This window comes from Idiotropiscis lumnitzeri, chromosome 20 (genome assembly GCF_059441095.1).
Source record: "Idiotropiscis lumnitzeri isolate Australia: NSW breed Sydney's pygmy pipehorse chromosome 20, RoL_Ilum_1.0, whole genome shotgun sequence".
Lineage (NCBI taxonomy): Eukaryota > Metazoa > Chordata > Actinopteri > Syngnathiformes > Syngnathidae > Idiotropiscis > Idiotropiscis lumnitzeri.
In genome coordinates, this window is record NC_142410.1 from 3,142,240 (window position 1) to 3,214,328 (window position 72,089).

Here is a 72,089-nt window from a genome sequence, read left to right on the forward strand (position 1 = left end):
TTCTTTATGCTTGTGGGTAAAATGGAATTTATCATAGAAGATTTTGGGCAAAAGGCAGTGCTTTGTCTTGTCTAAACTTAAAACATTCAATTCTTTCACATTTAATTTTTCTTGGCCAAGAGTCCAACTGGCTTTGTATGATATGCCATTTGCTTGAGGTCATTTAGGGACTTTATACTGTTTTCAAGTTTTCAAGTTTCATACAAGCCTAACGTCAGTTGAAACTGATTTTGCGGATGTTCTTAATATTTTCAGTTAGAATTAGAAGAAAAAGATGCAAAATTAAGCGTTGCGTAGTACTCGATAAAACCAACGCGACTATAATGGCATTACATTATTGACTTTGGCGTTGCTACGTCACCCTATTATTAATTGATGAATTTGGGATTGTTATCCGTCTTGATGGCGACTCAGCTACAATAGTCACCACAGGGACATTGGTTGAATGTGTGCTGGACTCAGGAGACTTGCGGATCGATGCAGACACTGCAGGCTGTGATCATCTCTGCTAACGGGAAACAACAGCAAACCACTGTGGCCACTTTGGGAGTAAATGGTAAAGGCTAATGTGATTTAAATTAAAACAAATAAAATAAAACAGATAACACGAAAATGCAACGATAAAACAACTGAGGCTTGTTCGTCATGTGTATCTATTCAACAATAGGCGCAGTGGTGCCCTCATTAGCCTTCTGCCTTTAACTGTTCTGGTTCAAACCAACACAGTCCCACGTCTATTGTGTTTGTGTGTGTGCGCGCTTGTTCATTGTGTGCATACAAGGGGGGAGTGACTGCATGTGATTGCCCATTATGTGAGAGTAGCATATGTCACAGTTCATTCATGCCAGCACGCGCACATGCACGCATGCATGTGTTCATGCCCCTCTATATAACTGAGAAGTCATTATTTATGAGACCATCCAACAGTCAGGGTTTCATGAAATAAAATGAACATATAACCAGAGACTTGTTCAACACACTCATCAATTCAAAAAGGTTTTGATGCTCTTTACGAGCCAATGCAATTTTCTTTTCCGTTAAAACGGTTTTGCGTACTGATCTCATTCAACAGGCAATCAGAATGATCAACTGTTACAAATGGCCGACACCGCTTTGCATATTGCAAAAATGTCTAAAAAAAAAAAAAAAAAATCACAATTTCATTTCTTAATTCTTTGCAATTCTAATAGTCGCTTTTTACTTGTATTGTGAATGTGTTGGGCAAGTTTGGAATATGTATGCTTTTTCTGCGAGCCTGATATGGTATGAAAATGTGATTTTGATTCACATTGACTGTAAGACTCCAAACTCTGACTTATATAATTGTACATCAAATATACAGCTCACACAAATGTATTATAGCAGAGTATAAAGTGATGTATAAATACTGAATCAATGGGAAAATGGAAGCAAAATCAGATGTTAAAAATGTACCCACAATATGTGGTGGTCACCTTGTAGCTGTCGCCCTGTTCATCTGTGAATTACGTTGTTTTCTAATGATGCAATAGAATTCTTTATTTCCAACGTTTTCATGCATAATGATATGTTTGACCGAAGTATGAAAGAGCTATTACAAAGAAACAGATTTATTTGAATTATTGGTTTGCAGAGCTGGGCACTTAAACCTTTTTTGCCAGTCATTCGCCCGCCCTCCAGCCACGACCTGGATTACCTTCTAGCTTCAACCCTCGGGCCTGATTCATTAAAAATTGTAGCCACCCCGACTTGGCGCCGTCCACCCCCTCTCCTCCCAAGAAAAGCGTCCGTGCATGACGCCGTTGTGGGAGACAAGCTAACGGCAGAAGTTTATTTCAACATCATAAAATAGCCGTTTTACACAGTGGGCGGAGCTGAACTATGTTAAAGGGCCAGTACATGAAACAACATTATAAGATTTCATTCTGCTCTGAATGTAAATATTTGAATCTTCTTCTTCATATGATTCTTCTTCTTTCTTCTTCTGCATGAACGTGCTCAATGCAAATAAGTACGCCCAGTTGGTAATGGCGCTTTTGATGTGATCGGAGTCAATTTTGCCCATTTTGCCGAGTGGGTGAAGATGAACTTTTGGCCGTCTCGTGACCACATCACACGCACAAGGGTTGATTAGTCGCTCCTTTTAAAAAAATTTGTCACCCCCCAATGCCCGCCTCCAAAATAGGCGTCAGGCCGGCCATACCGCCCCCGAGATGGACTGCCTCGCTCTGTCGGTATGTATGTGATTCGTCAGTGTACACACTGTGAATGATATATCATTCCAATAAATACCTCGAGAAACTAAATTGCCACCATAAATATTTGTGTCCATTTGTGTGTGTCCTATTAAAGGCTATTGAGGCGAAGACCCAGGTTGCATGAACAGGGTCATCAGTCTCCACCTACTTGCTATTGTCAGAACGAACGTCGCAAGAACCATATGGGGATTTTGGGGAATGTGGGTATTATATGGAAACAATATCTATGTAAAACCTATTGAGTATTATGACCTGAGGCTTTTAATCATTTTGGTGCTCCAGCGCAATAATTTAAAACTCTGAATTTTGGGAACTAAACTGCTCGGTGATCAAAAATTATTTATCATCCGCCATCAGAAATGAGCTGAAATTAGTTTTCCGCAAGAGAAATGGCAATACATTATTGCTCACAAATTTTCCTGGTGACAAAATGTGATGAAATCCAAGTAAATATATTAGCAATTTAGTGTAATCCCATTTGAGATTAGAGGTCGTTGGGTGCTAATCTAGTTGTAGGAGGTGCCTTAGTGAGGGGTCGGGGGGATCAACAGCAATACATGTTACATTTTGATTAAACATACGCTACTTTCGTGACCAGACATGTAAATAAGGTTTAGTATTCCATATGTGGTGCATCGTAATATCAGTAAAACTGTGAAAGTGGGTCACTGGATGCAAATTAACAAAGCTAACGATGAGCTCAAATAAAAGTCCCATTGTTTCAAATCTAGAAAATGAGAACACTGTTATGTCTGGCGCGTAGAGATTGAGTCCAAAATAGTACCAGAATGTGTCCTTGCATTAAAAAAAAAAAAACAATGCCCGGTAAATTTCCATTAATTGTTAATTGGGGTACTAAATAGATTCTCTAATAATGAAAAATAAAAATATGTATATAATAAAATATATATAAAAAAACAACAACTATATAATCACAATCATAATTGGATAATGACCATTTTCCTTACAACGAGACAAAAATATCTTCATGACTGTCGGTTTTATTAAATATGAAGCAGGAAACTGGATGGGATTACTCCCATATTGCTTTATTCTCCCTTGTGCTTTAATCCCCTTGCAGAGAATATCCCGCTCGTACTAGTCCCAGATAACAGATTTATCCAGGATAAAAATCCATGTTGTTACATTCCCTCTCCTCCTGTCAGAGACCAATAATCCAGGTCCCATTGTAACAGGATGTTAAACAATACCAGCAGCTGTGCATGACAGCCTGGGAAAATGAGGGCAGAGTTTTCTAACAGGTAATCTTTATCTTAATTTTTCCGGACTATATCACTCGCCTAAACATGCATACCCTCTTCCTGAGTGGATGAGATATTAACCTCTTAGTTTTTAGTCAGATGGTAGCCATTGGTGTGTCTGCATGAGTGCAAGGTGAGCAGTCATGCAAATGCATAAAAATGCATTTTGATGATAAAAAAAATGAATTTCACTCCTTCTGGAAGCTGAATCAATTTGAAAGTTGAGGTGTGCATGATTTGACTGACTGCACAGGTCGATAAATAAAAAAAGAAAAAAATTCACCGGAGAGCAGGTTTCATTAATATTCCATTAGAATACTGTCGATAGCAACGAGTCGTGCCAAATGGCTGCAGGCTCATTTAACCGGACTGTAAATGTTGTCTGTCCTTCCAAGCGAGAACAGTTTATCGCTACTCATCTCATCTATGTTATCATGTTCAAAGGTGTTACCGGGTGTGGCTGCTTCACTGGGGAGATGCAGCCATGCTGATTGAGGTGTTGTTGCCGACAGACGGGCATTTGAACAGATTAGGGTCAAACCGGCAAGTCCATTAAAGCAGACCTTCCTTTTCTTGAGCTATGTCAGCACCAACAGGTAAAAGGTACCGCAATGTCACGATGCAATGAAGCAATTAGGTTAAAGTTGATTGGTATGTCCTGAGTATGGTTTTCATGATTCTATCCATCCATCCATCATCTGTACCGCTTCTCCTCACTAGGGTCGCGGGGGGTGCTGGAGCCTATCCCAGCTATCTTCGTGCAGTAGGCGGGGGACACCCTGAACTGGTTGCCAGCCAATTGCAGGGCACACAGAGACGAACAACCATCCGCACTCACACTCATACCTCGGGACAATTTAGAGTGTTCAATCGGCCTGCCGTGCATGTTTTTGGGATGTGGGAGGAAACCGGAGTACCCGGAGGAAACCCACGCAAGCACGGGGAGAACATGCAAACTCCACACAGGATGGCCGGAGCCGGGATCGAACCCAAGCCCGATGCTGTCTCTCACTGTGAGGCCATCGTGCTAACCAGTCGTCCACCGTGCCGCGGTTTTCATGATTGAGTAACTTTATTATTGAGTTCTAGAAATGAAAAAAAAATGAAAGAAACTTTACAGCAATGCTGGCCTCGCATCTCCACACAACATAATTATTACATGATATAAAATTCCTAATATTTTAAAAAATATATGTTTGAAAAATGTATTGTATAGGAATTTTGACACACACACACGCACACACACGCACGCACGCATACATATATATATATATATATATATATACCGTATTTTCAGAACTCTAAGCCTCTACTTTTTCCTAGATTTTGAACCATGTGGCTAATACGACGGTGTTGCTTTTCTGTGGATTTTTATTTCAGCAGTAGGGGCGCTATAGTTAATACACAAAATAAATATCCAATTTTTTCTCTTGGGTCTGTTCTGTTTTAATTTGCAAAGTTGTTGCCGTGGTAAAAGGCACTGTTTTAACAATCTTTTTATGTACCTTTATGTGCAGTCACAGTACAAAATCGTTCTGTACATGCAGTAGACAGGTAATTTTTTTCAACATAGAAAACTGTGGCTTATAGCCTGGTGCAGCTTGTCTAGCATTTTTTTCATTTTTCTCCCAAAAAGAGTTGTTGCGGCTAATATACAGGTGCACCTTATATTCTGGAAAATACATACTATATTATAGAAATATATCTAAAATCTCAGATTTAAAAAAATGTTCCTGGCATTGTCTCACATCCTGGAAGAAATATTTGCTCATTTGGATTTATTTGGCACAGTACTGGATATTATGCGACAAGTAGCCACAATTGCGCAAATGCTGTACTTCACTCTTATTCAATGTTTCTGTCTATACTCAACACCTCCTACTCTTCACAATTAACATGCTCTGATGGCCAAAGAAATAACACAATGTACGTTTGAAAAGTCTCAAAATTCAAATACAAGCTGACCTCAGCCTCACAAGCCTTTCTGCATTGAAATGGCTCAGTCAATCAGTAGACCATGACCTGTATTTTACAACGACACAATAACCCCACTGCAACTCTGACAAGGCGGGGTCACAGGGGTAGCGGACTCATTAAAACCAAAACCATATATACACATGAAAAGAGTGTTCACACAGAGGAATTGGCCCAAACAAATACATGCATACACACAACGACACCCTCCCCAAAGCTGCATAAGTAGAGCTTATCCCTTCTTGGAGTGCTCTGTTCTGATGTGGCTTCTAACTCTGATCCCTGCTCACCCCCTGGGTCAAACGCACGCAATTGCTAAAACGTAAGGGCGATGTGTGGTGTCTTGGACCATGCTTCGGTTGATGGCTGGATAGCAGGTGGAGTTGCACATAAAGGCCCTCCGGCATTGCTGAACAGGAGGCCAACGGTTACAAATAATGATTTGACTGGTACAATGTTGGGCCCAACTTTACAATGACGGTATGCTTATTAATGGCTTATACAATCTTAATAATGATGCCGTCAGCACATTGTAAATCATTAATAACCACTTCCAAACTACTGACTCTGACTTTTAACAATACCGGAAGGTGTTGGTGCTCCTGTATTGTTGAGCAAAAGCTGTAAAATTATTAAAAAAAAAAATAAATAAATAAAATGTATAAACTTTTGATAAGGTTTGTCAAGTGATACCCATTACTCATTTATTGCCACATACTGGTCTTTTCAGTTAAAATGAGTACCGTGGTCAAAGCTAAAACAATATTAATACTGTACACCATCCGATACAAGCAATACAGAAAATGGATGATGATGCAGCATCGTGCAACGATCAGTCTTTTTTTTTAACAGTATATGAAATAATCACACAAAATGGTGACATATTTTTAAGTGAATAATTCCACATATAAAAAATGCATTTGTTTTGAAACTACGTGACGTTAAAAAAAAAAAAAAAAAAAAAAAAAAAGCAAAGGGGAAACTCCTGCTGTCACTCGTTAGAGCAGAATCCAAAGAGAGTGCACCAAACCAAAGTAGTCGGTAAAACACTTTTAATGTTGAACACAACAGTTCCAAAGAAAATCAATAATAAACAGACATTCAATGTTCCGCAATTCACTGGTAGTGGACCAACTGGGAAACGCGGACTGCATTGTTGTTGCACCATAAAAGCAAACAGTGATGGGGAGTGGCAAACACAAAGTGCAGGAGAGTCTTGCATGAGAGCAGAATAAAGAGAAAGTAAGCAGGAGAGGCTTAAACAGTGGCTGATTGCTGAATTGAAGCACCTGTGCACACAGGTGGGGAGAGTAGCAAATGAGGCGGCTCTTATTCATTAGTTAGGTCTGAACAGGTTAAACAACGTGAATAAATAAACATATATCAGTCAGTGCAACAAAAAGTAGCAAGTAAAAGTCTCATTGTGTCAAATATTGACTCCGAACCTTCCTCCCATGTTCTAAGAACATACATCTTAAATTGAAGACTCGAAATTGCCCATGAGTTTTTTGCGACCATTACATTGCATAGTAAAAACAAAACTTGTTAAATGAAAACAAAAACAAATGCATGAGATAGCATTACTGCAGTACACTCAGTAAGTATTACTCATATATACTTTTGATATTTAAATAGGATTACATAAACTAAAGTAATAAAGCGAAAGTAAAATCTCTATGCCTTCAAAAAGATTTAACACTTTTAGCACAATAAATTGTTTATCCTATTGGTCTTGTGTAAGACTGTGGACTTGATATAATTTAAATCAGCATATTCAACATGCTATTTTGAATGATATTAAAATAAAAAAAATTAAATCAAAATCCAAATTAAAAAACAATCCTCTCAACCTACTTAAAGAAGTTAGCCCCAAAAATCTTTATTATAATGTAAGATGATTTATTTTTACTCCTAGTAAAAATAAATCATCTTACTATTTCAGAAAAAATAAACCATCTTACAATAACATGTTCCGTGTGCCTTCACTAGTCTAAACATGGTATTTTGATTAATATTGCATTTGTGGAATATGAGTTACGCTGTAAAATCCGCCCGTTTTTATCCATCTCCTGGGACAGCCATTTTGTCCACTGAAAATGACATCACAGTTGCAAGGCTCATCTAACGCCCAATCACAGCTCACCTGTTTTATGAAGCTTAGCTATGATTAGCCAATAGCTGAGCACTGAGCAACTGTGATGTCATTTTCAGTCGACAAAAGTGACAAAATGGCTGCCCCCTGAGATAGCTTAAAAAACAGGTGGATTTTGCTTCTTAACGCATATTCCACAAATGCAATATTCATCATAGCCATATTTGGACTTATGGGGCTGCATAGGAGAACCTCTTTAAGGGATATCTTAACGGTTTTGTTCAAATTACCTTTTTGTAATTGCCATAAAAATGCACTCCGGTATTTTGTGACGCTTAAAAAGGATCAATATGCAGAGCTCGTTAGTCTGCAATCGGCTTGGCAGGTTTCGTATTTGGCTCTTCACCATGTGACTTATGGTTGTGATTTAGCCTTATATCACATTTACTTTATGTTTAATTGGATTGTCATTCAGCAGGGCCCGAGCTATGTAAATGAATCACAGCTGCCGTGTTAAACAAATATAATTTCATAGACAATCATGCTGCACACAAGAAACTCATTACACAACACCCACACTCATCACTTCTTTCATAGAAGAAAAAGAAATCTAACTCTTCAAGAAACCCGACATGCAGAGCTGCATTAATCAGGTAGCTCGGTCACTGTGTCCCATAATGAATCACAGTCTTGGTTTCGGCCGTGACCTCCGGGTCATGCTTTTTCTCGATGACCACTTCATCACGGATTTATCTGCTGGGCGATTGCAGACAAAAGACATGTAACCTCACCTGACGACCTTGCCCCGTGAGCCATGGACAGAGGTTAAGGAATGAAATAAACAGGGAATTGAAAGACTGAATCATCACATTAGTGGCGTGACCAATGTGTGTATATATATATATATATATATATATGTATATGTATATGTATATATATATGTATATATATATATATATATATATGTGTATATATATATATATGTATATATATATATATATATATATGTGTATATATATATATGTGTATATATATATTTGTATATATATATGTGTATATATATATGTGTATATATATATGTGTATATATATATGTGTATATATATATGTGTATATATGTGTATATATGTGTGTATATATGTGTGTATATATATATATGTATATATATATGTATATATATATGTATATATATATGTATATATGTATATATGTATATATATGTATATATATGTATATATATGTATATATATGTATATGTATGTATATATGTATGTATGTATATATGTATATATGTATATATATATGTATATATATATGTATGTATATATGTATGTATATATGTATATATATATGTATGTATATATATATGTATGTATATATGTATATATATATATATGTATGTATATATGTATATACATATATGTATATATATATGTATGTATATATGTATGTATATATGTATATATGTATATACATGTATATATACATGTATATATGTATATATGTATATGTATATATATATGTATATATATATGTATATGTATATATATATATATATAGAGAGAGAGAGATAAAGATTGACATCAAACAGTAAGACATATATATTATGGATAAGAAAAAAACAAAACACTAATATCTACACAACTTTGTAGCAAGTCAGATAATTGGCCTAGGAAGAACGTGTCACATTTTGGTGAGGATCTGGATAAAGGTGCAGAAACAGATATTTACTCTTATGATTTTGGCCACAATGACGTCAATGGAGGGTATGGATAATGTTCCAACTGCAGAATCATGTAACATCATCGCTATGGCTGGTTAGATCCTCCATCAACTAGGAAATAGTCTTCTGCTACTTGAAAAATTAATAAATGTGACACTGCATTATTTTTTTGTTCACTTTTGTTCAGTCCAGCATTTATTTATTTATTTATTTATTTTTATCGTCTGCGGGTTGTGCATTTATTTATTTATTTATTTATTTATTTATTTATTATTGTCTCTGGGTTGTGCAGTCATAGTTTTATAATATATCCAATTTTGTGTTTTTATCTTTTGCAATTAAAAGTATTTTAACTTCTTGAACACCTGTGTGATAATTAGTAATTAAGATTTTTTTTTTTTTTTCTCACTTTTTAAGTTTTGTATTTCAACAGGGAAAAGCTTGCAGTATTTTTTCTCCAAAAAAAAATAAAACAGTTTGGAAGGGATTTTATATCTCCATTGCGTCCAATGAAACAAACTTTTCAAAACCTGAACAAATCATAAGTCAACCAGCATCTGCGAACAGTTTGTTTTATGATTCTACAGGATTTGATTAAATAATAATCCAAATACTTTTAATAAAGCAGTAAAAAATGCGGTCGTGTATGTATCTTTTATTTTAAAAGTTATTTAAAAATATATGGATTGTAAGCTATTGCATATTGCCCATCACATTATGATTAATAGCAGCGTCTTGCTTAAGTTATTTAATAGAAGAAGAAATGTTAGACAAATCTAACATAAACATCGTTTTTGTTTGTTTCAAAGTATGAAATCGAATTGATGTAAAACCACCAAAACATTCACCGTATCATTCTTGAGAAACCAAAATCTACCGTACTTTATACTTAACATTCTCATTATTTGTTTGTATATGTTTGATGGAGGCCAGTCAATAATGACTGCAAAAAAAAAAAATTCCCACAGAGTGGTTTGAATATATAATTCATTTCATTTGACGTTTTGATGTAGTCCACAACCTCAAATGAATTTTCAGGGTGTATACACGCGAATATTTGCATGTCAATTTAATTGTGTTTAGTTATCCTGTGTCAGGACAAAACAGAAGTCGGAGTCGGACTGGCATAAACTTTTATGTTAATGGTTTAAAAAAAGGAGGGCGGGTCTTTTTTAGTTACTGGTGCAGTGGTTTTATGGCATGGGTCACATCTGCCATGGGATAATGACAGGGGTAAGCCAAATGGAACATGAAGCATGCGTGTGTTACTGAACGTGTGTATGTGTGTGTTTGGGAAGGGAGGGGTGCTTGAGTGAGTATTGCAAGGGGGAATTAACGAGTCTCCTCTGAGCTATTATCTGTACCTTAGCTCCACTCTGCAAAAATACAAGCCGTCATTGGTCCCTTACAATTATAACAACAAAGCCCCACTGCTGATTGATGCAATGAAGCCTACACTTTGTTATTTTTGGAACAGAAATGAAATCGTCAGATTTTTGACGACATTTATCATTAAAGTTTCTTCTTCACCCAAAAAAAAAAAAAAGTTTGATACAAATTCCAACACACGAGGTCTGAGAATGGGCGAGACGCAGACTACCTTGTGGGTCAGGATCAGCTAACTGCATGGCAGCTGTCTGACCACTAAACCAATTAGGTTATCTGTTTTAGAACGGAGGCCCCACTGACATCCATGACCTCCGCTTGTTTACTAAGTTCACTGAGTCTAAGATTTCAAGCAAGTAAAATAGTAGGCTACATCATTGATGTCACCATTTTCTTATATATAATTAGCTCCTTCACTACCAGCCAAGGGAAAATTATTGTACTTTTTGGCTTCATTTAGTCATAACTAAACCGGAGTTTATCAAAGCTGACTTCCAGCAAGACCAGGTCTAGACAGTCATCTACGAGGGCGCATCCACAAATTTTGATATACGTACTTAACCTCAGAATGAATGCAAGCAAACTCTACACCAGGGGTGGGCAAACTTTTTGATTGGCGGGCCACAATGGGTTCTAAAATTTGACAGAGGGGGCAGATGGATGGAGTGTTTTGGTAACCTCACCACATCAGAGAAAAAAAAGTGAACAAAAGCATTACAACAAAATATATATCTTTGACACACCACAATATTTAGAAAAAAAAACATTAACAAAGTTTATTCATATAATTTTTTTCAAGTATGGCGGGCCGGATTAAAACGTTTAATGGGCCGCATGTGGCCCCGGGCCATAGTTTGCCCACGCCTGCTCGACACGAGTGTTCTGATGTGTGTCACTTGTTTACAAGGCTTAGTCCCTGAGGAGAATGAGATACACGAGGTTGGGACAAGTCTGCTGAATGTTTTGCAGGAGTGGAAAAGTGAAGATGCGAATGTAAACTATTAGATTGCATAAATTGGGTGGGGGCGGGGCTTTCTTTAGCGGTTTGCTCAGCACTGATAATTTGCGCTCAATCTGGCAGAGAGTGGACAGTGCTCTCTCTTTGTGCTGTGACACATGACAGGCCATTGGGCACACACAATCTGTTCTAGGAGTCTAGGCTAAAGCATCGCTACAAAAATGATTTGTTTAGTGTATATGGTTTTGTTTGTTATTGTTGACTGAACAAATTTTCCGAAAAATATTAACTTTAGTTTTTAATTTTATGAGCAATTAAGTATGTCAATACACAAAACACAATGAACAAGATTAACGACACTAATTTGCTACGCATTTGTAATTTACTGCTGCAAATTGCTACTAGAAACCTGACACTGGCTCATTTGCATACTGAAGGGTGATTGGAAGTTGAGTCTCCGCTCACTGCAGACAACTATCCCTTGCAGCGAGCCGGCAGCAGGGCAATACTCCAAGTCGACAAACATGACACGAGAAACAATTTGCTATATTTTATATTTGAGGGGGGAAGCAAGACATTAAGGTAGTTACAAGTGATGCTGAGGAAAGAGGCATGAGATCATAAAAATATGTGAAATATTATATAATACAGTCGTGAAGTGTGTTGCTGGAGTAAAAGAAGACTTAATGGTGGAGGTGGGAGTCCTTCAGGGATTGGTTCTGAGACCCTTCTTGTTTCCTATGGCCATGGACAGATTGACAGACTACGGTACCTTCCAACTATTATAGGTTGTCTATAAAAAACAACAACAACACTTTTTAGAGTACAGCACAGTCGGCCAAAACTCGCCTCTGCAGCTGACGCAGGGATTATTACTGTATATGCACTTAAGGCAACTTGTTTTTTGTGACTTCCTGATCCGTTGTATAATTAAACTTCATAAAAATACATTTAATTCTTTGCATTCTCTTTAATTAAGTTTAAAAATCATTCAAGTGACTTGCTGGAGCATTCCTATTTTTTTATTTAATTGCAAATTTCGATTGATTTCAATGAATGGAGGGTTGTTGATCGAGCGAAGTTTGTTACAGGAGGAATTAAAGAGAGAGGGAGGGAGAGAGAGAGAGAGAGAGAGAGAGACAGAGAGAGAGAGAGAGAGAGCGAGAGAGAGAGAGAGAGAGAGAGAGAGAGAGAGAGAGAGAGAAAGAGAGAGAGCGAGAGAGAGCTTTCCCCACGAGATAAACCATGCTGGAGAGTTGCAGAGTAATTCCGCGGAGGGGAATGGGTGACAAACACCTCTGTCGCGATTCGAATTTATTCTTAAAGTTTCCTGTTCACCACGGCGAGGCCACATCCTAGATGTTACGCCAAAACTAAATCAAGTTTGAGAAAGCGACTGATTCCGCGTGAGCGCACCGGACAAGGAGGATGGTGGCGCACAAGACGAGACTCCCTGCAAGAGTTTTCTTTTCTCATAGGAGCGATAGTATGACGGGATGTGAGCCGAACGCGAGGTAGAATGGCCTCTCATCTCACATGGATCTCTGAGGGATGGCAGCTTTTTACACGCATCATCACCATCTTCCAAACGCGGAATTGCGCAGACTTTTCCACCGGCTCACCATCGCGTCCTCTTTGAGCATCCTCTGCTTCTCCCTGGTCTACCTTCTCGCCGGGTGCTGCCAGTCTGGGATCGTCGAAAACTCTGACAGCAAGTCGAACTTGCTCGGGTTCCTCACGCCGGGATGGCCGTACGAGAGGAACGGGACCAGGGCTTCCAAAGTCGCGTCAGGGAGCGACGGTGCGTTCGCGGCTCAGGCCGGGCTAGAAGCGAACAGCTCCGGGAAGGAATGGACGGCCGCTCGGAGGTTACCTCAAGCACTCATCATTGGGGTTAAGAAGGGAGGAACGAGAGCTCTGCTAGAGTTTCTGCGTCTCCATCCTGACATCCGGGCTCTTGGTTCCGAACCGCACTTCTTTGACCGGCATTACGCACGAGGACTGGACTGGTACAGGTATGAGTGGTTTCCCCTGAACTCTTGATTGGAGTTTCACTTGTATTTTATTCCTATGACATTCTTAATGAGACTTAACTTCCCTGGTCTGGGTTTGGGTTCTGGGCACTGGATTTGCATATTCATGCATAGAATCATATTTTACCCAAGAAATCACACACACACACACACACACACAAAATACAGATTTTAATGCCTCAGGGCAATATTAATTGACAGTATGCTGCATGTGCAAGGTGCCTTTTGTATGAATTTAATTCATACCATGACCATACTTGTAACGCAAGCACTCAAATAATCTTTTCACATGTAAATGAATAGAAATGCCATTAATCTGTTACAGTCACTCAAAAAAAATTACAGATTTTTTTTTTTTTTTTTATGAGGAAAATCCTAGTCTATAATATTCTACTTTTTCGTAGTAGATTAATTAATTACATTGCAGGTTCTCTTGGTGTGTGTGACCTGGCCATGCACCGTGAGTATTATAATTAAATCATGCGGACACAAATGAAAAAAATGATTGTTTCCAAAGTACTTCAAGTAAGTCAGTAAGTTTCTGAAATATTAGTCGTTTTCACAGATAACAACGAATATATCATGGCGGTCCTATGAAAAACAATTATGTCCATGTTTTTTCAGATTTTTGTTATTTTTTTGTGAATGGGGTTTCTGCGTTATAGACATCATTAATGTGAAAATTGTACATACGCATTTTACACAAGCCAGCGATGATATGCTTCTGACTCTTCATAGGATTATGACTATCGATATACTTGTTTGCCCATCTATGGCATTTTGAATTGAGTGTTGGGATTATGCTAGCGGAAGGCAAAGTTGCATGGTTGGTAATTATCTTTGATGTATGTTTAGTTTGACAGTAAATGAAACTCGGGGTGGCAAAACCACTACAAGGTGAGATGTCTGATGGTGCCTTGCTCAAGTGCACCTTGGCAGCAACCACAAAGTAGACTAGCATCTCTCCAACAACAAGTTTTTTTTGTTGTTTTTTTAAAAATACATTTTATCATGAACAGGACTGGGACTGTGACATCCCCAATGCTGATGTTCTTACAGATGTGTCATTGGATGTTTACTTCATGATTTGAGGTCATAAATGAACGTTACATCAAGTATAATAATCAGTATAAGTAAGCATAATATGCGGTTTCTATCGACATGTGATTCCTGTCATCAGCATCTACTGCAAGTTGAGGCACCAATTAGCAGCCTCTATTTTTCTCATTTTTGTGTTTGCCTACCAAAAACGCTCTCAACAACTATTCTGCTGAGGTTTAGGTGCTAGTCAAAGAGACTGTGCCATCTGTCTACACCAATCTGTGCGTGTTTGTATATGTCTGTGTGTCTGTGTAAAGCAGGGTGAGAGCAAGGCCTGCAGGATGAGTCCTCACAGAGCTGCAGAGTAATCATCTCTGGAGCCCGAGCCAGATGTTACTGTTGTCATGTGGCTCTGTTCTCAGCCTGTTCCATCAAAACTTCCGATACTCACGGCATACACACACACTGAAAACAAGGGGACGAGCGGATCTGTCACTCATTACAAATTTTGTCATAAATTAAACATTACCTCAACACATAACTATTAGCAGAATCTCAAATTGACGCAATCTGCTTCTTTAAAATAGTGCATATTGCGCAATAAGTGCAGATAAAGCCCCCTAAATATGATCCCAATATGGAAGATTAAAACTGTACGCAAATCTGGACTGTGTCATGAAATGCTAACCAGCTTACTGTATATTGCTGAGACTCAATATTGGCATTGGCTCAATGATGTCAGCGTCAGCCTAACCTTGCTTACACACAAACACGCACACACACACTTACACTCACAACGAGTCATGTCAAGTTTTTCCACCTACTGTCAAAAATAAGCTACGACGGGCTGTACAGTATTATGAAAAATAAACGTTTCTTCGCTTTCTATTTCTGAAAATATGTCTGTGACAAAGTCATTCGGAATTTTACTAGATTGTGTTGTAACAGTGGGGCACACAAAAAACTTTGAATTGCCACTCCCGCCAAAACTGAGTGACATAAGTGACTGTTAGGCATGCTGTACTTGTTTGTTTTTGTATATTGTCGCTGTCCTGTGAAAAACACGTTTCTCCAATTTTTCATTTTTTAAAATTTTCACGTGTCTGTGTCGCGGAAACCCTATTAACGTAAAAAAAAGAAAGAAAAAACAGAAAATAATGAAAAACTTTTTCACAGAACTACAATGATATTTTGATCTGAGAACTTTTCCGGATGCACAGAGCGGTGGAGTGTCATTGCGAGTGAAGTGGATGCTGATTTTTCGCAATTGGTTGCAAAAATGTACACTTAACATTCGCCAACATTTTTTCTTATCGACTTCGAATTTTGAACATGTTCAACCCTGATGAGAAATCAACATCCGCTATCTTCGGCCTCAAGAGCAGATTAGAGCTATATTGTCATGATCACGCATGCAAGGTTTACCAGCGTAAATCTGGCATGAAGTGCGATCTAAATCTGCACAGAGACGCTTTAGGCCATTTGGTGTTAATTTTGCGTAACACAACATATTTTAAAAAGGGCAGTTTGCGCCATTGTGGGTATGAACACAGCTGACTTCATTTATTACCAATCAAAGTGGCTCTTCTGATTCTCTTTACATTTCACATGGAGACATCTCTGTGCGGAAAAAAGTGGCAGTGATCTGTCAAGTTAACGCAGCATTGTCAACAAAAAACATATGTAGACACCCTAGTTCAGTAGATCACTGGCATATTAAGTATGTCCGCAGACCTCGTGTATGAGTGAAGGTTATTATAGTCTATGAAAAGTAACAAAAAACAGAAAATTGAAATTGAGAAAAAAGATGTTAATAAAATAAAAAAAAAAATGAAAATGCCTTTACAAATGAAAGGTCAATGTCTCGTTCGAGAATTTCAGTTTACTTAACTTTATTACACATTACTTAATTAATACTTAATAACCATTTTTTTAAATCTCGGCACTCGACCAACACTCATAAAACAAATAAAAACTAATACTAAAACTAATAAAAAATATATGCGAATGAATTTTTGAAAAGCTGAAACGTAATTAAAACTTGCTCTAAAAAGCAATTAAAAGTAAAAAAAAAAAATACATTTAAAAACTAACGATGATGAATAACCTAATTAGCGCTCTCCATTACTTATTGTTTATTCATATACCGAATCACATGATTACTGTTCAATAGAAATTTCATAATTACACTGTCACAAGTTTCGCAATTACGGTTAAGTACTTTGCCGCAACCGCTTTTTTTCCCCTCAGTGAACTGATATGATCACATGAAGAACAATCAATGTTTGTAGCATATTTTGACAAAGCAATATTTTGGACCATTTAAAGCAGAGGTGCCCAAAAGGTCGTTATAAATACAAACTGAACAAATAAACAAAAACAACATGATGTCAGCCATTCATTGTTTTTGGATTTACCTTTTGATTCCCATCCTGGTTAACCAGTACAAGTGTTTGCCAAATTGATTTGCCAAAATGCTCTGGTCTCTGGAAGGCACTTTTTTTCTGAATCAGTTACTGAAATGCTACTGAATGTAAGTAGAGCCATAGGAGTATCCTTAAAAAAAACAATAACAATGTTGGCTCTGTTGCCTTTATTTGAGCGTGTGTGTATGTCACACCAGGTGATGTGAGTTTGACATCAGATTGTCACCGATCCCTGCGGGCCAGATGGAGCTCGCGGCATGTCGAGCCACTTGACATCGCTGTCAGCTCTGTCAATTAACCTCTGACTTCAGGTCACGATACAATGGGAGTTAGTGATGTGCTCGCACCACTTCATTAACAAATACGACACACCGAGAGTACACACAGAACAAGGGGTAACAGACGGGAATAGGATTGTTACATTTTGGCGGGCCAGTATGAGAAGTATACGTGTACCGGTACACAAAGTTAATTGATGAACTCAGATGGACTGACAAACAATCATTTGTGAGACATTGAAGGAGAACTGGTTGAATCTTATTGTTGTTTGAGTTATTGGTGAGGTTTCATTTAGGTCAGTTCGATTAAGCTACTGCTCCCATGCAACACTAATGAGGATAAGTGAAAAGAAATGGAAGTGTTTGGAGAAAAAAAAAAGTTTTGTGAAACTCATATTAGAAAAGGCAACAATGGTTTTCCAGTGCATGTTACAGTTGCTGTGGCACATGCATATCGTATCTGTCCATAGCGCCAGCTTCGCAGTTGTTCAACGAGATATATCAGTTACAGAAACAGAATGCCATATTGAAGACATTTTTTTCTTTAGCTTTTGACTCAACATGAGGCCGTCGCTGTTCTGCTTTTCTTCTGGTAGCTATTTTATGTGATTCTTTGAGTTTGTGTTCTTATTTCTGTCATAATTTGTATTTGTTATTTTTGGTTTAGTATTTGGTTTCATGTTTTGGCCTTGTTCATGTGTCTTGTCTCGTCTTGTCTATTGTTTCCACCTGTGCTCGTTTACCCAAGCCCCTGTGTTAACCAATCCGGTCCTTCCAACCCTCCGTGTCTTGTCCAGGTGCTCCTCGTTGTCTCGTCAAGTTGTGTGTATTTAGTTCCCTGGTTGCTTTCAGTTCTTGTTGGTTCATTGTCATTTTAAGTGTCGCTTGTCCCTGTCGCTTGTCCCGGTTGCCTTTCCCTGTTGCCGGTTCCTGTCGCCTCTCCCTGTAGTTGGTTTCCTGTCGTTAAGTTTTTACAAGTTCCTTGTTTGCCTTAGTTTTCTGTTTAATAAATGCCCTTTAAGTTACCCCTGCCTGGCTTCCCTGCGTTTGGGTCCTCACCTTCCTCAACCCTGACAATTTCCTGCTTATTTAAATGACGCCATATGGAAAGTATTTTGTTACAGATCCAGCTGTTGTGAAATACGCTTATAAATAAAGTTGTATTGTATTGCATTATTATTTTTTTTATTTGTCCAGTCATTTGCAGTGGCTGGTCAATAGAGGGAGGTAGAGCGCCGCTCCACTATGATAGTCACAGCATGACTTTCCTTGAAGATGAAAAAAATAAAATGAACATGAATGAATTTCTTAAATATAAAAATATTTAAAAAAAAAATGTATGTTTGTATATTTACGTATATTTATTTAATTTTTAGATGCACATGATGAATAGTAGTGATGGGGAAAATGAAGCTTCATGAAGCACTTGTGATATTTTTTCACTCGTCTGGATGGTACTCTTGTTTTAAAGAAAAAGGCAACTGATAGAAATTGATAAAATTTCCTAAGCATCTCAAGAGTGCCATCTCGAGGAGTAAAAAAATTGATTTTCCCACCATTTTCACATGGATGCAGTGTTCATACATATACATACATACTACATTGATATTTACTGTATTATTTGATTAACATATTTACATGTTAGTTTTCAATAAGGAACATCACAGTCAATGTAATTACTTTCACACCATACCAAGCTAGCATCATGGCTAAAAAGTTCAGCATACCATCCGCAGTCTTGGTTTCTTGGAAGAAAATTACACTCCCACATGAAAAAACTTATATATGTCAAATATGTCAAATATATGTCAATGGCAATAAATGAAGTGGGGGGATTGTGGTCACTTGTGTTTGAGGTTCAGGCAAAACCTCATTGGGTGACCACCATTATACTCACTTAATACAGATAACTGTACGTCACTTTAGTAGTATTTTGTCGTATTTTCAAAACAGTGTGAATATGACGAAAATGTTACTGATTATGGGTGAGGGGTATACAAAGTACATCTTGAACTGGACATGCAGGGCAGAATTTTAAAAGGCCTGTAGAGTTTATGAAAGTTTTATGCAAGCAGCTATTAGACCATATACCAGCGGGAAAGAACAGAAATATGTCCTAGAACAGAATGTTTTCAAACATATTATAAAAATCCCAATTCATAGGGCAGTCTCCATCAAATAGTGTGTTAGTGTCAGGTTGTGGTGACGTGGAGGTTGAGGAAGAAGAGGATCCAAAAAAGCAGGGAAACGAGACAGCGGAAATTTTAAAGGGTATTTAATTGACCAAATGAAAAAAGGCAAACAAGGGACTTGGAAAAAATAAAATACCAAAAAGTGCAAATGACTTGACTTAAGTAAACTTGACAAGACAGACAAGAAGAAAGCGGACGTGGACACTGACAGGGATCTCTGAACAGGACAACTGACAAGAACTACCAACACAAGAACTGAAAGAAAACAGATAACTCAATACAAATTGACGAGACAACAAGGAGCACCTGGACAAGACGCAAAGGGTTGGGAGGACCTGATCGGTTAACATTGAGGCTTGGGTAGAAGAACACAGGTGGACACAATTAACATGACGAGACATACCAAACACAAGGAAAAAAAAACATGAAACTAAACTCCAAAATCAAAAACAGATCATGACAGTTAAAAATTACATTCACAGGCAAACGTTGTGGGTGATGGCCACATTTCGATTTTGTGGTGCTATTTGATTGTATTTCAGTAAGTTTGAATATTGTAGAAAAAAAAAGATTTTTATTAATTTGTTTCAGTAGTTCAACCCAAAGGGGGAAATATATTGAGTCATTAAACCCATGGGAAATTTTTCAACGAAATCCTGACCTAATTACTCCATTAGAAATATTTTATATAGCTTTTTAGGGAATATTCAAATTTCTTTAGCTGGTGTTTTTCTTTTATTATTATTTCTTCTACTGCTCTAAATTTTGTACATAAAATAACTCAGGAATTGTTTCACCCTGTGCAGAATTAATTTTATACCGGGTTCACTTTTTGAACTCAACCACTGAAATAAATTAGGTTTTCCATCATATTAAAATTTGTTGCGACACACCTGTACATCAGTACTTTTTAACCCCATACTCCAATCACAAATGTGCAAGCTAAATCTTCATCAGAACTGCCCTGAAGCAGCATTTAGCTTCTTAGGGGCAATTGAGATCAGAGTCCCAAACAAAAATACATTAATGGTGTTTGAAGGGAGATTGGATCAAGGAAAGCACTGTGATAAACCCTGAGATGGCCTCCAAGTTTACTGCATACCGTGTTGTGTGGGATCGATACCTCTATCTCCTCTCTCTGACCTTGGGTTGACTCCAGCATTAGAGAGCTTTACATTGGTCAGCTCAGCTTCTCTTACAATTAGCAGGAAGCTTTATCCTGCAGCGGGATTATCTCCAACACTAGGGGTCATGTTACACGCAGCTCTTCCATCCCCGTAGCTCTGTAGGCCTCCATTAAAATTGCTTGGTTGAAAATTTACATTTGACGTTTGATGTTTTGTTGCTGATGGATTCAGGGCAGAAGTGAATGGAGTGGGAGATAAATTGCAGGGAGGAGAGCAAGAAAGCTCGGCTGGATTTGAGGTTGAAAGGTGACTACTGTTACTGCAACTTTGCACATCTGGGTTGACCTCTGCTTCAACCCTGCGGAATGTGATAAGCGCAAGTGTGTGCATTTGTGTGTAGTCTGACTTCTTCAGATTCTGTCGCAGACTGGAGACAGCTCTGCCCCTCCAGACAGCAATTCTGCTTGTATTTTGTTCTTGAGGCAACCAAAATGAACAAGAACAAAAACCAACGTATGGAGCAAGACAAAGGGCTAGACCACTTCACGCTTTATTTTATTAGTTTTCACAGGATTTTACAAGATTTTTTTCGTTAGAAATTGCAGCATTAGCATTAAATGAGCAGACTAAAGATTAAGATCAATATATATCTGTCAGTTTTAAATACACAACTTGAAATTCTCCATGTTTGATGTTTATCACAGAAAACTTAAATTTAGAGTAACACTAAATAATTTGAGGATTCCTTTGTGAAGAATTGTTTGCATATCTCAAGTTTGTGCTCCCAAGTCCAAGAAAAAAAATCAGCCCAATGTTGAAAAAAATCACAAGTTGTTTCACTTGTATATAAAGACACTACTGTACATTGCAAAGTACTCTGATAAAATAAACACTGTTAGAAATAAATTGTCCTTCAATGTTCAGTGTTAAAGTACTCAAATGGCTAAAATAGTAAAAGGTATATGGGATTAAGCTCAAGGTTGTTCTTGTGTGCGCCTGTGAATTGGCAGCCACTGACGAATTAACGGCTGTTAGAAAACTGCAGTTGTTTATTTACATTCAAACTTCAGCTCCTTTATCTTGGGCTGGTTTTGACTTCTATAGCACTACTGGGGGGGTTGGAACAGGTAGTGACCAGGATTTGGTTAGCACGATGGCCTCCTCAGTGCAGAGGTCGGTTCCGGCTCCGGCCTTCCTGTATGGAGTTTGCATGTTCCACCCGTAAATGCGTGGGTATTCTCCAGGTACTAGGCAGTTGGACAATGTAATGGGCAGCTGTGACGAAGGATATTTCCTGAAGTCCACAATCATCGATGCTGTATTGATCATGTTCAGCACCAAGTTGCGTTGGCTTTACCAGACTGCCTGATGTTCCACTTTGTATCGATATCTAGATGTTTGATAACAGGGAGCAGTATATATATATAGTAGTAAATATAGTATATATATATATATATATATATATATATATATATGCATGTACTTGAGTAATAGTTAGTTAGAATTTTGTCGTGGATCCTAAAATGAACCGGCAGTTAGTGCAAATAGGCAAAATCAGGAGTGATAAGACAGAATCTATGAGACTTCGACAGAAGCCGGGCAGCAGCGTTTTGAACTACCGTATTCCATGTACCAGATTCTAAACCACAGTCTCAATGAACAGGACTATTTCTTTTTAATTTTTTATTTCCATCTATATGGTGCGCTGGATTTGAAAACTCATTACTGTACATTGAGTGAAACAAACCAGTACAGCAAATAAGACAAACTTCCTTCCATTCCTTTTGTTATTTTTGGTTCAGCATTCAGTTTCATGTTTTTCCTTGTTTGGTGTGAGTGTCTTGCTCCAATCTGATTGTGTTCACCTGCGCTTGTTGTCGCCAATCAGTTCCTCAAACCCTTTGAGTCTTGCCCAGGTGTTCCTCATTGTTTGTATTTAGTTCCTTGTTTGCTTTCAGTTCTCGTTGGTCCATTGTCATTGTTCCTGTCACTGTTCGGGTCTGTCCTCCATGCAAGTCTCGGTTTCCCAAGTCAAGTCCTGGTTTTGTTGAGCCCTGTTATTTTGTACTTTTCTGTTTTCTGACATTCCCAGCGCCTTGTTTGCCTTTTTATTTTCAATTCAATTCCATTTAAGTTACCCGTACCTCGCTTCTCTGCATTTGGGTGCTCCTCAACCTCCACCACCACCTGACAACTTCTATTCGACTTCCATACTTATGGCGCACTGTCGATTTTTGAAAAAATTAAAGGATTCTAAGTGTGCCTTATCGTCTGAAAAAATACAGTAATTGGCGGAGGTCTGATGACGTTTTATTGAGTCAGGTGAAGAGAGAATAAATGTAGTCAAGACGTGAGGGAAGAAAAGCATGGATGATCATTTCTAGCTCGGAACGAGACACTATCGATCTGAGTTTGAGGAATATTTTTGAGGTGGAAAAAGCAGGAGTGAGTTGTGCTTTTGATATGCTCACCAAGAAGCGTGGCTTGATCAAATATGACACAGACATTTCTCAAATTAATTAAGCCACTTTAGGGGCTACAGTGTCAGGAGCAACAATTAACACATCTGTTTTGGGTTCATTCAAGTGAAGAGAGTTTCTATTCATTCAATCATTAATTAAAGTTAGACAATCTCGCAGTACATGTAATTCATGTGGGAACTACAACGGGAAATACAACTGAAGGTCACATGTGGTGTAAAAAGCCTTTAAAATTGCTATTGACATTTCTAAGTGGATACGTGAATAGTGTAAAAAGGAGAGGCCCTGAAATTGAACCATGATCAACGAGAATGTGAGGTCAAGCAGAACCGCAGAAATGCACAGGATCGTGCATTTGCCAGCATCAGAGACCATGTTTCTTTCAAATGTAAATGACGATAACCGGACTGAAATTTATCGAAAATCTTGTTCCTGTTTGAACAGGTGTGGGCAAGCTGCGGCACGGGGGCCACATGCGGCCCATTAAACGTTTTGATCCGGCCCGCCGAACTTGAAAAAAATGAAATTGATAAACCTTGTTAATGGTTTATTTTCTAAATACTGTGGTTTTTCAAAGACATATATTTTGTTGTAATGCTTTTGTTCACTTTCATTTCAAATTAAATGCTTTTTTTTTTTTTCTCCGATGAGGTGAGGTTACCAAAACACTCCGTTCATCTGCTCCTGGTCCGGCCATTCTGTCAAATTTGAGAGCCCATTGTGGCCCGTCAATCAAATAGTTTTCTCACCCCTGTCTTTAAAGCACAGACTAACTGGTCTGCCACAACTTTTAAAATTTTGGATACAAAGGGCAGCTTGGAAATTGACCAATAGTTGCTATGAACAGAGGCGTTTTTAAGAAATGCTTGAAATAAAACGAGAGAAAACCAGAAACCAGTGAGCAACTGAGTGGCGAGCAGTGCTGAAATTTTTTTTTTGCAAAGTTGTAGGCAGGATATCTAATAGACTACAAGAAGACTTCATTCCACACCAAAGATGCGCGGAGTCTAAAATGTCGTTTTTGTTGGAAGCAAATGACATTTGAATTCAACTAACAGTTCTTTAAAATGAAGCTGATGTACAGGAATTTTGTCTCTTTTGTTTAAATATTGTACTTCCAATAGCACAGTGAAGCACAGTGAAATGCTCCGCAAATAAGCCTCGCCTTGACCTGAGTTGACTTGAGTTGACTTGAGTCAGAGTGGCCATCCCATTGTATCTGCTTGTTCCCGAGACTCTGAAAAGTGTGTCGTCAAGATCATCCGCTGACAAAAAGAAAGACGAAAAATGACTCATTCTTTTCTGAATCATCTGCTCCAATGACCCTGTGATCCATCTGCAATTCATAATGCACTCATTAAGGGAGGCCGTTGGTGGCTTTGTGCCACCATGACACAGCGTTTGGAGCTACTTGTGTTTTTCCCGTTTCTACAATAGCATATAATTGCCGTGCAAATCAACGATGAATGCCTGCCTAAATATTGGACGTTCTGCACGAATCAGTGGGCGGTGAAAAAACTTTACTGAGAAGAAATGAATGTTCCTATAAACAAACCTGATTTGGCTTTCACCTTATTGTTTATCGTGTGATTAACTGGGGTTCAGGTGTGGTAGGTCCTGGATCTGTTTTTGAGGTGATCGTCACGAGGCCCTGACGGGTGGGGCCGCTCGGCTCTCATTAAGGCCCTCCCTCGAGACCCTGGGCACCTCCATGATGGATGTCTCTTGGAAGTGGACAGGGCACTGCCACAATAGACGGACCCCTTAATGGTCCCCCTTACAGAGGCAATGAGAGGCCTCCTAATAACACCCTCATACATACAGACTCATATTTATGCTCTCGGATTCGTACATCACACAGTCAATGCTCTTTTCGTAAATGTTTGCATATTTGATCCAGCGAAGCCTAATAGAACAATGCTTTGCTGCATATTCTAGCTGATGAACATATCACATTTTCTAACACACAGTGCATGACGCAGCATGCTACTGATGGGGCTCTGGAGGGTCCTGACTTCCCCATTTTCCACCTGCCACTCTTGTTTCCAGCTGAGCCCCATTGCTGCATTATTACCCAGTTTAATTCTCTGTCCTCTTGTATTCACACCTCCTTGTGTCCATCACACTGTCATCCTAGTGGACATAGTTTCTGTGTGCACCTAAGCCCCCGTGAAGATCAATATCCAGCGGCTTTGACAAGTCTAGCGTATAAACCCACCAGGGAGTGTAGATGAAATATTGAGAAATTACTAACTAAAAAGATCTTCCTCAAAGGCAAACAGCGGCTTATGATAAACTGCTGGCTAATCCCTGTGTTCATCATAATGGATGTTTGATCTCTCACTCAAAGTGCCAATTAATTCAGTTAAAAGTCAGATGGCTTTCGTCTGGGATTTCACCGTCACGTTACCAGATGGTTCTTACCAAGGAGAGAGAGACGGAACATGTTTTCAAGATAGTAATCAAATCAAGCATAGATTTGACAATCTGGAGGAATTCCACGCAAACAGGGATAGCATCTTGACGCTCAAAAAGTGTGAGACACGCAGTCTGTTAAGAGGTGGGAAATAACACTGAAGGAGCTCCATATAGAACAGGCGTGGACAAACTACGGCCCGGGGGCCACATGCGGCCCATTAAACGTTTTAATCCGGGCCGCCGAATTTGAAAAAAAATTAAATGAATAAACCTTGTTAATGTTTTATTTTCTTAATATTTTATAGTTTTTCAAATACATATTAATTGTTGTAATGCTTTTGTTCACTTTCATGTAAAATTAAATGTATTTTTTTTTCTCAGATGTGGTGAGGTTACCAAAACATTCCATCCATCTGCTCCTGGTCCGGCTCCTCTGTCAAATTTTAGAACCCATTGTGGCCTAGCAATCAAAAAGTTTGCCCACCCCTAATATAGAACATCAAATTAACATAATATTTGGGCATTGGCAAACTCCCTTTCCGGACAATGTGCATCAAGGAAATTAGATGTTTAAAATCTAACGAAGACGTGTTTAAAATGAACCGGTTTTCAACACGGATGGAAAAGTTTCAAAAGCAGAAGAAGAATTCAAGATCTTACTGAAAAACTTTCTCATGAATTGCAAAATAAACCCACTCATTCCCAGCCATCTTCCAGGCAATTCTCCCCCTTTTCTCTCCACATAATGAGGGGTGCGGTACCCCCAACCGTTTCCCCAAGACCCCGTCTACACTGATGCCAAATAGATGCAAATCCAGTCAAAGTGAATTCTAATAATGGCTGCCATCACTTTGTATTTTGTCACATCTATCGATAATTAAACTGCGCAATCATGGCTCGCATTCATTACAATTGGAGGACTACATCTTGCCGCATCATGTCTCACTGAGCATCACAACGCCACAGTGGCCCCATTGAAAGCAATGAGAGGGGCAATAGTTCATGCCTCTGTCTCAGGCAACCCAAAGCATGAATAGAAACGTCCCAGTTTTCCATTTTGAGACAAACACTCATACATATTTCCTCGTCATCAATGTTAAAGTTGTTGATTTTTTTTGAAGCAAGAAAACCTTTATTAGCCCTACAATTGTGACATTTGCATTGTTTCAGGAGTGGATAGGTCATTGCGTAAAATATATCATATCCATGCACAAAGTTTCCAATTGAATTTACCTAAATATTTAATGTTGTACACCAGAGTTGGGCAAAGTTTTTGATTGTCGGGCCACAACGGGTTCTACAATTTGACAGAGGGGCCGGACCAGGAGCAGATGGATGGAGTGTTTTTGTAACCTCACCTTATCCGAGAAAAAAAATACATTTAATTTTAAATGAAAGTGAACAAAAGCATTACAATAAAACATTTCTTTGGCACAACACAGTATTTAGAAAATAAAACATTAACAAGGTTTATTCATTTACTTCTTTTCAAGTTCGGTGGGCCGGATTAAAACGTTTAACGGGCCGCATGTAGTGTAGTGCCCACGCCTGTTGTACAGCTGCAGGCAGGAAGGAGTGGCAAAATATATCCTTTACTCTGTCAGACACTGAAGGCACTCTGCCGTACTGTCTGAGTGTCCTTTAAAAGGCCGGTAGGACTGTCCAGTATGGTTGACAATTTATCCATAATGCTCGTGTACCCCAAGGAGTCATCTGAAACTATCATTTGTCCCGAGTTGATATGCCACCTGCCCGGCAGACCACTCCATAGAAAAAAAGGCTGTGGTGTCCACAAAGCCATAAAAGCTCTTCAGGAGTGTCCTGAAACACTGAAAGCCCTCAGCCTCCACGGCAAAAAGAGGCTGCTCTGACATCTCCATTTAGAGAGCACCGTGGTTTGGACACCCAGATTCTTTTCCACAGCTAAGGGGCAGTGCCCAGCTTCAGGTTGTACAATTCCACACATCTGGTCGATGTAGGATTATTGGAGCCTGGACCTGCTGCCTTTCTCACCTTCACATCTTTTCAGCTGACTTCCCACCTGAGTGGATTTGTACGTACAAGGCAGAGCAGAAGGTTGGACACAGCAGGTGGAGACAACCGTAAAGGAGTTTGAGTATAGGAGTGGAGGCAGGAAACTAATCAAACCTCTAAAACAGGCGTGGGCAAACTACGGCCCGGGGGCCACATGCGGTCCGTCAAACATTTTAATCCGGCCCGTTGAACTTGAAAAGAATAAATGAATAAACCTTGTTAATGTTTTTTCTACCAAAGACATATATATTGTTGTAATGCTTTTGTTCATTTTAATTTTAAATTAAATGTATTTTTTTTTTCACTGATGAGGTGAGGTTACCAATACAATCTATCCACCTGCTCCTGGTCCGGCCCCTCTGTCAAATTTTAGAACCCATTGTGGCCCGCCAATCAAAAAGTTTGCCCACCCCTGCTCTAAAAGAACAGATTCAAATAATTTGCCCAATCTAGCCCGCCCCACATTGTGGATTTTGTGTGAACTGTGGCCTGAGATTGGGTATTTTTTAAACAGTTTTCACTGAAGGATATGTGGAAATAATCAGTGTTGTATCATTTCAATTTATTACATCATTCTTGCAACCATAAGGCAGACCGTATTAAAAGGCACTGTCTCAGTTACGGGAGCTATTTTTGTATTTATCATATTCATAAGGCTCACCGTATTATTGGGTGCAGGCACAGCAATCTTAAAAGATACGCTAGCATGCATGCTAGCGTATGTTTTTAAAAGGAATGCCAGATTCTCTCTCGTCATTGTCAGAGTCAGTCTCGTTGCCATGCGGCTCCTCAGAAATGATGACAGATTTTGCGAAAACTCCAATCACAGTGCAATAGGACATGTTGGCCCAATAATTCCCAATTCATTCATTAATTGTGGCGTAGCCCACCCGGCGTTGCCTCCTAGTCTTAAAGCTGTGTTCTTCCAATCAGTCAAGCGGCACGCTCATCAAAGTCACACAACATTTACAGACTGAAACTCAGTGCACACGCAAGGCACGATAAGGCGCCCTTGTCCATTTAGGAAATTTTATAAGGGCTTGGCGATAAACTGAAAATTTACCGTTACCGAAATGTATTACAGTGACCGACATAATTTTGCCCATGTCGGTAAATTCGGTGTCTAAAAAAAAAAAAAAAAACTGAAAAAGAAAAGTCTTTTCTGTCTGCGGCGATGTTCATGCCTCTTTAAGACTGCTACAGCGCATGTAGTCATGTGACACATGCGCTGTAGAAGAATGTAAACAGAAGACGCGTTCGTAGCAGGCGATTCAAATCCTGAAGCGGCTGACACGGCTGCAGACGAAGTAATGTTCGTTGAAATTGTTCCTGTCGCGCTTGTCCCGAAAAGAAGTTCGACATCTGTTGTTTGGAAATGTTTTGGGTTCCATAAAGACGATGTTTGAGCAAAAGAACATGAACTACAAAGTGCGTCGTAAGCACCTGAAACAACGCGTCCAACCTTTTCTTTTTCACCACCCACAACACACTTGGAGCTTGTGCTAAAATTTCAAAGTGAGAAGCAAGGTTCGACAAGTGACAGGGGGAATTTATCGCGCATTTATCGTTATCGAGGTAAAATTGCCCAATTTATCGCAATATTGATTTTAGGCCATATCGTCCAGCCCTAATATTTATTATTCTTATTTTTATCTGTTACTGTCACACACTTGAATAATTAAAGTAAAACACTTTAAAACAACAAACTAAAAACATAATTCTCGTACTAGAAATAGTGCAATTGCACATCCACATCAGTAGGTGGCAGTGGCACTCGCATTGTCAGTGTATGCAGAGAGAGTATTAGCTTCACTGAAGAGGTGCACTTGGAAAAAAATTGTAGACAAATTATGCTATTTATAGTCTTGATGGAAATTTGGGGGGGAGGGTGCAAAATATTTTCTTCTTCCTGGGTGGGTGTAAAAGGAAACAATTGAGAAACACTGCCTTACTGTGAATAGTTACAGTGTTGCTTGTGGATATAATAAAGAACACTATTGTCATGAAATTTCAAAAATCATCAGGAGAGCCTCATTCAAAATACACTCAACAATTCATGAATCCGAGCGAGTATAGAAGAATATTTAATAAATGTATAAATTAATAGATTTTTGTCTTTGTCACTTGATCACTCCGTCGGCCCAAACCTCCTAAAATGACACATCATCCTTTTTTGTTGTTCTTGAGGGCACTAATTAGTTCTTTGTGTTAAGGCAATGACATGGTGGAGGAGGTACGGGGGGGGGGTGCTCTTGGCTCCTGGCTATTCACAGACAGATTGCTAATGGGGAAGCATTTGTATCCACTGCCATCATTCCTTCATCCGTCACCCAACCCCTTTCATTTAGAACACTCTCGCAAACACACAAACATGCACTCATACACACCAGGGTCCTCATTGTCTGATAGCCAAACAAAAGTATATGTATCTACAAACAAAAAAATAAAAAAGCACAGAAAGCAGAGCCTGCTTGAAATATGCCTGACGAAGTGATTTGAAAATCTGTGTACATGAAGTATTTGTGTGTGCGTGCAGACTGTAAGGCATCTCCTACTCAGACTATTGGAAGGACAAAGGAAGTCTCATTCCGATCCGATCAAATGTGTTCACTGCTTGTGTGTATGCCAGATTCATAAACAGCTTTGGGAGGTGACTGTATTGATGGCGTCTTTAGTTACAAGCACATATGAAACCTTTGCCGATAAGAGAGGCACGACGAAGCATCCATATCTCCTCATGTGTCCCCAAACGTGCCCTTCTAACACTTTTCGAAGACATAAACATTAAAAGTTACCGATGACTGTGTCTCTGGTAAAAGATTATTGTGTATTATGTAAAAAACAAAAAAAATTTTATTTCCATCTCCTATGTATTTAATATCTGCAGCATGTTTATTTTGTTTTATCATCACACATACACCTTGGATAACAGATAGCACGGTTATTAAACGGAAGTCTATGCGAAGTAACTATTGCGGGTGAAATTTGCTTGTTCTTCGATCCTACATGGAACTGTTCTTGTTCCTGGAAAACAAAAATGTTGACTCAACTTATTTTTCATTTCATTTTTTTACATTATTATAGCAAAATTATGTGTTCATTCCAGTGTGGAGCTTCAGATGTAGTTAAATAATCCCTGAAGAAACATCTGGTCTTTTTCTCGCCATTGACTACAAGGCCTGCATAAATTACTTCCTCGTAATCACAGGCATTTTTCAGTTGTTCTACCTCAGTAAATGGAATCCAATAACAAAATGGCCATGGGCAATGAGGAAAATGTATTTGATCATGTCACACGATACTGAGAGATCTTTGTCAACAACTGACATATAGTGCATTGCTGTACATGTCTAATGATGGTAAAATGAAGCTTCACGAAGCACTTGTGAAATTCTTTACTCCTCTAGATGGTGATGTTGGTGTAAAGATGATGTTTAGTGCAAAGGAAATGTATTACATTTCCACTGCATCTGTAAACCAAGAGTGCAATCTAAAGAAGTACAAAAATATTATAAGTACTTCATGAAGCTTCATTAGTCCGCTTTATTAGTCCGTCATTACATCTTAGTACATTAATCATGCGTTCGCAATCATTAAAAATAAGGGATACTGATTCAGTGTAAGATGCTGCTCGGTCAGTCGGTCAGGTGTGTGTGGCAGGTGTGGCGGCAGATGTCTCTGTCTGGTCCTGTGGGGCCTCTTGAGTCATTTCTCTCGAAATGAGTCCCATCTGCTGGCCTTCTAGCTGGAGTCCAGACAAACGCATAGTTTGACATCCAGTCAGCTTTGCCAGCCACGTTTATGTGGTTGCTGTCCCCAATGTTAGCTAAATAATATTATCAATTCACACTTTCAGGGAGACACTCATTCGTGTCAGAGCCAGGCGTCAAACACGCCTGGCTGAATACAGCACACATTGGAGGAAATGAGCTTGTTGGGCTTTTTCTTACATAATTAGCACATAAAGATCAATGGCGGCACGGTAGACGACTGGTTAGCATGATGGCCTCACAGTGCCGAGGTGCAGGGTTCGGTTCTGGCTCCGGCCTTCCTGTGTGGGGTTTGCATGTTCTCCCTGTGCCTGCGTGGGAATTCTCCGGGTATTTCGGTTTCTGCTCACATTCTAAAAACATGCATGGCAGGTTGATTGGAAAATCGAAATTGTCCTTAGGTGCGAGTGTGAGAGCGGATGGTTGTTTCGTCTTTGTGTGCCCTGCGATCTGCTAGGAACCAGTTCAGGTGTACCCCGCCTACTGCCCTAAGACCACTGGGCTAGGCGCCGTCATGCCCTCGACCCACGTGAGGAGAATCTGACTAGATAATGGATAGATGGACAGTTTAAAAACAAACATTTGTGGTTTTAGCAAACAATTTTTAACAAGAATGAGTTTTACAGCATAAGATAAATGTGGGCTGTTACAAAATGGTTTCATCTTCATTGCAGGAGCATGATGCCCAAAGCACTGGATGGCCAGATCGTAATGGAGAAGACACCGCGCTACTTTGTTACCGTGGAAACGCCAGCAAGAGTCCACGCAATGTCACAAGAGGTGAAACTGATCGTGGTGGTGCGGGACCCGGTGACCAGAGCTATATCCGACTACACGCAGATCATCTCCAAGACTCCTGACATCCCTCCTTTTGAGAGCCTCGCCTTTAAGAACCATACCACAGGTGGGAGAGACGATTGCAGCAATGTGTTTTAGTACTCCAAACTCAAACCACGTTCAATGCATTTTTACTTCACTTTTTATAGCCTAGTACTAGAACATCACAGTTAAAATGTAATTAATTTCCCCCCAAAACAAAAAAAGGAAAACAGGGAGTTTATAAGGATAAAAAATACTGAATGGAAAAAAAAACATATATAAGGTCAATGAAACAAAAACAAACACTAGGAATTGAATCAGCATAACTGGGAGAAGGACTTAGAATATTTGAGAACTGACAGGAACTGATGTAGCAGCAGCAGCAGCAGCAAGCAACAGCAGCTTCCTTTAAGTTGCATCCATTAGTATGATTTTGTTTTTATTGTCATTAGTAGTATGTCGTTATGTAGTCTTACTTTGCTTTGTTTATTTCATTTGATGGACGATCAGCTTTTATACAAAGTATGTTGCAAGAAAAGAGCTCATGGGCATTCAATAAACAACAACAAGCCGCAGAAGCACCAGATGTTTGATACTCACCTCTCCACAATATTAACACTTTTCTAGTGCTGAAATCAGGTAATACTGAACCGATCAAAGACACAAATAAACCAGGGAACTAAATCCAGGCAACTTGACGAGACACAAGGGACCAGGTTGACGTGTATACATGGAAACAAAAAAACAAAACAAAACAACTACAAGCAGGACAAGACATGAACCACAAGAAAACAAGACAACAAGATGTGACAAAAACAAAAAACAAAAAATCCAAACAACCAGTGTTGGGCCGTCAAGACCTTCAAGGCCTTCTCTACTCGCCTATCATAATCAAGAAATCCTGATCATATTCTTCACATTGATGTCATATTATATCCTAGTGTTGTATTTTTAGTGAGAGTTTTTATCCAATTGGAATTCAGCTAGCTCGTGTTGCCAGGCAGATTTCACAATACCAGTAGCACGCACTATTTGTCCGAAGCATTCAGATACAATTGTGCGGGTTTCTGTTGTGTCTCATGAAGGCCTTTACAGGTGATAGACGGTTGCGATAGCCAATCAGATCACAAATTGGTTACAATGAGCCCTCGCGCTGGCCTTACGATGAATGTGATGATGCGTTTTGTGATTGGATATTCACTCGTGAGGGGGCAGTGCTATGTGGAATCAACACATCCGGTAGTCGTAACTGTCGATGTTAGAAAATCTAAAATAAATTCTTGCTTTTTTAAACCACAATGGCCGAAGCAGGGAAAAGTGTGGATTTAATTGCAGATACACTTGTGAGGCCATTTTCAAGACGGAACTTTCAAGAGAATCTAGGTCGTCCAACACTCACTCACTAGTGTGTAAGTGTCTTTCTGTATATTATTTCTCCGGCTGTAGTGTCATAAATAATGGTATTAAGAGGTTGATTTATTCAAGTCGGACTAAGTACGACTTCACTGAAGGCCTTGGTCTGAAATGCACGGCCCGCCACTACAAACAACAGATACACATGACACAAAGTTGTTGCGAGTGTAAAAAGGTCAGAAGTAGTAGTGATTCCATTGTTTGTTCTTCTTTATTCAATCTAAGGAGACAGGTGACATGATTTGGAAAAGGAATCAGAGAAATTCTGCTGATATGCAGAGCTTTGTTGCAGTGATGGACAAATGAAGCTTCATGAAGCACTTGTGATAATTTTTTGCTCCTCTAGATGGCCCTCTTGATTTAAAGATAAAGTGGATATTTAGTAATTGTCCATTACACTAGCCTTTACCTTTAAACCAAGAGCCTCATCTAGTGGTGCAAAAATATCACAAATGCTTCATGAAGCTTCATTTTCCCATCACCACTCATCAGACTGGCAATGTTGATTTTCAGCGCTGTCATGCATCTATGTTTCAGGTCAGATTGATGCTCAGTGGAGCCCTCTATGGATCGGCCTATACGCCCAGCACCTGGAGCGATGGCTGGCCTGGTTCCCCCGCAGTCAGGTCCATCTGGTCAGCGGTGAAAGGCTCATCTCTGATCCAGCTGGGGAAGTGGGGAAAGTCCAGGACTTTCTGGGTCTCCAGAGGATCGTCACAGACAAACACTTTTACTTCAACAAAACAAAAGGCTTCCCTTGCCTGAAGAAACCCGAGGGGAGCAGTAAACCCCACTGCCTGGGGAAGACCAAAGGGAGGATGCATGCCTCAATCGACCTGGAAGTGATGCAGAAACTGAGGGATTTTTACAAGCCCCATAACCAGCGTTTTTATCAGATGGCGGGGCAGGACTTTGGATGGCAGTGAAAATGTCAAATAATATTTTGTTAGCACTGAAATCATTAAGAAAATATGCTTATGAATCCCATGATTATCCACTGATGCTCCTTTTCCACTGGACGATACTCACCTCTCCACATTATTAACACTTTTCCAGTGCTGAAATCAGGTAATACTGTAATAGGTTTTATTTGTAGTACATAGCCGTGGTTCCAAGCACAGTGAGTGATACATGATACATGACTAGAAATTACAAAAATAAACACAGGCTTGCGTTATCTTATCCTGTTGCTGCTCATTCTTCCCTTTAGGGCAATTTGTCTTATTTGGCCAAGGCCACACGCTGACAAGTAAACACTGTAGAGGAGGTCTGATCAATGTGTTTTTTTTTATTTTTATTTTATTTATTTATTTATTTTTTTACATATAATTACATTGGTTTTATTTTGAAGTGGAAAACTGAAAGTTCCAAATCAAGGTGAGTATAGAGCCAAGTGGTAAAGTGAAAGTATATGGACTGAAATATTGGAATACTTGTTAAAACACTTGGAAGTAGTGAAAAGGGTTTGAGTTCTTCCACAGTTCTTTCTTATACAGTTTGGCTGGAACAGGTCCCAACACAATTATCCAAAATATCGTAAGTGTGGTACACGCATAAGAATAATCGGGTTTAATTTGACCCCAATTTTCTCTTTACGGTTTGCAATTAAAGTCAGCAAAAAATTATAAATATCTTATATTTTTAAGTCAATAAATGAGGTTAACATTGATTTTGGTTAAGACAGATTGTGATAAAAAAAAAACTAGCAACATCCAATCAGGAAGTGACATGAAGATTTTTTTTTTTAGTAAGAGTAGAATAGTCTCTTTCTCTTTCATTATATTTCTACAGTCTAGATCTGGTTTGAAGTCTTAAAATTGTCTGTGGTGATATCATTATGTGTCCAGGTTGCTGTAAGTCCCCTTGATGAAAGGCTTAAAACCTTTAAATAACATTAAGAATACACAACTGTTTCCTCCAAATCATGTGGGTGGTTTCCAAAGTTTTCAAAATGTTTAATATGTTGGAATTTGGTATGTGTAAACTCTCTTTAAGTTTAAAAAGAATCTCAGCTCACAATCTTTTTTTTGAGTATTCAAAGACAAAAACACCACCACCCAAGTGATCACATTAGGCATTCTAGTGCAGTAGAAGTTATGCTAATTCACAGGTGGGCACAGGTGTCAAACTCGAGGCCCGGGGGCCAGATCTGGCCCGCAACCTCATTTTATGTGGCCTGTGAAAGGCAAATAATGTGCGTCAACTTCCTGTTTCTGGCACATTTTCTTCACTTTTAACAACATTGCGATATGAAATATTGCCATTTATTTGTTAAATTGAAAAATTGTTGAACAAACACTTACTTACTGGTTTCTGATTTCAAAACTGACTTTCCTTCAATTAGTCGTGTGTATGTAACAACGGATGGCGATTATGCATTTATATGGGTCATAACGGCCCTCTGAGGGAAACCAGAACTACAATGTGGCCCATCCACAAAAATAAGTTTGACACCCCTGCTCTAAGGCAGCTGTTTTCCATCACTCCCTGCTGCAACACACCTGATTCAAATGATCAGGATCAATAGCTAACTCCTTGCCGATTATCTGGTCATTTGAATCAGGTGTGTTGTGGCATTGAGCGACGGCAAACAGGCAGCAGAAACAGGATTGAGGACCCCGCGTATGGGATTTAGTGGTCCCTAATATCCATAATGATGCACATAACTTTAATGACTTTTTATCCGTTTGTTTTTAATCCTCACCAAGTCAATCAATACATATAGGCCTTCCTACTGCGTGACCTCATACGAGTATTGTTCCCGAAAAAGGGGATGCATCTTTTATGTGGCAAAGGATGGCGAGGGGGGAGCGAGAGAATCTTGAAACGAGCTCACAGTTGACTGAGTGGTTTTGTACTCTTGAATAATGAATGTGGCTAAATGGACGAAGGTGGCGGAAGTGATGTGAATCACTTGGCCCCTTTAGCACGTGCCCCACTGCATTGTGTGTGCGTGCTGTGGCTCGGGTCAACTCATCGGGCGAGTGAGGAGGCCAAATGGTTCTGTACAGAGGATAAATTCGTATGAGAAAAGTTCAGAAATTGTTTTCTTGTTGTTTTAGTGTTGGAAGATTGTCAGGCTTTGCGATGCCTACATACAGTGTTTTATTTCTGCATGTATTTGCACTAGTTTGAAAACAAAAATAAAACTATTTTTAAGCAAGAAAAAAAAAGTTGCAATCCGTCACATTTATTGATTCCTCCTCATCTGCTATGTGCAAGTCTCTCTTCTCTGAGCCTGCAGCGTTTGATTACTTTATTAATTTCAAATGCTATAACGTGTTTTTTAATGTGTGTGTTTTTTTCTGGGGGTCCCTGCAGCAATGTGAATAACGTTCAGTTAACATCAGTGCTAAAAAAAATAAATAAATAAAATAAAAAAATAAAATAACCCTGTTGCACTGTATGTTGAGTTATTTGAAAAGGAAAATAAAATTGCAAAAAAAAACATTTTCAACTGTGTGTTCGTGGATTTGTGGGCGCTTACGTGCTCTGTAAACGAGATGGGGGGCACCTGATATTTCAACAGGTGACAATGAAACATAACTGCCATAACTATACTGCCCTCTTGTGGCCAACGTGGTAACAAACCCTTTTGTTTTTAATCCGTCATACAACAAAGAAATAATCCACAAAATGTATCCAAAGAACACTACAGTAAAGTGTTACAAAAATGTACATTTAGACAATATACGCTTCATTTCCCAGTCCAATGAAATATAATTTAGACATAATATATCATTCAAATGCATTTAAATGACTTGGTTGTGTTTTACATTTCTACAGTAACACAACAGCCATATATACACATTATAGGTTCACACAGAATGTAACCCTTCTGCTAACATTTGGCAGTTTGCACAATTCTAACATGTTTTCTTTAAATTGGTGTACTAGACAACAATAGAAACTGCGTTGAGTGTATATGGGAAGCATCCCGCAGTGAGCAAAGGCACTCAGCAGAGCCTGTCGAGACTTTCGCTTAGCATCGTGGCCTGCATCCTTTATACACATTTACACTCTTATGAAGGCTGTACAGTGATTATTCTACAAGACCAAAGCTGCATTACTCAAGACCTCATCTTGGTGCACTCAAAGGGGCTCTGCACTTTTTCATTCATTAATAAACAATCAACAATTTTGTGTCCACATAAGTGCATAATCAGCTAAACTAAATGGCACAATACTGTGTATAATGAGATCCTATACAAAAACTTTCTAAAATATTTAATGACTTTAGACGAAAGTCTCCTTGGTGGAGGTAATGAATCTCTGACAGCATCAAAACTGACCATCATAAGATATGTGAAGGCAGATGTTTTGCTACTCTACAATATGTGTTGAAACTGATTAAACCGAGCAAGTGTATGTAGCAATTTACACGGCAGGGAATTGCAATTGGTGCTTATATTAAAGCATGTGCTTAAAATAGCCCCCCAAAAAGATGGGAGCCAAACAGCAAAGAAATAACATTTAAAAAAAAATCAAGTACATTACAAGCCCCTTTTATCCATACTTTTTTACAGCAATTTTCAGCAAAGGTCCCATTTGACATACATCGTCAACATATTCGATGTTGAGGCATGTTGAGGCTATTGTTATCGATAACTGCTAGATTTGGTGAGCATTATTATACACTACATATACAAATGCATGCTTGAAAAAAACAGAACTGTTCAGCAAAAAAAGTAATATAATATATTTTTATATGTATTTACTTACACTTTGGCACTTTCAATTTGGAATTGTGCAGGGTCACACACGTTTGCAATCTCTCGGCATCATAGACCACAAGTGCGTTATGAATCATTGAATTATTGAGGTTTGAAAAAGTCTTACATAATATTTGCATGAGGTGATGTGTGTATTTTATTATTTAACAATAACAAATGTATGGTCGATGATACTGAGAAAAACTGATACTAATGAGCAATATTGCTTTTAAATGTAAACAATAAACCCAAAAACAAAAGGTACCCCATCTATATGTACAGTGCCTTAAACAAGTATTTGCACTCTTCCCAAATGTTTATTTTATTTTTGTTTCCCCACCTTCATGTTTAAAATTCTCCTCAAAATGTCAGGTAAAGAGGAGAAATTCTGGTTCCATACGTCACAGCAAGTCGTCCAGGTCCTGAAGCGACAAAGCACCCATGGATCAACAAGTTACCACAGCCATGTTTGACTGTTAGTATGATGATCGTTTTCTGAAGTGCAGTGCTACATTTAGGCCACATCTAACAAGATATTTCTTCCCAAAAAGTTAAACTTTCATTTTGTCAGTCCATAGAACATTTGCATCAGCATTTTGTGCAGCATTTTAACATCTTTTGGTCAACTTAATTTTGTCAGACACGCTCTGTTTAAATGATTTTTGCGTGGCATATATTTGGTTTGATCATCTAAAACATTAAAGGGGGGAAATTATGCAACAAATAAATAAAAATTTGAGAAGAGACTTTTTCACAGCACTTTCATGAAAATATGCAGTTTTGATGCTACACTGGTGGCTTCCAAAAAAGACAATATTACAGGCTATCATTGCCATGGCAACCCAGGATCACCTGCTTTTGCTGCCCATTTTACATTTACTTCCTTCACTTTAAGACTTGTCATTTCACAAATTCCAGAGAAGTCTTCAACTTTTTTTTTCCCGTTTTGCATTGTATCGTTGCCTGTTACGATACAGTACCTACACACCAGCGTCACATATCACCGTTGATGACCTGACGAAACCTGATCTAGCTATATTTCCATCATATAATTATGAGGGAAATGTCTATTTTTATAGTCAGCTTTATTGATTCAGCACTTTTTTTGTATGCTAAATCTATAAGAAGACCTTTTTTCTTTGTTACATCAATAAATGATGGATACTTTTCTTCCAGTATACAAATAGATTATTCTAAATTGTTGTATTATTTAACAATGTGAAAATATTATAAAAACTAAAATGCTTCTTATTTTAAATGGGCAAGTTTCAGCTTTTTGGGGGGGATAAACGCAGAAACACATTTTTTATTGGACAGCTACATTATTCCACCAAGGACTTCTTTTGCCCTCTAAATAATCCACCGTAATCAAAAATGATGTCTAATCTCTAAACATCTCCTCTAACAGTACTCTTCCCCATGCTGGTCCGGCAGGTCGTTGAGGTCCAAGAAGATGGAGGTGTTGGAGAGTTTGCGGCCATTGGACGAAAGGTCCAGCAGCTCCTCTGCAGTACTTGGGACCGAGCTGATGTACATGTCCCACACCTGCTCGGGAGCGTCCAGCTCCAACAGCTTCTGCTTGATCTTTAAATTCTTCTCAATGTTCCTTCGCTTGTGTTTGAACTCCAGGATGGTTTTGGTGTAGCGATTGATGGTAGTGACGGAGGACGCCATGCACGCCGTGAACGAACTCCACGCTAATCTGAAGAGGAGTATAGTTTCAACAATGATGTCGTTATTTAATTAAATAGTTCAGATGTAAGAAGTATGCACGTTTGCTGACTCACATGTATGACCAACTGTAGTCCCATGTTTGAGGTTTCCAGTCTTCGGGGCCAAGACTGACAGTCAGCTGGAAGGCTGTGGTGAACATCATGTGGGCGACCATCCCCAGCAGGCCTGCGTCACAAAAGAAAAGAAATGATGCACTTCTCCAACGTCACCACTTGAGGTCAGTATAACGTTATGTGAAACAGTGGAGTCAGTGGGCCAGCATGTCAACCAACCACAATTTCTTGGGTGACTGATGGAACCGATTCTCACCATTCAGTTTTTAAAAAAAAAAAAAATAAATAAATAAAAAATTCAACATCATGTTCTTCTCATTCAATTATGGGAACGGTTGTCAACATTCCCATATCTGAAAATTTTAAATTTTTTTCATCAACAAATTGAATCTTTTTCACCAATATAATACCCCCTAATTCAATATGATTCTAAATTTCACATTTTAAATAACATTCCATATTGTCCAAATCTGTCATTGACAAATGGCACAATTTCCACCACATCATTCAATATTATTTAATTCATTTACATTTACATCCCTCCCTATCTTTCAATATCATGTATCATTTTCACCAAAATCATCCAATATCTTTCTGTATCATTCCATCAATTTTAATATCTTCCCCTATCATTCCACATGATCACAATTTCCAGAAATTGCATTTTCAAGTGATTAATAAGTTTGTAGTTTCAAACAGTGTACACTGAACTACATAAAACTTTGTTTTTCCATACATTTTTTCTTATAAGAATTATGCTACATGAGCAGGTCTGAATATTAGGACCAGCATTAGTAGGATGAACACAGTTTTAAAAAAATAACAATAAACAACCACAATATATACAATAAACAAATTAAGTGATTAAAACTGTGACTGATTGCCTTTGTTTTAAGGCAAAGCGTTCAAAGACGATTTCCACCCAAACACGAGCAACCAAGTAACTTATCTCAGTGCAAACCATGTTGCCTGACGTGCACAAAATAAAGCAGGAAAGTAAAACAGCACATCCAGTCGAACAGTCCACTTATGTGCATTATCAATTCTGACAGCTGTGTCAGTGGTATGAATTTGAGATTCCGGTCTTGGCACGTTGTCTCAAGTGGAATCGAAGACTTTCTGGCTCAAATGAGATAGGTTCCACCTCATTAACACAATAAGTCCTCATTAAACATTTTAAAACTCCCATCCCTTAAGGTGTGGCGGTTCCATTGGAATTTGTTTCATGAGACATAATGATGACCAACAGCGCCAGGTTGTCACAATGTTTTTGTAATTAAGGATACATATGACTTTGGGATCTCCCTTTACAGCAGTCAGTTGTTCGTTCAAATTAAAATATCTGCTTTAGAATCATTCTAGAGTCGTCACTGACGAGTGGTCATTTTTTGGGTCTACCGACAGATACTTTGTCTAATTTAAATAATAACCGCTCCCACACCAAACCCGGGGAAGAATCAAAAATCCCGAGCAACTTTCTGGCGATGCTAAGTGTCGAAAACATTTCATTCACAGGCACGATCATGCCAAATCACCCCACGGGTGCGACATCAAAATGCAAACAGAGCGTCAGTGAGTTTTATTGCATCACATTTGAAGAAAGGTTTTAGTATTCTTACCTATCATAAGCACCTAATCCGTGTTAAAATTAAGATGCAAAAATCAACAAAACACTCATCAATCTTGCACCTCACACATCTCAAATTTCACATTTGAATACCAAATAGTCAATCTTCCGGGAAGTTTTTATTCTAGCGTATTTACGGCTTCCTGTCAAAGCAGCTTTTGTTGTAATTGAAGTTGTCCTTGTTAAAAAATAAATCTCTTAAGTATTTCTCGACTTCTGTAAGAATTTTCCATCTCCATTGCTGAAAAAAAGAGCTCTATAAATTATAAAATTTCCTCTGAGTATCCCTCTATTCATTTTTTATGGGACTTATCTTGTTCAGGGCTGCTTGGAGCCGGAGCCTATTCCATCTGAGTTCAGCGGGCACCAGCCTGCACTGGTCGGCAGTCGATCCTTACTTAAGCAAGTCAAAATTAATTCCCCTCAAAGGATTAATAAAGCTTTTTATTGATCATATGGCAAATGTAGAAGCAATAATTCACACTCACATTGACCTTGTCACTGAGCAGGGACCAGAGTTGGAGTGGGAATCATTTTCAACCCTGGAGTTTCATTGCTCAAACCGTTCAATTTAATTCACAAAGTTTTAATGAAGATATCATTATCAGTAGCTTATGGTTCCCTCCGATGATTTTTTTATCATACCAGGTCAAAAATCAAAATTGCAATCGGATGTGCTAAAAAGATCACCATCAGTGTTTATTTAGACAAAAGTCTACTAAATATGTAGAGAGAAAAACGAAGCTTCATGAAACACTTTTTTTACTCCTCGAGATGGTGCTCTTGGTTTAACGATAAAGGCTAGTGCAATAGAAATTCATAAAATTTCCACTGCATCTTTAAACCGAGAGTGCCATCTAGAGGAGTCAAAAATGACTACAAGTGCTTCATGAAGTTTCATTTGCCCATCACTACAAATATGTGACAATAATAATTAAAAAGGGTTTCAAATATGTACTGAGAGGAAAATGAAGCTTCATGAAACACATTTTTTTTTACTCCTCGAGATGGTGCTCTTGGTTTAACGAGAAAGCCTGGTGCAATCAAAATAAAATTTCCACCGCAACTGTACACCAAGAGTGCCAGCTAGAGGAGTGCTCCATGAAGCTTAATTTGTCCATCACTACAAATAAGCGACAATAATAATAATAACGTTGCAACTCCGAGACACAAAGAGCTGCAGTGTTGTCTTTGTATTCTTCAAACTCCAAAATACAAAATACACTTCCACGAAGGCTCAACTCCTCGCATCGGCTCGAGAGACGTTCAAAGCCCACATTGGAAAAACGGAAATCAGTGTTACCTTCATTGGCAATTGGAAAAATCACTGACATTCAACAAAATTGAAAATCCAGTAAAAAAAAAAAATCAACCTAACAAATTACATGGAGATGTTTGAGAATTCATGGCAAAGTAATAACTCATTTTAACATCATCTTGCACACAATTTCAAATCAGTCTAATCTCCCACAATAATTTACAGTTACAATTTACAGTAACAATGCAGATTTATCAACATTGTCAAGTCACTTCCCTTCTAGCACTTTTTTGGAAAATTATTCACACCACTTCTGCTAACGCTAACTTTACGATCGCATGAAAGCTTTCACAGCAGGCTTTGCTGTTGTTACAAGTAACAATTTTGACTGCATTATACCTCTTTAATGTGTTATTTTACGCAGACCGGGTATAACACGGTTACTACTTCGGGCTTGGTGGGGATCGAATCAACGCCTGATGATCAGCGAGAATGAGTAATGTTTGCAGTGCATTTTAACTACCCCACAGCACAAAGTGGGGTCCATAAACACATAGCTGGTTGAGTTTGGTGTGGAAGAAATTGAAAGCCATGACCTCAACCCCATCAAACACAACGGAGCGAACAAAGACTATGAGTCCTCTCTCGGGTGCAACATCACTTCAGTATTCTCTACTTAAACGTGACCAGGTGTCCTAACACTTTGTCCATAGATTGTAACTTTTATCTCCATACTCACAGTACAGACAGTTAAACCCAAAAGAAAATGGTGTTTTTATAGGATGGTAAAGCTCCTCAGCCACACCACAAGTGCATCGCCAGGCAATAAAAACAGATCTCGTTATTTCCCTTGCACACTCTCCACTTATTCGTAGTCTCTTATACCATGGATGATTAACAACCAGTGAAAAGGTAATCTAGAGTACTGTAGTCCCCCTTGAAGTGACTACCAGAACCGTTAAAAAATATTAACAATCTTAGCTTCCAATATTGGAACATTTTACAAGCAGATTTAGTGATAAGCTTGAAGAGGCGCGCCATAAAAAGAAGGCTGAACTTTTTTTTTTTTTTTTTTTTACTCTTAGTTTAGCTATAAAAACCACAGACTCAAGGAACTTGAGGTTCCCCTTTCCAATTATTGAAGACACATAAAACACACAGTGGCTTTAACTTTTCAGCTCCTAGTCGGATTCATAAATCACGCCAACTCAACTGAGGCTTTTATTTTGGATTGGTTAGGTCGGGAATAACATTTAGCAGATCAACATTTTCATGCGTGTTCACTCACTTGTTGGTTATTTATTGCGTTCAATCTTACACTATCAGGTAGTGATGGGAAAATGAAGCTTCATGAAGCACTTTTTTTTTACTCCACGAGAGAGGGCTCTTGGTTTAAAGGTAAAAACTAGTGCAATGGAACTTTATTAAATTTGCATTGCATCTTTAACCCCAAATTGCCATCGACAGACTCAAAAAATGATTACAAGTGCTTCATGAAGCTTCATTTGTCCATTGCTATTATTAGGTAAAAGAAAGAACACATTTTTTTGCCGGCAATTTTTTTAACCAGCATTTTCATTTGCAGTCAGAAAATGCTTGAAGACAAAACAGGACAGTCAAGTGCAGAAAACTTTGGATTGCTTTGAACAAATGTTGATGCAAGCAGATGTAATTTTACCTTGCTACCAAGACGTTGGGAAGAAAATAAATGTGAAAATAAATTATTCATGTCATAGAAAAACATCACTTTCCTGGAAATAATTGTTATGCGATGCTAGTAAACATTTTTTTTTATTACTGAGTTTAAAATCTATCATTTGTGACGCCTGTCCTGTAATTTTTCTGACACACCTTGTATGGGTGTCATACTATGAACAGTATGAAGGAAAGAACGAAAAACAGCATCATCCACGCCTCGCCAACACAGGGTCAATAGAAAGGCAACATTTAGCGCCCCGAGCATTTTAAGGAGTGGTTCGGCTCATTTATTTGAGCTGCGTTATTCAAAACAAATCATTCTGCAAAAGTTCAACCATCCCTAGCAGGTAAAGCAGGAGGAAATATTAAATAGCTGACAGCAGTGAATCGTGATGGCTCCTCCAGGGCTGTTGTTTTTGATATGGCGTATTGTTGCAACAGAAAGCCAATCACGTATTACATAATGAACGAAAATACGATTTTGTTTTTGGGGCGTAAATTCAAAAGTAGTTTTGGGAGAAATTGATTGCAAAGTGACATAAACACTCATTTGTAAGAGACTTTTTGAAACCACAGACGTTTATTAGGCAAGATTATTTCCTGTTTTGCGTGTGAGTGTGTGTTTTTCTGTGCCTCCGGCAGTGGGATTGTGTGAAGTAGACAACATAAATTGCTTTATTTATTTATTTTTTTAAATTAATGTGCCACCCAGGTTGGAAAGTGCACACGGCCTGAATGTTGATTTTTCATCAGGGTTCGTTCAATGTCACAAAGACGTTCGCGAACAATTTTAACAGGTGCCGTTAATGTAATAGACCCAATTACAGTTCTTCAATGTGGTCTGAAGGGTGAGCAGTGGCTCAAATTATTTAGCCGATGGGTCTTAAGAAGCACGGAAGTCAATCATGCGCAGAAAGTAGTGGCGGCCATGCAGAATATCTTTCACTGCTCCGAGCCTGGTGGTCAGCATCATTTTCACACAGTGGATTAGAGAGAAGGTCATCATTAATTCCTTGGCCAAGGGAGGGAGGCTGATATACAAAGTAGTAAGAAATCTCAGATGGCTTTAACTGGCCTCAATTATAAACGTGGTTGTAGAATGGAAGTGGCTTGAAAATTGACTTAAATGTTTTTTTTTCCCGGCCTCAATAATTGAGTTGGCTTTTGTATAGACTATGAAGAAATACACTTTTCAATTTGTAAAAAAACGTTTTTTAGGTTTAGAATGAAATCCACAAAACTGATTTCAGTTACTTCGCTCCTGGAAAGTTTATGGTGCCCTCAACATTTTCAGTTTCTTCGATGGTACCTTGTCAAGTCTCGTTTTGACTCACCTGAAAGCACGGTGAAAATGGCAGCGAAGGCATTGAGCTTGAGGCCATCGATGACGTTGCCGAACTGGCACACTTCTATCGACATGAGGATGCCCCCGGTGGCCAAGAGCATGATATACAGGCACTCTGCGACGATGCACAGCCACAGCACCCCTATGGATGTTGAAGATAGCACAAGAATAACAGAGTTTGAGGCGGAGGGGGCAAATTGAAGTGGCTAGAGTGAAGGAAGACATGGTTGAGTGACTCATGGAAGTGGTGTAGGCAGTGAAATGGGAAATGGAGGGGGAAGGGGAAATTGAAGGAAAATCCGCGCTGGGTAAGCAAGGGCAATTGGAGAGGACATGCAAAGAAGGGGGTGGGGTGGAATGAGTCGGTGAAGGTGGATGTGTGACCCTGTCACCCATATGATTAACCTTCACAGTCGGTGACCTGCTGAGAGGCGCCCTGCACATACAAGAGGTACCATCACGGCATAAAATGGATTGGAACCATTGACTGTAAGCCTAGGTGCAATTATGTATATTACACCACAGAATGAAGCGTTTGTGAAATAATTAATCATAAGGTGTACTAAGGTGGCATCACGGTTGCCCAAAATATCCTTGTTGGAATGCTGAGCACTTTGTAGCTTTCTGTTGAAAAAAAAAAATGAAGCTTCATGAAGAAGCACTTGTGATATTTTACTCCACTAGATAGGGTTCTTGGTTTTAAGGTTTATGTGAGTGCAATGGAAATTTATTACATTTCCACAGCATCATTTACCAAGAGTGCCATTTAGAGGAGCCAAAAAATCATGAAGCTTCATTTGTCCGTCACTATTAAAATTTCGCATTTTTTTTTTTTTTTTTATCAGTTAGCTCATTTGATATGGGCTGATAAGGTAATACACTGTTCCTGAGTCATGAGGAACTTTTTTGCCAATTCTAATACAGTCGCCTTGATGTATGAGTGGTAGTGTAACTGTCTTGGTTTTAAGATCATGGTAATAAGTGATGTATCTTCCACCGTAGTGGCAAAATGACAGTGAATGTGATTTACTAAAAATGCCACATATGCTTTGGTTATTGTGCCCCCCCTGCTGTTATAATTAAAGGTTGCACTGAGTGGCAGGTGTGGCTCTTGTTAATTAGGAGTGGTATCAGTCAGTTTGAGACAAGAGACGAAAGCGTAAGGCGCTCACGGCAAGAGCTTCGATTGAAATACTCCTAAATTCCTGTTTAGAAGGCGAAACGGTATGTGACCATGACTAGAGAGTGTTTTGCATGTGGACATAATGTATTGTATTGCATTTTTGTAATTGTATATTTCTGACACAGTTTTTCACCCAAAAATGGTGTTCATCAGCGATTGGATGTGAAAAATAAAACTGTTGAACATTGGTCGACTTGTCCAGTCTTTCTTTGGAAGGAAACCTTTAGGAGCAGTTACAGGAAATTATAGGAAAATGAAGCCTCATGAAGCACTTGTTTATTGTTTTTTTTTTTTTTCTTTCTTACTTTTCCAGCTGGTGCTTTTGGTGTAAAGATAAAAGCTGGTGCAGTGGAAATTTATTACATTTCAATAGTATCTTTAAACCAAGAGTTGCATTTAGAGGAGTCAAAAGTGCTTCATGAAGCTTCATTTCTAACCAGTGACCCTGTACTTTATATTCTTTATCCTCTGCAAAATATGACTTATATTACTGCAGTTACTGAGTCACGTTCTTGACGTTTTCATTTATGAACAGAATTGTATCAGACTGCCCCCCGGTGGCCGAGTTCCATACACCAGAAGAAGCCATTATTGATTAAGATGCAGAATCTGTTTAACACTTTGTAGTCTATTTGATGATGTTATCACCTTATGTTTTTATTTAGTACAATATTATCACGTACTTTCCTCCTTACTAAAAACACACAGTGCAAAAAAAAATGTCAAGTTTTTGTGGGAGGATGGAATGGATTTGCGGCCTTTCTAATATGAGCGTTTTAAATTGAGAGCGTGGTCACGGAATGAATTAAACTCATACGTCAAGGCACCACTGAATTAACAGTGCCCATAATTAAAATGTGAAACAATATTAAACAGTGTGAGTGTATGATTTTTAATATATTTGCAGAACTGTATATATATAGCTGTAATATATCTTCAGTTTTTAATTATGACTCAATTAAAACACGTCTATTGAAGTAAATTACATTTAATAAAGTTTGGAGCAAAGCGATGGAATAGCAAATGACGCATAATGTGCGATGAATGGATCCGGCGCAGCAAATCATTGCTAAAATTAAATTCTTGAAAAAAATACCAGCAAACATCAAATTAAATCTTGTTTTATTTCTTCAAATTTGCATTTATGTCAGAAAATTGGTTGACAGATTTACATGAAATGACCTATTTCGGCATATGGAACTGAAGCCAAGACGTCATTAGCATAACTCGACTAATCTGTCCTGACAGTAGTTCTGATTACATAGCACCAATAATACCGATTCACTGATGTAAACGCAATCAAACATGCACTAATGACTCATTATGACTCTTGATGAAGACGTCTATCAATCGATAATAGAAAGTTCCCATTTCTGTACTTGTCTTTACGTTTTAAGCAGTTCTGCAATCAACCAAAGCCAGCTGACGTTAGTGCGCACAATTAACTTCTGGTTAAAACAGATTGCTGTCCGAAGAATAGACAGAGCGCATTTAAGCGTTCCCAGGAAAGCCACATGCAGCCATCTGGTGTCTTTATACCACAGCTCATTCCTCGATTGTTCTGACTTGCAATATGTTTCCTCATTGCTGCACAAATTGCTGAAGTGACCTCCTAAATATTCAAATGATTTTTTTCCATTCACATATTAAGTTATGCTTTGTCCTCTGTGGGATATTTTTTTTGGGGGGGGGGGGGCATGTCTGTATATGCAACTGAGTTTCTATTTCCTGCTCTCACTGAAATATTTATGACCTCACCTTATTTATATCACCACTAACCCTCAAAAGGAAATAGAAAGAGATTGGGGAAAAAAAAAAAAGTTTATCAGCGTTAATACTCAGGGGCGAGTAACAAGGATTTATCCGAGGCGGCACAGCTGAGGAAGTTGATAAGCCGAATGAGAATGAATCAATGGTGGAGATTCATTGGCACCTCCTACCTGGCAGCAGGTAAATCAGTGCTAAGTGCTAACAGCCCAATGTAGCATAAGAATATACAGTAGGAGGTGAGAACTTAATTACATGCTTATGTTTCATGCAGTGAGGCAAACATTTGTCAGAAAACAGTGCACGGATTGTTTTGTAAGAAAATTTAAAAGCAAGCTCGCATTGATTTACAAAACAAATAGTCACACATTTGTCTACCTCCAACTTATGCTTTGGAAACAATTTTCCAATTGGAAATAATGGAAAGCTGTTCAACTGTCGTTGTGTAAGTCGGAAGAGGAGCGCTCCTGGGAGTCATTCGCAATCAGCGTCCAGCCGTGGGGGGTGCACACCTGGGAGCAGTTGGTAATCAGCCGTCAGATTTAAGCGCCGCTTGCTGGTTAACGTTATAACTAACATACGAGTGTAAAATTATGTTAATAACTGAAGATATTAAGACAGCGGTGCCCAACCTTTTTTGCGCCACAGACAACTTCATAACTTTTGCGGACTGCTGGTGGCATAGTGTGACGTTGTGGGGGAGGCGCTTGCCGCTCAGTCGTTACTCATTTGGTTAGCTTGTGTGCAATGCAACAGAGACAATTTGCATCTTGACATGTGTCAACTGCAAGTTTTTGGATGTTTTTCATCTGTGCGGCCCATCGCGGCCCGGCCAAAAGTATCTTGCCGCCCGTTATCGGGCCGGAACCCAGTGGTTGCGGACCACTGTATTAAGATACAAAAACAATATGTTCAGTTATTACGTTTATTTAAATGCTAAAAGTGCCTTCCGCATCTCGTTTTTGCTAGTAAAGCAAACGTAAAAAGAAGTTAAAGTTGAAGGTCGTAACTTCTGTCGATGAAGCCTTCTCAACACTTGAAGTGCACATAAACGCCTCCTGGTGGCCAAAGCTTTGAATGTCATTTGACCGTGTGAAGCTTGGTTTCCGCCCACATTCCAAAAATATGCATGATAGGTTGATTGAAATTGGATGGATGAACCTGTCAACTAATCGATGAAATGGATTTTAAAAAACATTCTTAATTTTCATCCCTTTATTCAAAATCAAGACATTATGTCAAATTGATAGTGGAGAAAATGCACAAACAATTAGGATTTAGTTCTTGGTTTGGTCTGTCTCAGATAATTGGCAAATATTTTGCTCATTGTTTTTCAAAATAAAAGCAGATATTTTCAAATGTCTTATTTAAAAAATAATAATAATAATCACAGATAACCAGTCAGATTTGTTTTTTCTTAATATCCAGAAATTCTGAGGATTTGGACAATTTTAACTTTAACAAGATTTTCAAACAATTAATCGATTACCCAAAATATTTTTTGATTTGTTGTTGATTAAAACGATTCATCATTTTGTTCAGAACCCGAATTCCTAACATTTCGGCAATTTTAATTTTAACAAGAACTTGAAACACTTAATGGATTAAAAATATTCATTGTTTGATTTGAAAATTGATTTGTTGTCAATTAAACGATTTATTGTTTTAAGAACCAGAAATTCAGCTTTTGATCATTTTAATTCTACAAAATCTCTAAACAATTAATCAATTATCAAAAATATTTATTGTTCAGATTGATCATTTGTTACTGATTAAACGATTTATCGTTGCACCTGTAGTTCACTGTTTACAAACGAGAGAGAAGCGACTGTGCTCAGCCGATTGCTCTGATACCAGTGGCCTAAAAAAATACAATATCGTTCGTTCATCTTGATAGTTTCTCAGAATATATATCATCCTAAAATATTTGTTATTAAAAAAGGTATTCATTATCCACTTACCTCTTTCATTTGCAGGGGCGATATAGATGAAATTTCTGCAGTTTTCACCTGCAAGATAAAAGCAGTAAATCATGACTATTGCTAAGATTCAGAGTCTCTGCAAGTTTAGTTGGATGACCCGATTCGATCAATGAGGTAAATAAAAGCCGTGCAATTCTTAAAACAACCTGCCTTCTGTCTTGACTGTAGGAATGGTCTGGGATTTTATTGTCTGGTACAGAAACGCTCAAAAGACTTTCCGGGTTCTGTGAGGGGATCATCTTGCTCGCATTTTCTACAGCACTTGCCCCTTTTAGAAGGTGAGCTCGAGTCTAAATTCCTGATGGTCGGGTACTGCCTGGAATGGTTGCCACCAAAACAGGAGTTAAAAAAATAACCAAGCTTTGGAAATAATTCTAGCCATCTTAATGAATATTTGGAACTCATACTTGGTGGTGCCTGTGGTGAGCCTCACAGTTCTGAGGTTCAGGGTTGGAGTTTCTCTGGCTAGTGTGGAGTTGCTTTTTTTTCCTCTCACTTTGCAACATCATTCATGTTTGAGAATGTGTGTCAGAATTCATGAATGTGAAAGGGGGAATGCTTCACAAGATTTCCAAAATTACAGGATAATCTCAATATCGTGAAGTCAGAAAAAAAGACGGAAGAAAAACATTAGGGCACAATTACTGAGAATTCCGTCACTCGGGATTCAAGCATGGGAATAGTTGCATCTTCACGCGTGAAACATAATAATTTTTTTTATGTGCAAGACTTGGCAGCTCTGAATGCATAAAAGCAGGAATCTGAATGGCTCTCGGAATTCTCAAAATCTGTGCGAGACTATTGCGCAATCGCATTGTGTGATTGGCTTTCAGCATGTTAGAGGAATGAAAAATGAGAATACTTTGTCGCATTAAGTGCGTTTCTCTGCAAAAAATTATGATGCTTCTAAACACATATTTAACGCCTATTTGCATTTGAGAGTCTCAGCGCACACACTTATATAGACTTCACAGAAGAAATCCAAAATGCAAACTCTCAGCATTCTCTCCGAGATCCGTTTTTACGTTTCGGGAGTAAAAGCAGATGCAAAACTTCGCTACGTAATTGAAGACAAATTACCGGTCATATTGATGTTCTGTTCGCAGGAGAACCAGATGCCCGTGTGAAACTTCCTCATCACGTACTTGTCCTCTCCGGTTTCCCAGATGTACTGCACCAGCCGCGTGTCGTTCAAATTGGAACTGTTGAACCTGATGCAGAACGACTGCTTGGTCGTCACCGAACCGGTGCAGAACGGCTTGACCACCTTTCGGGTGCCGGCGCACCAGTGACTCGTTCCGAGAGCCGACACCGCGAGGAACAAGGCCAGAAAGTTCAAGGTGAGAGCCAGCGACGCTCTCCGCCGCCGGTCTATTCCCATAGCGGCGGAAAAACCTGAGGAGTGAAGGCGCCCGATTTAATCCCGGATTCGAGCGATTTCTCCTCCTCCGGTCCTCACAATCCGATTACCCTTTCTGATATATCCGAGGCTAATTCTTGAGTGGATCTTAGGTGCGCCTCTCGCAACTGCTCTCCTCTGAAGCCCACTCGCTCATTTTGTACCGTGCGCGCCCCCCGCCCAATCCACCCAAACGCGCACATCAGTCTTCGCGCCCAAGAAGCGCCAGAACGATGATCACGTGACACGACGCAATCAATAATCATCTGCTTTAATATTTTCCACAGTGCTCCTTGTTTTTTCCCGTTTGCACTATTATTTTGTAGGCGGTATTTTACACCTGGGTGAAAATGAGAAACCTTAACCTAAACATGTATGATTTATTACAGGACATTTTGGCATGATCTGTGTTTGTCGTTTTTGGTATTTAGTTTCATATTTTTCCTTGTGTTCTCTTGTCTCTCGTTGAATCTTATTGTGTCCACCTGTGCTTGTTTTCCCTCTCCCTACGCTTTGTGTCTTCTCCAGGTGTTCCTCGTTGTCGCGTTAATTTGTTTGTCTTTAGTTCCGTTTGCTTTCACTTCTTGTCGGTTCATTGTCCATGTCAGTTGTCTCCTGTGGTGTTGTTTTAGTGCTTTTTTAAGTCCTCCTTTTCTAGTTTATTTGTCACATTCGTCCTTGCTGTTTAGTACATTGCTGTTTTTATTTATTCCAAGTTCCTTCTTTGCTTTTTTGTTCTTCAATTCTCTTTACGTTGCTGCTGCCTTGCTTCCCTGCATTTGGATCGTCATACTTCAACCAAGAACCATGACTGGGTTTGGCTGATACCACAAATAATTTAAAATAATTTAAATATGAAACATTATAAAATAATACCACAAACTATAATGAAATGTGGGATATTATACGCCCTGAATTTGATGTTTTAATTGATGTCTGTACAGCAGTTCTGGATGTAAATAATTTTCCGTCCCTCCGAAAAATAATGGGTAGCACTTTAAAATAAGTCCACATTAATACACAGTATTAGCTAACCATCTGTAAATACTGAAGTGATTGTTTACAAAGCATGTTTCTGACATGAATAATAATTTGCATATAGTTTGTAAATACCTTATTAATACATAAATGACATCATTCCAAATGTTTTCTTTTGTCATATAGATAAATGGTATCCACAGAGCAAAGGGAATGCTGAGATTCATATCACATTAAAACTGCAAAATCATTCAGTGTGCAACTACATACTCTTAACTGCAGTTGGATATCGGAAAAAGAAAGTTTCAGGTGGTGCCTTCCAAATTAATGATTAATAACTTTATAATTGGCTATTTAAAAACTGTATGCAAATGATTATTCATGTCAGAAACATGCTGGATGAATAACGACTTCAGTATTTACAAATGCTTAACTAATGCATATTAGTAATTAATTCACTCACCCTTTGCAGAGGAGATTTTGCCAAGCTCTTGACATTATCTTATTTTGTTTTAAAAAATGCTCATGCACGAATTGCAAACATTTGATTACAAAGCCTGTTGAAATATTTTTTTTCCACCAGAGAGCATGTGGCATAATATGATTCATTTCCCTTGTTACACACCGCCTCACAGTAAAGCGCTTGTAAAAATGTCACCAATCCCATTCGGGCTCCAATCCAGCCGGTTGGTTTATCGCTCCTTCAAGGTCAGTGGGACCTAAAAGGGACGTTCAACAAAAGGCATTCATGTCAGGAATCTGGCCTCGCTGCAATGTAATGGCATCTTTGCATCGAGTTTCACGGAAGCATCATCGAGGTGTTCGCTCATAACTACAGACGGCGTTATATATGTATGTATGCGGTTTCAAAGACTGGCCTGGACAGAAAGAAAAAAAGTAGCTTCTCATCTCCAGTATTAATGACACCATACAATACTTAGAACAAATTAAAATCCAGTCTTTTATATGTGGTAGCTGATGACAACAAAAGCAAAGGAGATAAGTTCCCCGGAGATGTGTCGAGTCAAGTTCAAAAGGGGCTGTGGAGTGCTGTTGCCCGGAAATATGAAAGGGGAAAATATATAGGCAAAAAAAAAAAACCTTGCCCAGCAATGTTTGTTTTGTGAATGGCAGTCGGGTCATTCTTTTATGTACTTTGAATGACATTTTTCCAAGGAACTGCAAATGATTTTCCCGCGAGATTAAAAGTCATCATTCTTGCTCCTTTCCTTCTGACATGTACCTCTCTTTTAAACACACACAAGACGCAAAAATACATTCTCAGAATTTGATTAGATATCCCAAAGTGGCTTTTCCTGATTGGAGTCTCTGTAACCCAGTCACCTTATGATTGAGCTCGACAATAACACGAGTGGAGCTTGGAATCACTTTCAGAGGAATATCTTGCTTTAGGTACTTTCCTTTTGACTCATTTTTCTGCCTAGCGGGCAGATTCGGAAACACTCCAAGAAGAGTGCACAGACTGACGTCACCTAAGGGAAGGAGGCTTGATGAAAGATCTGCGCTGTCACATTGTTCCCATGTTGATGAATATCAGAATGGTGGGAAACAGAGGCAGAGATAAATATCTCGCAGTGAAGTGCCTAGTGTAAAGAGAGATTATGTAAAGGAAAGAAAATTTGAATGGCCGTTTATCCTTATCGGTTAAAAAAGAACAATACAAACACACGAAGGTCGAAGGTTAGAATCAAATATTCCTAACGGAAATCAGTTTCAGCATCAGACCTACAATATACTGTAGAACGTTGGTTTAAAAAACCACCTTCAGTTAAGACAGTGCTTCTCAAATAGTGGGGAGGGTCCCCTGGGGGGGCGCGGTGTGATGCTGAGGGGGGTGCGTGTGACCCTGGGGAACATGCTTTTTTTCCGCCGTTCTACAATGTAAGTGTAATTGCACATCCACTCCAGTAGTTGGCAGTGGCGCTCTCATTGCCCATTGTGCACCACGAGTATTAAGTCTACGCTGTAGGTTTGTTTTGTGAAAATTTTATTTATAGTTGCGGCTGAGAGTGGGTGGTGATGGGGGGGGGCACAATTTATTTACTTCTTGCTAGGGGGGACGTAACAGAAAAGAATTAAGAGCATCCACTTATAACGTATAAATTGCGCTTTCTCTAACGTTATCTGCTCGGTGCATCTCATATATCACGTATGGATAGGTATGGTTTTTTTTAATCTCAATTATCTCTCAACTTACATTAAATGTAACATAGTCATACAAGTGTAAAAACAAGTTAACTTCTGTTGATATTACAGAGTATAAGGGTGAGAACAATTCATAGGGTAGATTATTGCTCGTGAGAGCCAAGTCTTCACACTAATAGGATTTTGTTCTTTTGCTACTGTTGTCAATTTACTGAACTGGTTGCCAGCCAATCGCAGGGCACACAGAGACATTCGCGCTCACACTCACACCGAGGGGCAATTTAGAGTGTTCAATCGGCCTGCCATGCATGTTTTTGGAATGTGGGAGAAAAGCGGAGTACCCGGAGGAAACCCACGCAAGCACGGGGAGAACATGCAAACTCCACACAGGATGGCCGGAGCCGGTATTGAACCTACGCCCGATGCTGTCTCTCACTGTGAGGCCATCGTGCTAACCAGTCGGCCACCATACCGCCTACAATGCATCATATGTCTCAAAATATGACACAATTGCAACGTGAAATTTAAGATTAGGACCGTATAAATCAGGGGTTCAGTCCGGTTCAATCCTGCTCCTTGAGGTCCGCTGTGCTACCTGTTTCTTATCTCTCATTGGTGAAACACATCAAAGTATCTTGCTTGTTATCACGCTTCAGCAGCCTTTGCTGATTATCTGATCATTTACAATACATCAGGATAGCAGACATCGAGGAACAGGATCGAAGACCCTGGTATAGGACTATGGAAAATGCTGTTTTACTATATAGAGTAAGAGAGTAAGAAAAAACCAACCTTGCTCAACGATTATCAGACATAAAAAAATTGACTTTGGATTCAAAACTACATCAAACATCTGTTTATGATCTGTGCGTTACTATACAAGAAATCTACTTTTACCAAGTAATCATGCTCCATTTTGATTTCTTTTTGATGAAGTGTGTCAACTGCATAATCCTGAATTTTTCCTGCCGCTGGATGTGGTTGAATAAATCAGGAATGTTGAGATTGGTGTACTTAATTTTTTAGATGGGGGTGTGAGTAAATAACACTCTAATTTGCTATGTACGTGTTATCCTAAATCAAATTTTTACAACTGGATCAGTTGAATAAACTGAAACTCTGCATCTTTTTTTTTTTTAGTCTGGGAAGCATTGCTCTGTCTGTTGCTATGGGACTATATGGCAGTCTTGCTATTCTTGTAATGAGGTGGTATTGAAAACATGCAGAGACACCACCACAAATAGAGTTGCTAATAACCATCCTGTCATTGGTTGACCATGAAAACCCGTGGCTTTTCTTGCATCCGCTACCACCAGCAGGATTTCTAATGTACACACGAAGACGTATAGAATGAGGGATCATCCTATTTTGGACGTGGACCGCCGAACCAGCAAACACAGCCAATCAAAGTTTGGATCCTGGTTAATTGTTTAATAGAGCATTAGGGATGATACCGCCATACTCATTAAATGAGGTTGTAAAACGTGGCATTCATTCTTTTGGTTGTCAAAAACCTATGAGGGTAGGAGCAAGAAGTGTGAAGAAGGTTATCTTGATATTTATTTTTTTATATTCTTAGAATGAAATCAATACTTTTTAGGTCTATCCCACACCGCAAAAACTTGTTCATCCTGTCCAACTCCCACAAAGAAATTTGCTCAAATGAGCCCCGATTGGAAACATTCAACACAAATGAGCAACACAAAACTACACATCTTGCCGGCACCAATATGGGGCAGAGCATCGCATAATTGCACTTTTCTGCATCTGTAATATTGGTTATCCCAACAATGTGTTGTAGCTGTGTACACATAATTTCATAGAGGTTGTGGAAAAACTGTATCGCGCACTTCAAGTGGCACTAATCGGGTCCCTATACGTTCATGTGGGGGAACTTCCAGTAGAAGTCAAGGAGGAGGGAAAGGTTGAGGATGAGGGACCTTAAGATCCTGGAATGTTCCTCTGGGACATTCAGAAGGAGATCATTGGGGGTTCGAGGAGACATGAAAAGGGAGGGTGATCCCAGTGTGCGACCGAAACGGCGAGCACTTAAACAGTCATTCATGAGGCCATAGTTGAGGGGAGCAGAATCGTGTAGCAGCCACAGGACTTGTCACTGAAGCTGGGTTGGAACAGGGACTGGCGGCCGCAGGACTTGCACCAGTGGAGTAGAGTCATGTAGCGGTTGCTGGACTTGTGCCATCAAAGGATGGATGGAACAGGTACTGGTGGCAGCATGGCTTGCTCTGCTGGAGGAGGATTGGAAGGTGGTTGGCCCCAGGTTGTGTGCCACTGGAACAGGAAGGGATGGTGGCCACAGGATGTGCACTGCCGGAGCAGGAACAGGTGGCACCGCAAGAGATGTTACGCATTAGTAGGAATGAGTGGCAGCCACAGGACATGCACCTCCAGAACAGGAAAGTGTGGCGGCCGCAGGTCATGCATCACAGGAACAGGTAACGACTGCTGGAAAGTGTGACGCCGGAGTTGGAACGGATGGCAGCCGCAAGTCGTGCACTGCCAGAACAGCGACGGGTGTTGACCAAGGATTGTGTGTCGCTGGAAGAGCTACGGGAGGCGGCTAGAGACTGACTTCTGTGGTCGAACTCTTGGGTCGAGGTGGGTACTGGTTGATGAAACGCCCAGAGTTTCCACAAAAAATGCAAAAATCCTGCGCCACTCACCATGCGTATTCCTCCTGGAAGAGGCGGGTTCTGCCGAGTTGCTCTGGTTCTTCCCCAGCGGCAGCAAGCATCTCAGGGCTTGTGAAGGGCTGGACGACCAGCAGCAGCATGAGGGGAGGAAAGGTGGGCAGGTTTGGCACTCTGGCGGTGTTCTCTGGTGCAATTGTCAATCCGACTCTTGCTCACCCTGAGCTGACATATGATCTTGTAGCTACTCAGACAGTTCAGTTCGGCTTCATTCCAACCACTCTCATAGTCTGAAATCCTGAATTCAATGTTTGCTGGGTTACTCATTAATAAAGGAAAAACTTGACCTAGAGGCATGGAAGGGAAAAAGATAGGCTTAACATACAAAAATACAAAGTAACAACAGAGAGCAGGGCTCGATGCAAATGGAAAGGAAGAAAGCTTCACTTTTTGTTGCGTCACCTATCATACTGCGTTAGGCGATCTTCTTCTACAAAATAAGGACGATAGCAAGCGACATCAAGGACCCCTGCCCAAAACACAGTCGCAATATAATCCTCATTTCATTTCCATACATTCTCTCTGCGAGCAACCAATATGAACTCATTGTGAAAACATTTTAATCATCAAATTCAATGTGAAATTTAACCGGTTATATTGTCAGCTTGTGGTAATTTTCTTTTAATTACTCCAAATGTACTTCAAATTCAGGTTTAGCTAATTCCCATCACAGCAGCCTGAAATGAGATTTACAAAACAGATTATCTGGTTTGTATTGTTCTGTTTTATTAAAACTTCCCAACTGGTCTCCACAGGCAGTGAACTGTTTCAGAACGTCAAGGGGAACCAACAAACATCCAGTCTAGGTGAGTCGCCGGCTTTCCTCTCTCTCTTTCTCTCTGCGGACAGTCTGTTGTACACCTCAGCTGAATTCACCGGAGCTGTAACTAACAGACATAGTGTTGGCAGCTGGTTCATTCCTCTCTGGACTGAAACGCATTAATTTCCATAATTACAAACTCACTGGAGAGAATGGCTGTATACTCATGTGTCGAGTCCCTCCATTGTTATATTGTGCGCATACTCGTTCCAAGGCTCAAAATAACCTGCTGTTCAATGACGTCATTTGAGAAGCAATTGGAATACAATTCTTCCCATTTGGGACGGGAGGTTCCAATAATATGTCAGCGGCTCTCTTCGTATTTGTACCTTGCTTTATGTTCCCACAACTGCCATTGTGATACAATGTGGTGACAACAACGAGCTGAGTGTGTGTGCTTGGGGCTGGCTACCAAGCTGCATGAAAGTTTTAGCACCAGTCACGGTTTGAAGAAAATATTTTTTTCTTCAAGATGTTTCCGTCTGTATGGCAGTAGACAGACATATGCGTTTAAATTTTCAGGAGTCTATTTTTAGTAAATTAACAAACCTTTGATGACTTTTAGGTGACGCATATTATTTAGCCTGATGTACATTTCAGTGTACCGTACATGATTCGTTATACACTCTCACTTTTTGGAAAATGATTGGGTGCCACTCAAAAGCGAAGGTAATTGCAGGTCTCGGGCCGAATAAGACCTTTGCTCGCTGGTGTTTTGGTGGAAACACCAATCTGACACCTCTAACCTCTTTGTGCAGAAATGTCTCGCGACAGACTCTGATCCATGGGCAAGAAAACTATTAGGCAATACTTTGATGCGAAGTCCTTTTGAAACCAAGCCATTTTTATATATCTGTATTATTCAGATTGTAAAGCGCAGTCTCAAGGAACAAGTCTATTTTTTTAATTTCCATATAAAGGGCGCATCGCCTTATAAGCTGCATTACTGCAAGGGGAACAAACCAGTACAGCAAATAAGTTCATTCATAAGGCGTACCCAATTTTAAGGATTGCTGTCGATTTTTGAGTGAATTAAAAGATTTTAAGTGCGCCTAATAGTCCCAAAATATACAAGACAATAATAATATATTTTGTATTTTTTTATACCAAAAACATTTGTAAAATCCCCCCAAAAAATCTGCATTCGCACAAAAAAGGAATGTTCCGTTACTATGGCAGCAAAGTAACCCGAATTTGCATGCCAGTCAGCTATCACCTAGCTCATCATTTAATAAGCTATGCTAAAAGCCCGATATGCTAGTAAAGTCATATTTATATTAAAAGTATGAAAACAGTAAGCCATAAGTATAAAATAGTCACAGAAAAACTGGCACTGAGGGCGCCTTGTTTTTACCTGTGACATCTAATTACGGTGCGTGCTAGTCCATCACTAACGTATGAACACTGTCGTGAAGTTACAATAAATGAAGAAATTGTAGGTTACGTCCATCCATCCATTATCTGTAAAGCGCCATTGTGGCTGTGAAGTTTGAACCCATATAAACATATGCCTCGCATTACCACACAATACTTTTGAAATCAGAAGCCAGTAAAAAAAACTATGAAGTATTTCTCAGTCATTTTAAAACGACGATTAATACTAATTCCAATTTTGGTGGTTTAAATGGAAACATGAAATCGATGCGCATGAATTACCTTCACCGGCCACATAAAATGAGATGGCGGGCCGATTCTGGCCCCCGCGCTTCAAGTTTGACAAGTGTCAGAGTGTAATTTGTACGATCTCAATAATTAGCTACAGATAATGACAATATTATAGATGACTGCAATGGTGTCTTTACAGGTCTTAATAAAAAAAAAAAAAAAAAAATCAGGCAACTGCAGCTGATCCAAAATGCCACCACAAGAATTCTGACAAACAGGACCACATCACACCTGTCCTGGGGGGTGAGTTAAATTACTGCACATTATTGCTTCATTGATAATGGCCCAAATTACTTTTCGAAAACACCTCCCAGCAGAATTATGTTTCCAGCTCATTGCTCAGGTAGTCACATCCTCCCTTCTGACCTGTAACATGCTTCCCACCAGACCCTCATTAAATCATTGCGTCCACTCACTGATGATGATGATGATGATGCTCGTTCTGCTAGCTGGTGATGACCTACAGCTCTACCGTTTCTCATTTGATATAATGGACAGTTGCGTGGCAAGGTTACAGATGCAGTTAAGCCTTGTTTGCATGTCGGTGTAGGTGTGAGTGGCGAACATAGCACATCAATCTCAGCAATGCAGTGAAATAACGAGGAGTATCCAATGGAGGCTTCAAGTCACTCTTTCACTGTCAAGGCTAAATGGCAAACCTTGGCTTGCTGATAAACTCACCTGAAGTGGAAACTCATTCCACCTTAAATGTGATTTACATACAGCCGACAATTACCCAAAGTGCATCTCCCGCTCGTTAGACTGCAAATGGAGATGCTTTACCAGGCTTCCTCTGATCTAATTTGTGGAAATCATTACTCCTTTTTCCCCAGCATGCTCTCGGAGCTGAAGTTCAACACCACTCGTGATTCTGTTCAAAATTTGTGGAACCTACAGGCTATCAGCGTACAAAGCCCTTAATGAATAAATCAGAAACCCATTTGAGGAGTTTATTGGCCCGAGCAATCACACCATTCAGAAAAATGATTCCCCATAATGTGTGCCCATAATTTAAATGCTAATGTGAACAATACCACAATGTCAGGTTTCCTCTTATCTAACACAGTTACAGTTTCTCCAGACATTTAAGAAGAAAAATAAATGATGCGGAAAAAAATCTATGGTGACAAGAAAGCAATAAATGAATCATGACAATTCACATAAATCGTAGTTGCTGGTAGAGCTTTGACTTTTTTTTTTTTCCTTCTTCTCTCTCCTATACTGGAATTAGACCTACAGTATTTTCGAGAACTACCTTCATAGAGTATTTCCTGTACAGGCAATCTTGGAGCTTGTGCCCGTCTAAAAGGACTTGGGCTCTCGAACTGGTGCTTCAAGTTTCAGAAAATAAGCAATTGCATCTAGGCAAGGCAAGGCAGTTTTAGTTAGATTCCACATTTCATACAGATAACTCAATGTGCTTCAGACAAAAAAGAACCCAATGCAGAATACAAACAGTCTTTCAGTTGAATTAAACTGTGAAGAGCATGTCAACAAATTCTCTTTGTATTATTAAAAATTCCACTTACATTCTAGTGAGGCAAAATGAAAGTACCGAACGGTAAACTCTAACATGGTGCTCGCTCATATGTGTCCATGTTTGAATTACAGAAAGTGACGCAGTTTAATACCGGTCGTTTCACCCGTACTATTCCTGCACGTTGTTATCGTGACCTACTTTCGAACAAGATGTTTGTGTGAAGAATCTCATCAAGCACTCTTGTTTTTTGGAATGTTATTGTAGGTCTCAGGTGGCAGGGCACACTCACCAATTACACAGAGGATGAGGCTTCTAAGAAGGAAGAATCACTGGGACTGCGAGGGGGAAAACATCCCATATAGCTAGACCGTGACAAAGTAGGTATGCCGAAGGCAGATGGATCCAACAGGGCTTTTACCAGTGAGAGCAAGTTTGGACCCCAAATATACATTGGCAAAAGATCAGCTGGGAAAGATGCACCATCCTGAAAAGATACAAACAGGATATAAATTGTGTATTTTTTATGAGGCTACAAAACCTGCGTCATTAAAACGACGAAGTTATTGAAAGCCAAATGTCAGTCTGTGATAAACGATTGTCTCAGTTTATTACATCTGGTAATCAAATTAAGAGGGCTAGAACTGACTGCATTGTCAGCAGGCAGATTGGACAGGGGCTGTCGTTGCAAGCAAGGGAGGTTGAAGAATTACCAATTTGCTGGCTCCTGAATTGGTATCGGCGGTGTAAAACAGTATAAATGTCCAAGATTTATTGCTGGCGTTTTAGGAACGTGTAGCTGCCACGTTAACGTCACAGCATACGGAATTGCAGGAATGCACAAAGCTGCAACAGGTGTTAGATTTTTTTTCTGAAGGATACATAGATAAATAAATGCTGCTCTACTGTTACAACAGTGTGAAGGAATTAGATGAAAATAAACATTCTAAAAAATAGTGAATATTGTCACCAAAAAATTATTAATTATTATTATTATTTTTTATTTTAATTTTTTTGCTCAGACCTATCCCTCCTTCGACGAGGAGGGTATAGTCTACTACTCTATTATCTCTCTGCGACACTGAGTAGGATAAGATGTATAGTGGATGGATGGAAAATTGCACTTGTTGATAAAGTGTGTGCATCTATAGTTATGAGGATTTTGATCAGGGTTGTCAAACTCATTTTTTGTGGACGGGCCACATTGTAGTTCTGGTTTCCCTCGGAGGGCCGTCATGACTGTGAACCCATACAAATGTTATGATCACCTTACGTTGTCACAATCACACAACAAATTGATGGAAAGCTAGTCTTGAAGTCAGAAGCCAGGAAGTAATTATTCAACAATTCTTCAATTTATTTTAAAAGGGGAGGATTGGAAACGAATAAATGGCAATATCTGATATTTCAATTTTGTTAAAAGGGAAGAAAATGTGCTAGAAATGAAGAGATTTGCCCTGTGAGGACCACATAAAATGAGGTTGCGGGCCAGATTTGGCCGCCGGGCCTTGAGTTTGACATCAGTGGTTTAAATTGTAACACTCCCAAAATAAGGATGAACGTGATTACAATGCAGTCACAAAATCTACAGGACCAACAATAATAGAGTGAATTTGTTTAAAAAAAAAAAAAAAAGCACACACAATTTCACCTTTGGATCTTTTTTTTTTTTTTTTTTTTGGACAGGCATGCTTGTGCTGGAGCTCGTCGAGTTTACTGTGTTTGGGACTGCGTTTCGGACACACCTGACAATTTGGTGACAGCAAGTAGACTGCGCTTAGTGTAAAAAGGAGCACATTTTTATTTTTGAGCCAGGGTAAGTCTCTGAAGTTGGTTGACTGCGTCACACCTCGATTGAAGATCCGGCGGGCAATTTAATCCCCCAAAGTAGACTAGATTATAGACTACCTAAAATCAGGTCTAAATTGTGGCGCAGGTGGTCTAACACAATTCTGGTGGATTAAAACACAGACAGAAATAAATTTCATCCACAAATAGAATGAACAGTGAATATTAACGAAAAATGTAGGCTCCAGAGGGCTGACAGTATTGCTAAACGTGTTAGCCACAGTGTGCATTACCGTATGTCATCTCATTATTTTGCTCCTTTTATCAAAAGATCCCGCGTTAATTTCAACGCTCCATTTTCCACAGAATTTGCCTTCTTGCTGCACACGAGATATCAGCCAATATAGAATCCACCGCTGATCAATAAGCTTTTAGTTATGGTTCACTTAGACACTGGTGCCGGCCTGAGATGTATTATCAAGTTAATAGGAAAGGGGTAGCGGATTGCTGGGGACATGATGCTGTATTAGTCTCACTGCCTTGGATAATTCAATTACAGAGACTGTGCTGCATCTTCCCTTTGGGGATTATGATGCAGATCGAAATAATGAATGGTTTCAATTTTGAATTGCAAATGCTGGAACCGATTGAAAGCATGGCACCTGGATTCATTGTGTGATTGTTTTGGGTACAATAATCCATTTCTATTGGGTTGTACTGTTGAGTGTGGTTGTGTGTTGCGGGAGGAATTACAATTCCAAAAATCACTTTTTGTGTTAGGGTTTTCCATTTAGGAAAACTGCAGAAAACGGCCATTAGAGTTTCTCCTGGTGCTTTGCGACAGGGCTAAAAACTTCCTTTGCGACATTAATAAGTAAATTAACGAGGTGTTCCTGTACAGCACAGGTAGATAAAAGCACCATGGAATGAAAGTCTGTTTAATAAAATATGTGACTCACAGTTGGTCCTTCCACTCTCTCGTATTCACACGCGGGAGCACGTTAGGGTGAAAATTAACAAATCTATTCCTCCGGGTGCAGGATTTTTCATAGAATATTTCATGCAAGTCTGCCCATTGTCTGACAATATTCTACTCCCACTGTGCATCAATAACTTGCAGTGTTTAAGGCGTTCATTATGACCACTTCACAAAATCAAAATCAAAAATCAAATGAAAAACGCACGTCAGTAAATTCTAAATCAGATTATGACAATAGTGCAAACAAATCTTGGGCTGTATCTAAATGTTGTTTCATGAAACAAAAGCACGTGAACATGTGGAGTGTACGTCTTCAGCAATGAATTTATTTAGATGGATGAATTATTATGAATAAATAAATAGCCAAATAAATATATACAAATTACATTTGTATAAAAAAATAAAGCCGACTGACTGACCAAAACAAAGCAGTTATTTCATTCCAAATTGCTTTCTACTACATTACCATGGCGATTTGAATTTGATGAATTGCTGAATTAATGATTTTATTTAAAGCAGTGTGACGTGATGAACCAGTCATCCTGTTGGTGCAAGTGGATAACTGACACTGTGCATCGGAGTGGGGTTTTCTTTCTTTGGGTATTTCTGTAGACAGACGCAGGTAGAAAGACGCATCTGCGCCGTTGTGGGAGGGCACACAGCTGACTTGTTTGCCATCCAATGGAAGTGGCTCCCCTCATTCCTTTTAGATTCAGCGTAGGTGACCGCATTGCAGAAGATCAGCATTCTCAAAGTACATTTAAGGAACTGCAAGAAGAGGATGCTCTAAAGTTGGCCGTTGTCGAGTCGGCACTTGCAGACAGGCTTTTATCGCTAATTGTGTGGCGAAACCCGCCTTGCTCACCCATAGTTGTGCCGCAGTCAAACAGTTGCTTTTAAAAACAGATTAACGATCATAGTAATAATCTGTTGAATAAAGTGATTTCTGTAGTGTTTCAGAGGTATTGACACACGCTGTTGTCATATTTATGAATGAAATAGCATCCCTTCCACCACACAAATCCACCAAAATCGCATTGCACCACCTGCGCCACAACTTAGACCTGCTCTTATCTTGTCTAATGTCTAGTCTCCGTTCTGTCATCAAATTGTCAAGTGCACTGGAAGCATGTAATAGAACACATTTGGTCTGCCAGTAATAATAAGTAAGGTGTAACGTGGTCTTCCAAATTCCCAAACACAGTAAACTAGATAAGCACTGGCATGAAAATGTCTGGCTGCAAAAATGTGGCCCAGAATCTTTGTTTATGAAGTTTATCATCATCTGAAATAAATCCCCCCAAAACAATTATGATCCTAAACTGTATGTGGGATTAGATCCCGGTTTAGATCCGATGTTTGGTGTTAAAATTAATCATATAATTAGATTTTTGGATTCAACCAAACATCTGCATCAATATGTGTTTGTGTGTTCCAGGTGCTCCGAGATAAAGAGCAGACTTTGCATTAGTAATGCGCCTCCATTAGCTATGGATGAACGAAGGCAAAACAACCTCTTAAAGGAGACTTTCTTGAAATCCCCCCCAAATCTGGGGAAGGTCATAGCATGGTGGAAGCAATTACAACCTTGTGGCAATAACAGATAAACACGACACATTCCATCAAGAATTTTTTTTTTCTCGAAGGTTTGACTCGAAAGTTCTTGCATGTCTAATTTGGAGTTTTTGGGACACGTCCTTCTGTGACATTCTGCTATATATAAAAATATATATATATATCGATAGATAGATATTTCGTCTCTATATTTTTTTTCTTTCTGCATAAAGTCCATTCCATTGAATTTTGGTTTCAAGGTATGGCTGATTAATTCTCCTCCGGCCTTATTTATAAAAATTGTCGGCCCCCCCAACCCTGTTCCGGCGCCGCTGCGGTAGATGTGCTGACGGCAGAGGTTTATCTAAACATCATTAGCTGGCTAATTTACTATTCAAATCCGCTTACCTTATAATGGTCTTATTATAGTCTTGTTTGTCTACTTCTTATTATTCATTTCCTTCTTCTTGCTTCTTCTCCATGAACGTGTCAAGTACAAGTAAGGACGCACTGCTGGTGTCATAGGAATTGTGGTATTGCCCCCCCCTCCTCTCGTAATGGTATGCCCCAGTAGCAGGTGGGAGGCGCCGGTTACATGTTATCAGAATAAGGAAATACAGACACGCTTGAACGCACACTGCTGGTTCACGTCTCATCAGACACAAAGAGTTGGTAGTTGTGCTTTTGACACCTTCAGGGGCAATTTTTGTCGTTTGTCCATTTCGCGAGCAGGTTCTTCACATGCACGAAGGGCCGCTTCGTGGGGACTAAAATCAACCTCTGGCCTTTGTTAATCAAACTCTTTTTTTTGAAAATGTGTCCAGTTTGGAGCTCTTCCAAATTAAGATTAGATCTATATATGTTGTGGATTGTGGCCATGTATTGTTTTGTACGGGCAACAACAACACAGAAAATGTCCATTTGAATGGGTACGAAATAAAACTTTCTAAAGACTGGGTTCAAACTTTTTTCAAGCTTTTTGCAGCGACTACATCTACAAAAGAGCTATTGATTGTGTGGACTTAGAAAGATAGCAAGCCAGCGAGAGACTCCTTTCTGATGAAGCGATAGAATTGAAGTCTGCAGGGAAAGATACAAGAGAATAGGGAGCTGTGACAGCCGTAGACATCCTCAAACAGAGTGAGTCATCAAAAAGGTCTTTCTTAACTTAGAGTTTGGGAATCATAAAAATCAGTTCAGATTTTTCACTTCTGCCATAACGAGAGCCTTTAATTATACTTGTCAACAGCAATTTTTAATCAGAGATGGCTTTACGTGTCCCTAAATGTCATTTTGATGCTGATGTCAAAGCTTTTTTCTAGCACGTCATTTTTTTTTTTACATCTTTCCATTTTTTTTGTTTTTAAAATTTGACCTACAAAAGCAAGCTACCATGCGTTGTTTGCTAAAAAGGCACGGTCAGTTTTTAATTTCTTTCAGATTGATTTTCCGCCATGGTTTCAGCAAAGCTCATGAATCCCCAGCTCACAATGCGAGGCTGCGGGCTATGCGCATGCTTGCGAGGAAACAATCAACTGTGAGAATCCCTCTGAGTTGATAAAAGGATGAAATGTGATGACGCTTGCATGACCCCAATACCTCATATCAGTCCATCTTAATTTTGACACTATGTAACGAGCCTGACACTTGCCAGGGCAGTCCCTGTGAATTATATGTCACAGAGTCAGGGAGTTAGTATCAGGTCAGAAAATCGCTGATTAAAACGCTGCTCTATATCGGGCAAATCTCATCGAGCAGAGATTAATTTCTATGGAGGAGGTTCCTGATATTATTTCAAATTTTAGACCCATTTCCAAGCTGCCTTTCATCGAAAAGATTTGGGAAAAAGAGATGCACACTCAATTGATATCTTTCTTGGACGAACATCGCGGCATAAAGATGATGTAGAGTACAGAGTCAGCCCTACTACGAGTTTTTAATGATATCCTCTTGGCAAATGACACTGGAGGCCTTGCGCGTATTTTGATGTGGTGTACCACAATATTCTGGAGGGTCATCTACAGCACTAGGTGGGCATTAGTCGTGACGCTCCGTTTGGCTGGCAGAAGTTTGTGTGGTGGTCTTTGTTGCTCTGAATTCCCCTCTGCTATTCTGTGGTACGGTGTTCCACAGGGTTCTATATTGAGGCCTCTGCTATTGTCATTGCATTTTTGTTACCTTACTAATTTTCAGAAGTAAAAAGTGAATATTTTTATCTATAATGAATTTGATAACTTGAGTTGAGGGCTCAGTTAACAACTAATCGCAGTTCAGCATGTGAACTTTAGATGAGCATTGACCAACACTTAATGAACTGTGTCAAAGGTATGACTAATTCCAGTCATAACACTAAGTAATGGCTAAGGAAAGTAGATTGACTGCATGTGCAATTAGGTTCATCCTCACAATACCAAATTTTAATTTAAAATTGGCATAGGTGTATGCATGACGCACAGAAAGGACATTTTGACCTTGTGGCTTTCCCAGCTCCGTTTAGGGGGTGAAGTCAATCATCCTGTGCTATGTTTGGGATTGGCATGGTTTAATATGGTTGCAGTGTAGGCTTGGCGGGCCGAGCTATGATAATTGGTGGACGTGCCTTCATTCAGGCTCAGAGTGAATTGGCCAGCTTACCGAATGCGGAGCCTGGATGATTGCCTGACACCCTTCAATCAACCATTTTTCACACCCGCCCCAGGAGAGCATGGGGGGACAAAACACAAACATGCACATGCCCTTAAGAAATGGATTGGCTGTGCTCTGCTAGAACTTTTAACCACTTATATATAGGATTCTCTTTCAAATCCCTTAAAATTTGTGGGAGTTTGTATGTAGCATTTCCCGGAGGAGTGGAATTAGCCGCATGTTTTGTTAAAAACATTCCTCGTTTTTTGTTTTTTTTTAGCCACATGGCATCGAACAGAAGGGTGCGCGGCATGCTCCCGTCGACCGTTGTGAAGGGAAGGCGAAAAGATCTAGGGAATTAGAATATGATCAGAGAGGCGCTCGCTCATACATCCCGAAAGCATGCAGCGAGCGCATTGTAACCTCGGGGTTCACTGCCGCTCTGACCTAGATAACGCACAACGCTGGGGTAATCACTGAATGGAAGATTCCTGCGGCACAAACGCTTTAATTAGACATGAGCTTTTAACAGAAGACTGATAGGGGAGAAAATACTGTGAATAAAGAATGGGGTGCAGTAGACAATTTACCTTGGGGGGGGGGACAAAGAAAAGATGAACAGCTGAAAGAAGGAAGCAAACTTTTATACTGTACAGCTACTAAATAAAATTGCGGATACATATATTTTTTAAGGGTTCCAGATGGGATACTTTTTTTTCACTCATATCGCTCAACACACGGTGACAAGCAACAAGTAACTGTCAGCTCAAAGTAGGTCAAGATAGCGTGATAAATTTTATTCCCCCCATAGAGGCTCTGATCTGTCATGCTCTTGCGCTAGATTACAAATCAATTTATTGAGTGCATGAAATTCTGTACAGAGAATTATCAAGATTGAAGCTTTTTAACTAAAATACTGAATGCGCTTTCAAGAAGTGTTTGATTATGATATATTTGTAAATTCACCTACTTGCAGGAAGGTGCGCCATTAAGTCAGGCCATAGCCTTGTCTAAATAAAAATAAATAAAATAAAATAATGTGCTTTGCTGCCATCTTGTGGCATCTATAGATAGTTACCTAGCATTTTGGGAGGAAATGAATTACTCTTTTTGTTTTCATGGCTTGGTTCATATCACCTGCGAAGATTTGGGGTTCACTGTAATTGCGTCAAGTCAACTTCATTTGTATAACTTGATTATAAAACAGTGTCAAAGGGCTTCAAAGGCAAACCTCGAACCTCCCCTCCCCACCCTTTTCAGCGACACTACTTTTGCAGCTTAGAGTGATAACCTGCCATTATGGCGCCAAGGCACTTATTTTTAATGCTTCAGAATTTTTTATTTTTAAAAAAACGTAAAGACGAAAAAGTAAAAAAGACTACACAGACTAAAATCTTTTTTTTTTTTTCATATTTATTTACAGAGCTGGGCATTTGACCCTTTTTTGACGGTCAGTCCCTTGCCCTCCGGCCGCAATCTCGGTCCTGTTCCGGCCTCGACCCTCCTGCCTTATTCATAAAAATTGTCGCTTGAACGCACACTGCTGTCCTACGTCTCTTCGTACACAAACAGTTGGTAGTGGCGCTTTTGACACGTTCTGAGGCATTTTTTGTCATTTGCCCATTTCAGGAGTAGATTCATCACGCGAGGGGCTGATTCACGGGCCGGATTAGAATCAACCTTTGCCCTTTGTTAATCAAACCCTTTTTTAAGATTTGTCATCCCCCCCACCCAAAAAATGGCCGGACTGCCTAGTTTCTTGGGGGGGGGCAAAAAAAAACATTTTTTTTCACTCACCAAAGTTTGCAAACCACCATGAGACTTTCACATTTCTCTCTCCGTGGGATTTATGGAGGAGGATGAGCACACTTGGAGCATAGGTGTGAGTGAGCAGGTGTGCTGGAGGGGTTTGAGCTTCCCCTCTCGGGCCTCATTCATCTCTTTCTGTCACGTCCAGCTGTGGCTCTCCAATACTCCCTCATTGTCATTCTGGAGGGACGTCTGTCCTCCAAACGTGTCGGCAGGAATGCTCTGCTTTTAGACTGATTATACAGATCGTCTCATCTGAGCAACCTGCGCCATGCCAGATGTAATATCCCGAGGAGCTACACTTTTATGCAGTAGTTAAGCAACTCGTGTATATGCGTATGATTTTTATTGGGTGCAATTTTTACAGAAATTCTGATACGCTAAAATAATGTAATAATCCTCAGCAGTATACAGTATAAGAAAAATTGATTTTTTCTATAATTCATTTGATAATCTCATTATTTTTCATGTGCATTTAATAATTTCAAAAACAATTTTAAATATGATATAGCTGACCGCCATGTTCATGAAACACATCACCGGATAACGTGTCAATCCTGCACAAGATTGCACATTGACATACACACCCAAAAGTTCAAGCACGGAAGTCTAGATGCGTAATAGCAATATGTAAAAACGCTTTTTCTGTCAGCATTTGAAAGCGTTGAATATAATAAATAAAGAGAAATATTTTAATATTTCTGGAATGTACAGTACATAGTTTGGGATCGTCTGCATAAAAATGCAACCTACAGTTGAAAGAGTCGGTCAACTCCACTGACCCAAATTGGATCACATCTTTGCCTTCCCCTTGCTTGACATCACCTTTTGGCTGTAATCAGCATCAACATTGTCCCGTCAGCAGTTTTTTTTTTTTTTTTGCACTTGTGAATTTACACTCGATATATTTTCAGTGCATTCCTCTGATCATGAACGCACAAACATTATTGGTACCCGTGAGACTATTAACGTGAGATCGTGGAGTGGAGAAAGTAGGAATTCCATTATATTTCTCTGGTTTTCCTTGCAAGTAATTGCGATGGGAGGGGAGGGGGAAAATGGCTGCAAATCCATATACACCGGATTAATAAGCAGGC

At 39.3% G+C, this 72,089-nt stretch overlaps 2 protein-coding genes across 2 annotated transcripts; one reads left to right on the plus strand and one right to left on the minus strand.

The window, feature by feature from the left end:
* The first annotated feature begins 12,855 nt into the window (after window positions 1-12,855).
* Window positions 12,856-34,844, plus strand: hs3st3l (heparan sulfate (glucosamine) 3-O-sulfotransferase 3-like). The gene is made up of 3 exons (XM_088284882.1): window positions 12,856-13,646; window positions 32,105-32,334; window positions 34,200-34,844. Exons 1-3 carry the CDS (start codon window positions 13,183-13,185, stop codon window positions 34,586-34,588), a joined length of 1,083 nt encoding a protein of 360 aa, XP_088141008.1. The 5' UTR covers window positions 12,856-13,182; the 3' UTR covers window positions 34,589-34,844.
* Window positions 34,845-37,281: 2,437 nt separating this feature from the next.
* Window positions 37,282-52,646, minus strand: gsg1l2b (gsg1-like 2b). Its single transcript, XM_088285260.1, has 5 exons — window positions 52,102-52,646; window positions 51,001-51,048; window positions 46,079-46,231; window positions 40,162-40,273; window positions 37,282-40,076 (listed from the first exon to the last, which is right to left on the minus strand). Exons 1-5 carry the CDS (start codon window positions 52,400-52,402, stop codon window positions 39,776-39,778), a joined length of 915 nt encoding a protein of 304 aa, XP_088141386.1. The 5' UTR covers window positions 52,403-52,646; the 3' UTR covers window positions 37,282-39,775.
* Between the last annotated feature and the right edge of the window lie 19,443 nt (window positions 52,647-72,089).

Bases quoted from the DNA above. Each gene is read 5' to 3' on its own strand.
- hs3st3l (XM_088284882.1), top strand. From the start codon at position 13,183: ATGGCAGCTTTTTACACGCATCATCACCATCTTCCAAACGCGGAATTG. The intron at 13,647-32,104 runs GTATGAGTGGTT...TCTTCATTGCAG, and splicing joins CGAGGACTGGACTGGTACAG to GAGCATGATGCCCAAAGCAC. The intron at 32,335-34,199 runs GTGGGAGAGACG...TCTATGTTTCAG, and splicing joins CTTTAAGAACCATACCACAG to GTCAGATTGATGCTCAGTGG.
- gsg1l2b (XM_088285260.1), bottom strand. From the start codon at position 52,402: ATGGGAATAGACCGGCGGCGGAGAGCGTCGCTGGCTCTCACCTTGAAC. The intron at 40,274-46,078 runs GTGAGTCAAAAC...TTTGTGACGCAG, and splicing joins CATTTTCACCGTGCTTTCAG to GCCTGCTGGGGATGGTCGCC. The intron at 40,077-40,161 runs GTGAGTCAGCAA...ACTCCTCTTCAG, and splicing joins GACTACAGTTGGTCATACAT to ATTAGCGTGGAGTTCGTTCA.